The sequence below is a fragment of the Megascapheus bottae genome, chromosome 3, assembly GCF_031878675.1.
Source record: "Megascapheus bottae isolate mThoBot1 chromosome 3, mThoBot2.hap1, whole genome shotgun sequence".
Classification (NCBI taxonomy): domain Eukaryota; kingdom Metazoa; phylum Chordata; class Mammalia; order Rodentia; family Geomyidae; genus Megascapheus; species Megascapheus bottae.
Window position 1 is genome coordinate 42,613,282 of NC_143511.1, and position 72,089 is coordinate 42,685,370.

At 33.5% G+C, this 72,089-nt stretch overlaps 1 pseudogene; it reads right to left on the minus strand.

The window, feature by feature from the left end:
* Positions 1 to 29,765: 29,765 nt before the first annotated feature.
* Positions 29,766 to 44,612, minus strand: LOC150065401 (T-complex protein 1 subunit eta pseudogene; annotated as a pseudogene).
* Between the last annotated feature and the right edge of the window lie 27,477 nt (positions 44,613 to 72,089).

Consider the following 72,089-nt stretch of genomic DNA (forward strand, 5'->3'; position numbering starts at 1 on the left):
CACACACACACAAATAACTCAAATTCTCGCCAAAGTTAGATTTAGGCTACAAACTAAATAGCTCTATTGTCTTAAATACTCTCGCTAAAATACTCAGCTTAAAACAAAAATTATAAGGCAACCATAGCAAAAATAAAATATTATCTGAAAAGAAATAACATCAGAATTGACTCCAACATACAAAAAATAAAATCTTCATGATGATCATTTATAAATATACCACCAATATGTCCAAGGATCTAGTGAAAATAATATGCAAGAATAAGTTGTTTATTTACTGTTAAACATTGCAACTTATATTTTGATTTGTACATGATATGAGTGACCATGTCATTCATGACCAAAAGTCCGGTATTCTTTCTATTTATTATATATGCATTATGAAGACATTCCATAAACAAAGAACATCGGATTATGACTTTAAAAAATATACAAAAGTATGCAAAGAAAAGACTAATACTCATATGTTCATTTGGTTATTTGAAATTGGATAGGGAAGGGGGAAACAAGATGAGGGACGGGGGTGTGGAAAGGGAAAAGGTATCAATGTTTGTGAAGTAATGCTCCTTCTATCTGGTGAATATAATGTAACCATTCTATTAATTACAATAAAAATATATGAAAAAATGAAAACATTAATACTCAAAAATAAGAAAACCAATAGCCAATTACATAAGAGATTAAAAATATGAACATTTTACTGAAATAAATGATCCATATCCTATGCAAATAAAGACATCCTGTGCAAATAATCACATTGTTCACCCAATTAGTTACAAGGGTAAAGTATGTGTAATGTTTAGATTTACTCTTATTTAAAACATGAAAATGAAATAAATAAAACACTACATCTCTTTATACTAGGCATTAGTGAGGCTTTGTTATATATAAATTACTATAATTACAAGAAGAGATATTAATACATATAAGGTAGTAAATTCAATAATGATAAAAATAATCAAGCCATCAAGAACACTAATAACCATAACTATAAATACTTACCAAATCTCAATATCCTGAAAAAGCAACTTCATTTATCCAGATGATTTTAGTTAGATAAGACATTACAAATTATATTAAAAAGATCATGAAGCTAAACATAAGTAAATGTTATTTCAATATGCAATGATTATCTAATACTATTTATATATCAATATAATTAAATCACTCTTGTTGAGGCATAATTACGCTCAGTTCATCAATTCAGCATATATAAGGTGATGTTTTTAATAGATCTGTGAAGTATATATAATCATATCAAATTTAATGATGAATGTCATGCAGTATCACTTTTCTGAAACTGTTGTCAGAGTCAAGCAATAGTCCACAATTAAGTATGCAGATTGATAGCCACCAAATTAATAATTAATATTTCTTCAGTAATTCATTAGCGATATATTATAAATTATGCTGGATATTGGGGCCGGGAGTTTGGCCTAGTGATGGAGTGCTTGCCTAGCATGCACAAAGACCTGGTTTTGATTCCACGGTACCACATACATAGAGAAAAGCTGGAAGTGGTGCTGAGGCTCAAGTGGTAGAGCTCTATCCTTGAGAAAGCCCAAGGACAGTGCTCAGGCCCTGATCTCAAGGCCAGGACTGGCAAAAAAAAAAAATGTTGGATAAAGTAAAAGCTCACTATTACTCTTCTTGCTGATTTACCCGATATTGCCACTTGAAAAAGAGTGGAACATCTCAAATATCCTATAGTTCTTTTTACAATAAGTAGTATATCACACATGTTCTGAGGTTGCATTTTCACATATAAATAGGTACAGATATAAAAGACATGAAGAGAAAATAGTTATAAACAGTGGATATTCATATATACACATATGTATTTACAAGTGCATAGAAATGGATAGATGGACAGACAGACAGATCATTTTGCAAATAATGCTTAGGGCCCCCATAGAGGAAAAAACTCATTTTCCTCTATCATTTTTGTTTAAAGTCACACATTATAATAAATTTTATGCTTTTAATCTAAGGAAGTCCACAGAGGTTAAGAAATAATGTTACTTAATGATTTATTTCAGTCTCAACATATTGCAAATTACTCTAATTTTCTAAAATCTTTGTTTTTCAGGAAACATTGTATTAGTCATGATATTCATCAAACCCAGTATTTTCAGGATGCACAGTTGTTAAATAAACAGGTTTAACTAATATGTCATGGCCAATAATGCATATTGTTTTCCATATTAAAAAATATACACTATGATCAAACTGGATTCATTACAGGGAGGCAAAGCTGGTTCAACATACGCAAATCAATTAATATAATTCAACACATCAACAGGAGCAAGGACAAAAATCACATGATGGTCTCAATAGAAGTGGAAAAGTCATTTGACAAGATCCAACACCCCTTTATGTTAAAAGCTCTGGAGAAACTAGGAATCCATGGACCATTCCTCAATGTAATAAAGGCTGTGTATGAGAAACCCACTGCTAGTATTACACTTAATGGTGAAAATCTAAAGCCATTCCCTCTAAAGTCAGGAACGAGACAAGGATGCCCACTCTCTCCACTACTCTTTAACATAGTACTAGAATTCCTAGCCAGTAAGGCAAGAAGCAAGCATAAAGGGGATCCAAGTAGGGAAAGAGGAAGTAAAACTATCCCTCTTTGCAGATGACATGATTCTGTATTTAAAGAATCCTATAGACTCTACTCCCAAGCTCCTTGAGCTGATTCAAAACTTTGGAAGAGTAGCAGGCTATAAAATTAACCCTCAAAAATCAACAGCTTTCCTTTACGCCAACAGTGAGAGGAATGAGGCAACAATCAGGAAAGCAACTCCTTTCAAAAGCCTCAAAGAACATAAAGTACCTAGGAATTAGCTTAACTAAGAATGTAAAGGCCCTTTTTGATGAAAACTTTAAAACCCTAAAAAAGGAAATTAAAGCAGAACTAAGGAAATTGAAAAATCTCCCATGCTCCTGGATTGGAAGAATCAACATTGTGAAAATGACAATCTTGCCAAGGGCTATCTACAAATTCAACGCAATACCCATCAATATCCCAATGGCATTCTTTAAAGAAATAGAAGAGGCAATTCAGAATTTCATATGGAATAATAAAAGACCCTGTATATCAAAAACACTTCTTAGCAGAAATAACAGTGCAGGAGGAATTTCAATTCCAAACTTTAGAGTCTATTACATTGCTATAGTGACCAAAACAGCTTGGTACTGGCACAAGAACAGGCCTGAAGACCAATGGAATAGAACTGAGGACCCAGATATTAAACCACAGACCTATGGCCATCTAATCTTTGACAAGGGAGCCAAAAAAAATAGAATGGAAGAAAGACAGCCTCTTCAACAAGTTGTGCTGGCAGAACTGGTTAAGCACCTGCAGAAAACTAAAGTTGGACCCTTCTTTGTCACCTTGCACTAGAATTAACTCCAAATGGATCAAAGACCTGGAGGTAAAAGCTGACACACTGAAAACTTTACAAGAAGGAATAGGAGATACACTAGGTCTCCTTGGCACATGTCGAAACTTCCTTAATAAGGACCAAGAATCACAACAAATCAGAGAAAGGCTGGATAAGTGGGACTGCATTAAACTGCAGAGCTTTTGCATGGCAAAGGACATAGCTAGTAAATTAATTAGGAAGCCTACAGAGTGGGAGAAGATCTTCACCACCAAACAACAGACAAAGACCTCATATCTAAAATATATCAACAACTCAAAAAATTGAATCAATCCAAAACTAATCTCCAAAGTAACAACCATCCCATTAAAAAATGGGCCAAAGACTTAAAGAGATTCTTCTCTGAACAAGAAACAAAAATTGCCTATAGACACATGAAGAAATGCTCCACATCTCTGGTCATAAAAGAAATGCAAATCCAAAAACTCTAAGATTCCACTTCACTCCAGTTAGAATGGCCAGGATCAGGAAAACAAATAATAACAGATGCTGGAGGGGATGTGGCCAGGAGGGATCACTACTACACTGTTGGTGGGAGTGCAAACTCATTCAACCACTATGGAAAGCAGTATGGCAGTGCCTCAAAAGGCTAAAGAGAGAGCTCCCTTGTGACCCAGCAATTCCACTACTTGGCATTTACCCAACCACCCAGAATCTAGGGCATACTAAATCCACTAGTACAACGATGTTCATTGCAGCACTATTCACCATAGCAAAGATATGGAACCAACCTAGATGTCCCTGAGCTGATGAGTGGATCAACAAGTTGTGGTATTTGTACACAATGGAATTCTATGCTGCTGTCAGAAAGAATGACATCAACTCATTTGTTAGGAAATGGAAAGACTTAGAAAAAATCATATTAAGTGAAGTAAGCCAGACTCAAAGGAACTTAGGCTCAATGGTTGCCCTCATTTGTCATAATCAGTAGAAACTTTGGGCTCTACTAGCAGAGATCTGCAATAGAGCAAAACCTAGATACGTAAGGCCATATAGTATGAAGCTAATTGAAAGGACCTCCAGGATATTGAAACAAAAGCCATATAACGAATGATTGTTGTCCTTAATGTACTATGTTATCCCTCATCTCCTTTGCTGTCCCTTAGGGATCTCATATTGTTACAGTATCTCACTTTGTTATCTGATATATTGAATTTATTTGTATTTGGTTATCTGAAACTTGATAGGGAAGGGGGGAAAACCAATATGGGGAGTGGGTGGGGGGGATGGTAATGGGTAACAAGACATGTGAAAGGGTATCAATGTATGTAAATTAATGCACCTTCTATCTGACAAATATCATGTAACCCTTTTATTAATTACAATAAAAAAATAAAATTAAAAAAAAGAATAAAAAAAAGATTTGCCTTCACAGTGTAGATTTTTACTGAACATGTAATAGTTACCATTCTTTAAATTATGGGATATATTCATAATAAGTTGTTGTGTAACAATTACAAAAAATAAGTACGCCAAAATAATCAACATGAAATGTAGTATTGGGAGAAATGAACATGTTTCACAAAAATGCTAATTTAAGCAGAAAATATTAGCACATCAACCAATACGACAATGTGTTGTAGAAAAGTACATTGAATTGAATAAGAAATTAGTGAAGATCATTTATTACTGCAGGGATAAGTATTCACATAAATTTTATAAATAAGACAAAAATTATGAAGAAGGCATGACAAACCATGTATAGTGGAAATACCTTATTTTTAAGTGTAATTACAAAAAATATTTCGTGTTCATCACTAACTGCAACAGTCTTTAAATACTAGCTTGGGAAATAAATAGGATAAGTATCATTAACTATAGGAACATTTAAACGTTCAGTGAGAATGCACATGTTTATCATGTGGAGACTTGATATCCATGCTCAGCACGTAAAGATTATTTTCTGAACCAAATAAACATATTAGCACTTTATTTAACTATTCATAATGTGTGTAGGGGGGTGCGTATGTGTATGTGTGTGTGTGTGTGTGTGTATGTGTGTGTGCGTGTACATGCTGAATCTGGGATATGAACTCAGGGTCTGGGTAATGAACTTTAGTACTTAAGGAGAAGTCTCTCCTACTTGAGCCACAACTCCTTTACATATTTTTGCTGGTTATTTGGAGAAAAAGAGTCTCACAGACTCTCCTTTCTGAGCTGACTTCCAGCTAAAATCTTCAGATCTCAGGCTCCTCAAGAGTTATGATTAAAGATATAAGCCAATAATATTCAATGTTAACCTTTAAAGAAAACATTTTTATGTTTTCAGAGCAAGTGATTTCATCAAGATGAAATATTAAAAATTGATTATACATTGAACCCCACATTAAATCAATCCAGTATTTTCTGATACTGAACATTATAATTACTTTTAAGGAAGACTTTAAAATGTACCAAATTGAACTCTTTGTACAGAGGCTTAAGGGATATAATTTTTTAGTAGAATGAGTAGAATTATTATTCAAGTAGTTTCAAGTAGATAGGAAATAGAGCCCCTTTGTATGTAGTCAAACCTACAAATGATGTAGTGTTTATCAGGAAGTGGACAGAAATAAATAAAATCCACTAGAAATTACATTGAAAGGAAATACATAACTTGTGAGGGGGCAGGAATTGGAAGGGAAAACTGAAAAGCAAGGGGGGGTGACAAAAATGTACTCATTAACTATCTCATGTAACTATAAACCCTCTGCACATCATGTTTACAATAACAATAAAAATAAAAAAATAAAATAAAACTTCAAAACATCACATTTCCTCTCCAGCTGCAGAAATATAGACTAGATTTATAGAATATACCCACTAGTATTATTGAAGAAAGCAAAGCATGAACCAGGAGATAAATTTGATAGGAGCAAATTTGTTGAAAGCACAGGTTTTCTTTCACCTTACAGTTCTACAGTCAATTAACTCTGAATGTTGAACAAATTTTTAAGTTTTGAACATGAATATTAATATTAAACATCATCTTTAAAATGTATAGACAACAGTTAAAATGTTTTCAGGTTATATCTGATTTATTTAAGCTTGGCTCAGTATTTAAGGTAATGAACTTACTCAATTAAATGATGAAGTTTCTGTCCCTATCTTCCTGCATCATGCTGTTCAATGGCAATTATTCTTAATGTTTTAAACTTACATGTACAAGACTTAATTGAAATATGAACAAGATAAATTCTACTTTAATCACATCAATTTAACCATCTGCTTGTTTGTCTATAATTTAGTATTTCAGATACCTAGAAGTAAGGATGTTCTAATTGGTGAGAAAATATAATTATACCACAAATTTATCATGGCTTCTCTTGAAATTTATATCTAACTGCTTGTAATATGAGCAATAACTTAACAACAGGATCTAGAGAAAGTCATCATGGAACTATTCTGAAGATTTTAGAAAGCAGGAATCTTGATCTTTTGTCTAAAATTTTCATTTCCTTTAACTTACCAGCAAGGTATTCTTTGACTTGGCTCAGGTCTTTCTTGTAAGATCAGCAATGGAAACTTCCAAACTGTATACAATTTGCATCTGAAACAACAGCAGTCTCTTGGATTTATTATTTTTGGATAGCAATCATTGCATGTAAAAAGTCTGCTGGTATCTTTCAGAAATAATATTGATGTCAAGGAATGTACATACCTGTTTCTGATAAGGCCCTTATGGGGGTTGAGTCAATTTAGGCTGTTGTTAGGTTGAGTTTGAGAAATAGTTTGTCTAGTTACCTTTATTGTATGATAGGATTCAAATTCCTACAGGGATTGATAGCACCAACCTTGTGCATTGTTGTGAGGACTGGGGGTCCAGATCATTTATTTTAAAGTTCTTGCTTTTAAGATTTCTGCCTACCTTTATCCCAGGAGTAACATATCCTACAAGGTTTTTGTTTTTTTTTTCATTTAATTTTATTGCCACAGTGATGCAAAGAAAGGTTATAGTTACATTCATAAGGTAGTAAATATATTTCTTGCTGAACATTGTTACTCCCACATTTTTATCCCTCATTTCCTCCCCTTACCTCTCCTCCCCCAAGTTGTAAAGTTCATTTCCAAAATATTGTCTTGAGAGTACAACTGTTGCATTGACTCAATTCACCTTTTGTCCTTTGTCTCACCATTTTTGTTGTTCCACTTCCCTCCCTAATTCAGATAAACATATATGCAATACACAGAGTACCAAAATCAAATACAGTGACATCAGGGGATAAACCATAGGTGGGAAAATGAAAGAAAAAGGAAATAACTTCACATAAAAATAAAAATAATCAACCACAAAGAAAAATCTCTTGTTTCCATATCTTGGAGTTCATTTTACTTAGCATCATCTTATATGATCATAGGTACTTAGGTGTTGAGCTATTGTGACTCTCTGCTAGAACAATCCTAGATATATATTGTTGGTGGGAGTGTAAACTTGTTCAATCACTCTGGACAGCAGTATGGAGGCTCCTCAAAAGAGCTCCCTAAGCTCCCTAATGACTCAGCAATACAACTTTTGGGTATTTACCCAAATGACCACAAACAAGGCCATAGTAATGTTCTTTGCAGCATTATTAACCATAGCCAAGATATGAAACCAATACAGATGCCTCTCAATGAATGAATGGATCAAGAAAATGTACTTATACACAATGGAATTCTATGCTGCCATCAGAAATAATGACATCACCACATTTGTAAGGAAATGGAAGGACTTGGGAAAAAACAAGCAAGACACAAAGAAACAAAGACTCCATAGTTTCCCTTATTTGTTACACACTACATTCTAGTCTTTCCCTTAATGATTTCTTGACACCATCCTCAATTTTTTTTTCTTTTTTTTGCCAGTCCTGGGCTTGAACTCAGGGACTGAACACCGTCCTTGAGCTTTCTAGAGGCAAGAGCTCTACCACTTGAGCCACAGCACCACTTCTGGCTTTTTCTATGTATGTGGTACCGAGGAATCAAACCTGGGCCTTCGTGCGTGCTAGGCAAGCACTCTACCTCTAGGCCAAACTCCCGGCCCCGCAAATAAGGTTTCTAATGATTGTAAAATGTCAGGTTATGTCACCCCAGGATTAAAATTCAACTGTTTATTTCTTACTATCATGAAGGTGGGCATCTCTTTTCTCATGTTTTGACAGAGGTGAAAATTCTACTTCCAATTTTTTTTACAGAAGACTGCATCAACTTTAATTACTCATTATCTTGTAGTCTCACATACTGTTGGATACACTTCCAGCAAGGAAAACTATTGGTGTATTATAAGTCAATGTAAATCAAGAATGATGAGGTATAAAGCCTAGGGATGTAATACAGTCCTCCGTTTATATGCCTCAGAGTTTACAGCAACTGACTGGACAAGAGTAGAAATGACAGTTTATCTGGCTCACTCTTGTTATCACTTGGAAAAAGATTTACATCTGAAAAGACCAAATCTTTCTGAATATATATCTTCTCATACATATTACTTCTATAATTTTACATTTCATTGTAAGCATTTAATAGAATAAGGGTGCTTCATCACAAAAATTTGATAGATATGTACAAGTTGATTGTATATGAAGTTATATAAGCTGGCTCCTCTATTACATTTCCTTAATTTCCATCTCCCTTTTGCCAGACTTCAAAATTCCCTCTATATCTTTATCATCTATATCTATTGTTCTCTCTATTTCTCTTTCTCCTCTATTGCTCTCTCTTTCTCTCTCTGAATGTATATACATATGTAAAAACAGAGATTTCAAAATCAGTATACTGTGTAAGGTTTTTCTAATCAGTTTATTTTCCTTTCTTATATGTACTAATTCTTTTCCAGTAGTCTCTGAATCTCCTTTTTCTTTTTATCCCCATGTCAAGCAATGGATTCTCATGTCTTTCAGAATTAATTTTTGAGGATTGATTTTTGTCTTGGATATTGGGTTAAAAAAAACTAACCATTCAACAAATGAGAATGAAATCACTTTCCCCAAACGTATCTCAGATAATGATGGTAGATAAACAGTAAAACAAATTTAAATCATTTTATTTCTAAACGAGTTTCATAGTAGCAGAGAATCAGGAGTCATACTTCTATCTGAGGATAAAAGAGAGCCCTACATAGAACAGTGTCTGTTAGCTATCAGTTGAACCTAAGGGCAAAGGCATACTAGCAAAATCACCTTCTGGGAAACTTCGGTGAAATGTTTGAAAACTCATGAAATAACATTGATATATCTCAATATGTTTGATTTACCTGAAATTACCAATGAATCATTTTCTGTACAATGACAGCCTCAAATCCATGAGACAGAACATATAATATAGTATTCTCTCAGCAGTTTTTAACTCTGACATATCATTATGCTTTACTTCAAACTACTTGGCCCTATCATATTACATAATTCGCTACAGTGGTAAGAAGTGTTATTTTTCCCTTTATTGACAGATAAAACAATCTCTTTGAGCCAAATAGGCTGTCACTTCTCATTATTCTGGGTTAGTTTGACATATCATATATGTTCAACTATCATGTTATAAGAAGTGCATGATTATGAATGGGTTCACGGTAATGATCAATATATATCTGGCATTTGATTATAGAGCCAGTTATTGAAAAAGGCATGCTGAACCCAGATTTCCAAGTGAAAACTTGTAAAGTTGATAGATATCATATAGTCCTCTGATTTTGTGTCTAGCAATTTGAACCAACATGACTGGAAAAGAGAAAAATGCCAGAAATGTTTAAAATTAACTGAGGATGATGAAAATCTATTAATAATAACAACTCAGAAAAAATTCAAGCCTTTGGAATAGTGTAATGTATGACCATGGATCATAATTTCATACCCAATCATTTCTAAATAAGAATTTTGTGTGCATATTTACATATTTTATATTTATGTGTTGAGAATAGTGGTATCTCTAATATTTAAAATGTAATAACAATAAAGAATTTGATTCAAAATAATGTAGCTGTACTCTATTATAAATAAATAATCAACAATACAGAGGGAGAAATACTAAGCATTGATATCTAAAAAATAGACCAAAATTGGAGAATTACCATTTTAACATTTGAATTTTGTAGTGTTAGACTCAAGGTTCTGCAAAATAGTTCAGAATGTACTTGAGTACATTTTAGACAATTTTCCCTAAGGATAATTAATATAACTATAATGCAATTATCAAAAACAGAAAATTGACATTGGAATATGTATTTTAAAACTGTATAAAGTATATAAAACATTTTTATAAATGTACTTAGTAAAAATATTCAGATACAAGGGATTTGAAATTATATCTTAGCTATCCACTACAAAAGTCAGTAAGCAAGGATATTTTTTCACCACAGAAAAGCAACCTTTTTATCTCTTTGAGGCCTCATTCTTATGTCAACTCCAAACACCAAATTCCAATCAAACTTGTTGACTACCTTATACTCTTTTGGATACTAGCTTTTACACTAATATAATTTTATTGAAACCTGTCTATTTTCCTTTACACTTCTGAATAATAATCTATATCATCATTTCTTTTAGATTTTTCTTAACTTTGTTTATTAAACATTCTTATTTCTTTCTTCTATGTTGAAATTTTAGTTTCTGAAGAAAAATAAAGATGCAAATATTATCAAGTTTTATATAAAGTCCTTTCTCAGAAAAATATCAAAGTTGATTTTAATATGCTTTCTCTGATATGCAGAAATTAGATCTAAACTACACTGTGCTATGGCAAATTGTACAGAGTTCTAGATATTCACAGAACAAGAACAAAAGGGGAGAAACACAAAGGTACAATACCTAAATGCTTCTTCATATTTATATTAAAAACTATACATAATGAAACAAACTACATATATTTTCTCTAAGTCCATTCTAATAGGCTACTTTAATTCTGTTAGCAATGTTTCTTAGCAGAAAAAATTATTAAACAAAGTTATTCATACAGTTTTATTTTCTTCATAGATAACACTTTAGTGTTTAATCAAAGATGGATATATCTAATCCAAATCCATGTATATTTTCTAGTATACATTTTCAGTTTATTTCTGTAATTTAGTTTGATTTGCATCCTGTATATATGCTAGTAACAAATCAACATTACCATCATTGTGCAAAAGCAATGAAAGACAAAGATTTGGATATAATACATTTGATTTTTTTTCATGTGGGTCATGAGGCTTAAACTTGGTTTGGGCGCTGTCCTTGAGCTCTTCAGCTCAAGGCTACCACCCTACCTCTGGGCCTGGGTGTTATTCCTGAGCTCTTCAGCTCAAGGCTACTGGTGTATTCTTGAGCCAAGCACCACTTCCAATTTTCGAGAGCTTAATTGGAGATAAGAGTCACAAGTTGTCTCGTTCCACTCATTGTTAGCATATAGGAAAGCAGTTGATTTTTGAGGGTTAATTTTATACCCTGCTACATTGCCAAAGTTTTGAATCAGCTCAAGCAGCTTGGGAGTGGAGACTATAGGGTTCTTTGAATACAGAATCATGTCATCTGCAAAGAGGGAGAGTTTCACTTCCTCTTTCCCTATTTGGATCCCTTTTTTTACTGGCTTCTTGCCTTATTGCTCTGGCTAGAAATTCTAATTCTATGTTAAAGAGGAGTGGAGAGAATGAGCATCCTTGTCTCGTTCCTGATTTTAGAGGAAATGGCTTAATGCTAGCTGTGAGTTTGTCATAAACAACCTTTATTATACTGAGGAATATTCCATGGATTCCTAGTTTTCCAGAGCTTTTAGCACAAAGGGGTGATGGAGTTTATCTTCTGCATCTATTGAGACAATCATGTGATTTTTGTCCTTGTTCCTGTTGATGTGTTGAATTATATTAATTGACTTGTACATGTTCCAGCTTTATATCTCTGTAATGAATCCTGTTTGACCATACTGTATAATTTTTTGATGAGTTGCTGAAAATGGTTGGACAGTATTATGTTGAGAAGTTTTGCATTAATATTCATCAAAGAAATGGGTCTATAGTTCTCTTTCTTGATGATCTCTGTCTTGTTTGGGGAGGAAGGTTATAGTGGCTCCATAGAATGAGTTTGGCAAAGAGCCTCGAGAGAGTAACAAGGCAACAATCAGGAAAGCAACCTCTTTTGCAATAGCCTCAAAGAAAATAAAATACCTAGTGAGTATCTTAACTAAGAATTTAAAGAACATTTTTCATGAAAACTTTAAAACCCTGAAAAAGGAAATTAAAGCAGAACTGAGGAAATGAAAAAAACCTCCCAAGCTCCTGGATTGGAAGAATTAACATTGTGAAAATTGCAATCTTGCCAAGGGCTATCTACAAATTCAATGAAATACCCATCAATATCCAAATGTCATTCTTTAAAGAAATAGAAGAAGCAATCCAAAATTTCATATGGAATAATAAAAGACCCCGTATAGCAAAAACACTTCTTAGCAGAAAGAACAGGGCAGGAAGAATTTCAATACCAAACTTTAAACTCTATTACATTGCTATAGTGACCAAAACAGCTTGGTACTGGCACAAGAACAGGCCTGAAGACCAATGAAATAGCAATGAGAACACAGATATTAACCCACAGATCTATGGCCACCTAATCTTTGATAAGGGAGCCAAAAAAAAAAAATACAATGGAAGAAAGACAGCCTCTTCAACCAGTGGTGCTGGCAGAACTGGTTAAGCACCTGCAGAAAACTAAAGTTGGATCTTTCTTTGTCACCCTGCACTAGAATTAACTCCAAATGAATCAAAGACCTCACACTGAAAACTTTACAAGAAGGAATAGGAGATACACTAGGTCTCCTTGGCACAAGCCGTAACTTGCTTATTAAAGACCCAGAAACACAACAAATCAGAGAAAGTCTGAATAAGTGGGACTGCATTCAACTGCAGAGCTTCTGTATGGAAAAGGACATAGCTAGCAAATTAACTAGAAAGCCTACAGACTAGGAGAAGATCTTCACTAACCATTCAACAGACAAAGGCCTCATATCTAAAATATATCAACAGCTCAAAAAATTGAATCAATCCAAAACTAATCTCCAAATAAACAACCATCCCATTAAAAAATAGGCCAAAGACTTAAAGAGAGTCTTTTCTGAAGAAGAGATAAGCATGGCCTATGGACACATGAAGAAATGCTGGACATCTCTGGCCATAAAAGAAACGCAAATCAAAACAACTCTAAGATTCCACTTCACTCCAGTTAGAATGGCCATGTTCAAGAAATCTAATAACAACAAATGCTGGTGGGGATGTGGCCAGGAGATATCACTACTACACTGTTGGTGGGAGTGCAAAGTCGTTCAACCACTATGTAAAGTGGTATGGCAGTTCCTCAAAAGACTAAACATAGAACTCGCCTATGACCCTGCAATTCCACTACTTGGCATTCACCCAATCATCCAGAAACAAAGTTATACTAAATCCACTAGCACAACGATGTTCTTTACAGAATTATTTACCATAGCAAAGAAATGGAACAAACCCAGATGCCCCTCAGTTGTTGAGTGGATCAACAAGATGTGGTATTTGCACACAATGGAATTCTATGCTGCTGTCAAAAAGAATGACATTGCCCTATTTGCAAGGAAATGGAAAAACTTAGAAAAAGATCATATTAAGTGAAGTAAGCCAGACTCAAAGGAACTTAGGCTCAATGGTTTCCCTCATTTGTCATAATCAATAGAAACCTTGGTCTCTCCTAGCAGAGATTTACATTAGAGCAAAACCGAGATACACATGGCCATATAGTATGATACTAAATGAAAGGACTTCTAGGATATAGAAACAAAAGCCATATAATGAGTGACTGTTGTCCTTAATGTACTATGTCATCTTTCATCTCTTTTGCTGTCCCTTGGTTATCTCATATTTTTACAATACTTCAACTTGTTACCTGATATATTGGATATGTGCTTATTTGGTTATTTGAAATAGGATGGGGAAGGGGGAAAACAAGATGAGGTGTGGGGGGGGAGGGAAATGGGGACCGAGACATGAGAAAGGGTATCAATGTTTGTGAAGTAATGTACTTTTTATCTGGTGAAGAAAATGTAACCCTTCTATTAATTACAATGAAAAATATATGAAAAAAATACAAAAATAGAACCCTCAGCCTAGTTTTAATTATGTTCTAAAATCTTTCCTTTTTTTAAAAAGAAAAGTCGTGGGGCTTGAACTCTGGGCCTGAGCATTGTCCCTGAGCTATTCAGCTCAGGCTACCGCCCTACCCCTTGAGCCACAGCCCCACTTTATGTTCTAAAAATTAAGTGCCAGTGATTTTATATAGAGTTTCCTTTCTTGAATACTTTTTTGTTAAATACGTCATTTGAAATATGATGCAAAATCAATGTTAATAAATTCTTTAATAAAAAAAGAAAAAGAGTCACAAGTGTTTTTGTGCCCCAGCTGGTTTTGAACCTTGATCCTCAGATCGCAGCCTCCTGAGCAGCTAGGATTTACAGGTATGTACCACTGCGTCCGGCTTGAAATATATTTGAATTTGTTTCTAAAATATACATAGTAAAACCTCTGAACTCTTAATTATAGTTTGCTGATAACCTGCTTAGAGAATAACTTGAATATTTGTAATAGATATTCCAACTTTCAGGATACCTTTAGTCTTTTTTTTAATATTTTGTAAGATTAAGTGTATCCAAGAACATATTTCTGTTAAATAGTTCTTGAAGATAACGTTATTCCTGCAATATGAGCAGTAAAAGTGTCATGCTTGGAGCCATCCTAATAGCATTCATAAGGAAAGTCCATTATACAGGAATGGGTTTCTTTGAGGAACAAAGGCTAGTTATCAATTTTAAGTAAGTTTCAGGGGAATTCTCTGTCTTTTCACACAGCTCTTGTGTGACACTGCCAAAAACTACCCTATCTAGAACTGTTTTACTTAATTTAATCATATTTTCTCTGCAAATAGGGAGAAGGTTTGAGATCCCTGATGAATAATTTGTTAAGAGTATACGTCCTGTAATACAGTACAACGATTTTTTAAATATATTGCACACTAAGATACCATTTTATTTTTATATCCTGAGTTTACATGGAGAGACGAGACTAGCAGTAGAAGAATATCTTGGCTGTTTTATTCATGAGTTTGAAAGTATTTTGTAAAATAAATAGAACCAAAAATAATCTTAATTACAAGAATGTTACTATGTGTTTTTAAAAGAATGTCTTATCTTAATGGAATTTTTTTAATTTTTTTATTGTAATTAGTAAAAGGGTTACATGATATTTGCCAGATAGAAGGTGCATTAATTCACATACATTGATACCCTTTCACATGTCTTGGTACCCATTTCCCTCCCCCCCCCACACCCCCCACCCGTCTTGGTTTTCCCCCCTTCCCTATCAAATTTCAAATATCCAAATACAAATAAATTCAATATATCAGATAACAAAGTGAGATACTATAACAATATGAGATAACCAAGGGACAGCAAAGGAGATGAGAGACAACATAGTACATTAAGGACAACAATCATTCATTATATGGCTTTTGTTTCAATATCCTGGAGGTCCTTTCAATTAGCTTCACATTATATGGCCTTATGTATCCAGATTTTGCTCTATTGCAGATCTCTGCTAGTAGAGCCCAAGGTTTCTACTGATTATGACAAATGAGGGAAACCATTGAGCCTAAGTTCCTTTGAGTCTGGCTTACTTCACTTAATATGATTTTTTCTAAGTCTTTCCATTTCCAAACAAATGGGGCAATGTCATTCTTTCTGACAGCAACATAGAATTCTTAATGGAATTTTAAAGATAACTTTTCTTAATACATTCTGAAGGTAACCAGAAAGAAAATTAAGCCAGTCATAAAGCTCACTTAAAATAATATTGACAATAATAATGACATATGTTTTCTGCATGATGCCAACATGGTAAAGTATCTTAGTTAATACTCATAAAAATTATACCTATATGATACAGATATTATAGGATTACAATTGAGATAAAGATAGATTTCAAACCTGAATACAAAGTTCATCTTTTAAGGTATCAAAATGTATAGTATTTTATTTCATAAATTAATTTCTTTTATAAACTAAGGACATAGTGAATACACTTATTGCAATATTAATAAATATGCACTTATTGAATATATAATTATGTAGTCATATTTAATTTAATTTTTATTGAAAAAGTAATATACAAAGGGGTTACAATTACATTCTTTTCATACATTGTTTCCCATTTCCTAATTTTCTCCCATTTTCTTCCCCCTCCTCGTATCTTCCAACTTCCCTTCCACTTCAGTTGTGAAGTCGTTGGTTGCAGTTATTTGCAAATTCTTTAGATAAATTGGCCTGAGAATAAGAGGTCTGAATGAAGATAAAGGACTGTCTAAAATGTAATTTCTTAGAAAATATAAGGTGAAAGAGTAATAAATGAAAAGGTCACAGTTTTATATATGGCTATGCATAAGTAACATATGGGGTGCTTTTTGTCTGTATATGAAACTCAGCACAATAAGTTCATAGCTATTGTTGGAAAACTAGTGAAAACCTATTTTCACAAGTTTGAGATTGAGTTATGAGCATTACACATACAATACTGGCTGAAGAATCCTTGGTATCATATACAATAATGATAAGCTGCTGAATGAAAGGGCAATTGAAAAGATTTTTAGAGGAAGAGTGAATTTACAGTAGGAACATAGACTTCTTGCATGATAGTCAAAACATTTAAACTAAGGCTAAGAGACAATACACTTTTAAATATATTCAGGATATAATATTTAGTTTGCCAAATGGAAAATGTATTGAAACAAGCTTCCCCCATAGATAGAATAGAATGTAATGAGTTATGAAGGAGACCCAAATGAAAATTTTTTTCTGGAAGTCCTTCAAATGGGACAAATTAGTCTCATGAATCAAGTATTGTAGAGTGTGTGTCGGAATGAAGGTCACTTTGACTTTCTTGGAAGTTTTGCTTACAAAATCTAAGGAAGATTGTTTAGAGATGGAAAGGATGAATTTATTGTGTGTTTAATGTGGTGAGTAGGTATATCTATCTATCTATCTATATATATATATATATATATACCTTTCTTTAGAAAAACATGAAATAGTCTATAAATGCAAAATAAAAAATTGCATAAAAGTTCATGAGGCCAAGGAATATTAAAACTTTACTTACTGCATCAATTATGACTGTTCCTTTGCTTTTAAATAAAATTTGCAGTGGATTTCATGCACGGGAAAAACTGGCACTATCACATAGTTATACTTAAGTACTTAAAGTTGATTTTCTTAACCAAGAGGGAAAAATTATAAGGTTACTTTTCTATATTTTAAACATAACACTCATTAGGGAAAGAAAGTCCAAAAAAATCACTAAAACCTGTGCATAATATATATGTGTATATATATATATATCATATATACACATATATATTCAGCCAGCTGTCCAAGCCTCTACATTTCTGAACTCAGATGAGATGACCTACTTCTACCTTTGTTCAGTGTTTTTTTCTCCATATCAGTTAATTACACCTTTAGAGATGACATATTTTTTATACAGAGAAGAAAACATTTTTTCCTCAGTACATTTGATGACCTTGTATTTGTTATGATTCTTTTTTTCTTATTATCATAAAACATTTTTCTGGCTTTGAAGAAATGTTCTTTTAAGTTTTTTTTTTTTCATTTATACCTTACTTCATTTTCTGTGTTAGAAAGGAAAAGTCTTTCAAACTGAATAAGTGTCAGTCAAGTCTCCACTAAGTTTATCAATGCCATTTTGCTCCCAGGATAGAGGATTTTCTTTTATTTTCTAAATGTCAAATGTTTATGAGAGAGAGAGAGAAAGAGAGAGAGAAACAGAGAGAGAGAGAGAGAGAGAGAGAGAGAGAGAGAGAGAGAGAGAGAGAGAGAGAGAGAGAGAGAGAGAGGGAAATAGAAGCTGATCAAAAGTATGGAAAGGTCAGAAAAGAGGGGGAATTCACTTGTCTTCCATTATCTTTGTTGAGATAATCTTTTTATCTGTGTGCCACTTAAGATCTATCAAGTTGATAATTTGTATGTTTTACACTCACACTCTTACAGAAGCAATGACATATTTCTCCTAAAATCATTTGAAGTTTCCACAGTAATGTCTTAGTAAATAAGATGTAGGAAATATTCACAGCAACAGGGAAACACTTTATTAGTCTCCTAACCAAAAATGTAGAATTTTATATGGAAGCCAGTATGATACATCTGTACCAAGAACTAGTGTTATCCACAGAACAGAAAATAAAGGAGAAAAGGTGCTTATGAAATGATCATTGTTATATTTGCTAGTATCAGCATTTTCCTATGCTAATAAATGTGTTCATAAACTAGACTATTATTAAATAGCTAGAGTGAAGTAAATATATTGCAGTACATTAAACTATCCTTTGGATCTTCAAGTGTTCTTTCATGTAAAGTCAGATATAGGTTATACACCTTCCCTTCCTGTGAAAACTACTATTTTAAGAAAATATGTCTATAACTCTGAGAAGTGATTATATATATGTATATTTAATTTTCATTTCTCAAATACAATTCAGATGAGAACTAACACATCATACCTAACTTTCAATCTTAGAAATTTTAGATGGCCCACTGAGAAATAAAATTGTTCAACAGTACAGTTTAGCTCCATGTGTAGGAAAGGGAAATAATTCAACAAACTCACAGTACTGTTTATGTCACAATTCCTCTGAGAAGAATAGCTCTCAAATACAAATTCTTCAAAAGTAATTATTTGAGAAAAATAATAATAAGACAGAGGGAAATGTAAATTTTAATCATTTGAAGAACAATAATAATTTTATAATTAAGAAATATTTAACAAAATATGTCCATTAATATTTAACAAAAATGGGTTTGGCTCATATTACACATTTGTCATTTAAATTTCATCCAGTTTTAGGGATTTGCATTCTTGGATCATCCAGAGTTTATACTTATTTTAAATAACTTTTTCTTTTTTTATATTAACAAAATTAAAAGTAACAGCATCTAGCCATTAGGTTCACCTTAAGTTCTGTTAATGTTTTGTGTTGTTGTTTTTGTTTTGTTTTCTTTTATAATCTTTGAGGTATACTAGTGAAAGATCTGGAAAGATACGAGAACAATGCTAATCTGCAGCAGTGTCAGAAGAGTAGTGTGTTTTTCATGATCATGTGTTGCCGTGAAGCACCCTGAAGATTTCTTATTTAACATTAAGAATCTACTTCAAGGGCCGGGAGTTTGGCCTACTGGTAGAGTGCTTGCCTAGCACACACGAAGACCCGGATTCGATTCCTTGGTACCACATGCATAGAAAAAAGCTGGAAGTAGTGCTGAGGCTCAAGTGGTAGAGCTCTAACCTTGAGAAAGTCCAAGGACAATGCTCGGGCCCTGAGCTAAAGCCCAGGACTGGCAAAAAAAAAAAAAAAGAATCTACTTCAAAAAATGAAGTATGGCAAAAAGAATAATGACTATAACTTCCACCCCCAATAAAAATATTCCTTACCTAATCTCAGTGATTTAGGGATAAATTATCATACATGGAAAAACAAATTATGCAGATACATTTAAGATTAAGGTGATTAAGAAGATCGACCCTTAGAATGTAAGTGATAAATGCTCTAGTTCTTAAAAGTGTAGATCCATTCTTGACTGTGTACACAGAGAGATCTCATAATGGAATGAAAGCCATCTTGCTGATAACTGTATTGAAAACACAAGAAGATGGTTATGAACCAAAGTCTGGAGGCAACCTCTAGTGCAGAAAAACTAGAAAAAGATTTTTCTTCGGTGTCTCCAGAAAGACAGTCCTGCAGACATTTTAAACTCTTGTGACATAGGGTGGACTTCTGATCATAAAACACATAACTCAAGAAGTCATCATGTTAAGTTACTCATGTATGATTTGTTACTTGACATAGAGTGCTAATAAAGGATAGATTTCCATATTTTTAATTAAATTTTTCTTTGTCTTTATACCCCTTTTAAAATTGTAAAAATTGATATACAGAGGGGCTACAATTATATGTCAGGTAATGCATACATTTGTCACTCTTTTCTTCTATCTCTCCCAGGTTTTCTCCCTTTGCATTTACCACATTTTTTGACAGACACAGGCACAACGATTTTTGAAAATTAGAAAATCACATATTGTTTTAATTCCACAATTGCTGTACTCAAATTCAACCTTGTGTTCATATTTTAGTGGACATTCTGCCATTTAGCAGATTTAGCAATCTTTCTTCATTCATCACTGTGCATATATATATGCACTGTGTATATATACATAAAACATACACATATAACATATATGTGTGTATGTCATATACATATATAGCACATACAATGTATACATATATATATATATAAAATGAGGAAGATAAAAAGTGGGAAGAAGGAAGACTGCAAGGGAAAACTATAGCTGTTTTTGTATGCTTTGGTCTGGAGTTCCATTAGCAACTGTAGGCATGTTGTCCTCTTCTATCTTAATGAATAAATGTGGATCCCATTTTTCTGAGCAATCAAAGTTTGGTCAGTACCTAATATTCTCTACTGACCAGTTAATGTAATTGCTGGATATGAGGATGATTCTAAAATTTTAACAACAAAAGATTAAAATATATTTATCACACAAATAACTTGTTTAATAAAAAATTCAGTAAGTTACAGATGACCAATTAGCATTTATTCATAGCTGACTTGTTTTTGAACATCTCTTTTTTTCCAAATCATTTGAAAACATGCTTTTGTTGGTTAATGCCCAGTGTAATTAGTTTACATTGAAATACTGATTTTACATTGAGGAAGATAAATGCTAAAATATTGGCAAGTGAATGTAGGTTTTATAAGGCCTGACATTTTGCAGATAAAAAGATATTAACATGTCACTTTTGTGTTATTACTATATGTATATCACTTTCTAGATATAGAAAAGCCTAGTAGAGCTAGCCTGAACTAAAATGTCCTGCTTGAAGAGGTCAGGTCAAAATATTTATAATGATTAAATGAACATGTTCCTTTGCCTACTTATGTGTCAAGACATCACATTTCCCTTTCTCCTTTTATCCCTAAGAAAATCTATTCTCTGGAAATAGATAAAATGTTTCTATTTGATATAAATTGTCCTTAAGTTTCTTGAATTATCTCAGATAGCTACAAGTTTCTTTATTGGTTAAACTAATGACTACAATGAAGTTGACAAAAGCAAGAGATTATTGACCAATGAGTTTGACAATTTTCTCTGTGTGTGTGTGTGTGTGTGTGTGTGTGTGTGTGTGTGTGTGTGTGTTTTCTTTCATGGTAACAATTTTTTTTTACTTTGGTTATTGAAATTAGCCTATTTTTTTAGGATATTTAGTGACTGACACAAAAACAAATTCACAAAAGCAAGAACCTATAATCAGTCAATATATTGAAGAATTATATATTGCAGAATACAATAGGAATATAAAGTTACATTCTCAGAACGTAGAATGTCACCTAAAATGACATAATTATGTCATAAGCATTTTTGTGAATTTTATTTCTTTGAGAATTTAGACTTAGATGATTTCCTTAGGTTATATTGCCAGAAGTTTTTTTTTTTTTCATATTTCACTACTAACCTGTTAGACATCTTTTCCAGGTTAAGGAAGAAGGACTCTGTATTTACTTCAATTTATCATATAGTTATCCATTCCAAAACAATATTTGCTACTGCACTTCCCATCACATTGAATATCATCCTTAAAATATGGCAACAAGTATAATGCATTCTTATTTCACCTTTTCTGTCTCTGCAATGTTCCTTAGAAATATGGTGGCTGTGCCATGTAGAGACATGTAGACCAGTTTCAGGCAGGGTCAACGCTACCTATTCCTAGTGATGAAGACATGGTCTTCCTAAATATAAATCAGGTGATTTGCTAAGTAATATGTTTAATTTTATTAGGTTTCTGATTTTAACAATTTGAGAACTGATAAAAAATCTGAGAAATTTGTTCCATCATATGTCTGTCAGTATGGTGAAAGCTAAGGCAATATGGAAAAGTACAGAACTATCAATTCCTTTCTTCCCGTAATTAATGTGTTTTCCTTTTTCTTGATTTAATTCATTTGTTTGTTTATTTATTCAGTCCTTGGACTTAAGTCAGGTCCTGGGCACTATCCCTGAGATTTTTTTTCAAGTCAAGTGTTCAACCACTTGGTGTACAACTCCACTTCTGGCTTTTTCTCAGTAGTTTATTGCTGATAAGAGTCTCTCATACTTTCTTGCCTAGGCTGGCTTCGAACCACAGTCCTCAGATCTCAGGCTCTTGAATATCTTAGATTACAAGCATGAGCCCCCAGTGCTAGGCAAAACAGAGCTTCTTCATTTCTTCCCAACTTGCTTCCTCCCTAAGTACTATCAGTATAATATTTCTGTTAGACTTAATTACTATGGATATGTGTACAATGAGTGACATCTCTTATAAACATCTGATTTAACTCTACAACAGTTTCTCTCTTTCAGTAAGAGAGCATTTCTACATTCCCTGTATCTAGACTATCACTAAATATTGCAAGTAGGTGAAAGTGATATTTTCAAGTAATGGAAAACTGATTCTGATCTGATGTGCTTGAAACCAGCTGCCATATAAGGTTATTTCTTTTATGCATAAGAAGCGGTTTAGAGTACATTTACATGTCCCAAACCATGGTATTATCAAACTGTTAGGCTTGTGAAGGTGATAAAGTTCAGCCATAACCAATTTGACCTACTAAGAACATGGATAAATCCTCCTCATCTCACAAGATAGTCAAGTTGAAAATTATTTGAAATTACATGGACGTACAAACTCCTGTTATTACAAAAGTAGAGTTTAAAATATTTATGACATAAATGCAGAATTATTTTAATATGTTTCAAATTATCCCCATTTATGTCATCAAACAATATCAAACCACTAAATAGTTCATATATACATATATATAGTTTATAAAGTTGTTTTTCTTTTTTATTGTAATTAATAGAATGGTTAACCTTATATTCGCCAGATAGAAGGTGCATTACTTCACACATATTGACACCCCTTCTCATGTTTTTGTCCTCATTTACTTCCCCCTAGTTTATAAAGTTTTTTGATGAGAAAATGGAAAAGCCTCATTTTGAGAAGGAATCCATTAAAAAGCCAGCGACTTCACTGTTGACTCTTGTCTCAAAGACCAGCAGCCAGCAAATATACTTCATATTGCTAGGAAACTGAGCATTGAAGAAGAGAGAGGAAAGAAAGAACAAAGACAATACAAAAAAAAGACAATTCAGCTCCAATGGATAGCTGAAGTTTGATGTCATGGTGACCAGAGAAGAGCCAGGAGAGGCTTGGGGCATGGTGTCCTGGACGTGAATTGGTTGGGACTTAAATAGGATCAGGTCAGGGGCAGGATCACAGGAAAGTCCCAGTCCTAGGCACTGGACTGACAGGTTTAGCAACTTACCAGCATGCCTCCAGGAATTCAGACATGTCCAGCACCTGGGAGGCAGGGGCTTCACCTTCTCCACCCCCGTCGAAGATAAGGTGCCAGATCCTACCATCCACCATGTGGACACTGTGTGCAGTAAAGTTTAATATCATAGGAATTCCTTGGAACAAGATTATTGCAAACAAAATACATTAACATTAGTCTTTATTGCCTTTGCAAAAGCGAGGGACATTTTTTCTGGGGAAAGTTTCATCTGAAAAACTGATGAGATATATATATATATATATATATATATATATATACATATATATGTATATATTTGTTGTTGTTGTTTGGTTGGTCCTGTGTCTTGGTTTCTAGGCCTGGGCACTGTCACTTAACTCTTCAGCTGAAGGCTAGTGGTCTACCACTTGAGTCATAGCACCACTTCTGGTTTTATCTTTGTTAAGGGGTCTTAAGAGCTGCATAGACTTTTGTGTCCAGGCTGGCTTTGAACCATGATCCTCAGATCAAAGCCTTCTGAATAGCTGAGACTACAGGCATGAGCCACTGACTTTTGGCCTGAATAATATATTTAATACTACACTTAATATATTTAATATTTTAACAAAATAGTATGTAAATATATAATGCTAGAAAATAAGAATACATTAAACAAATTAACAGCACATTAGTACACATTAGGGAAAACATGATTTTAAGTCAAACAGGTGATTATTGGCTTTTATGAACAGGTAGACTGAGTTTAGGAGCCTGAAACTAGGAGTTCTACTGTCATAGGAGTTTGAGTTGTAAATCAGTTAATTAATGAAGATTTTTACACTACATAACCTTTTTCTATTTTTGTTGCCCTTTCCTAGTAATCAACTTGAATTTTTACCCTTTATTATTAACTACATACAGTCTTTGAAGTTCCATTCATTATCCTTCCCAAGTTTATCTTGTGGAATATTATGCACTCATATTTATAGAGTTATTTGTGATTTGTGACAACACAATGCAATGACTTCTATCTCCCTTCTCTCTGACACTGAATAAGATCTGAACTGTAGATAAGCATTTTCCACATAAGTAGATGGAATTATTGGTACCTAAAGTGCTGTTACTTAACTTTTTTCTCAAACAGGAATAAGTACAGAAACATAACTAAGTTGTGTTACAGTAACAAAGACATATATTCAATTAGGAGAATAATTTACATTCACAAAATAAATGCATGCATATCTTCCAGTATCCTTTTTGTTATGCATAGTTAGCTTCACAGTAAAAAGAATAAAATTTTGGATTATAACCCTGTTAAGCAAGTGTAGAACTACCGATGGGAATATACTTTACAGTTGTAGCAATGAAGTATATTACCAATGCTATTATGACCTTTATATCACAAAATTAAATATATTATCAACACACCAACCAGTACATACTTTCTATTTTTAGAAAAATTTATCATTTCCTGGTAAACTCATGACTTAGTAAACTCAATTCTTTCCAAGAATAAAAGATGTACTGGAGAAAAATTTAAAGCCACTCTTCAAATCATATCCTATGGTGGAATATTTGAAACATTACATTCAAAGTTGGAAAGCCTGAATATAAATCCTATTTCAGCTATTGCCAGTTTATGGCTTAACCTTGTTAAACTTTCCTTGTCTCATTTATAAATAGGAATATTATTGTGGGCAAAATATGCGTTTACCTCACAGGAATCTGTAGTCCAAATAATTTTGAAAATACATACTGTACTTTGTTATGAACACTGCAAATTATTTTTAATTCAACTAAATATACTTAAAAAGAAATTTTTGCAATGCTGCCTCTGGGGTTAGCTGGAACTGTAGTCAATTGCCAATTTTATCAATAAGGTCCTCTGTGTGAATCTTTGACTTTTATTTGTGAAATGTGCCTAAAATGGATAGACGAGATAAATAAGAGAGCTATTATACCACATATTAGCATATAACTATCTCTCCATAAACAGGAGTATTATTTCTGTAGTTATTGTTTGCAGTTATAGTTGCTGATAATTGTGTCTTCACTCATGCATGGGGTTTAACATTTGAAAGGCATATACCTACTACTTCACCATTGGTTTGGAAGGTTAGTTGAGTGATATGTTTTTGGGAAATTAAACAAAGGCTATTCAATGTGCTATGCATTGTACTAAACTCCTCACTGCATTAATGTAAAATGGAAAGCACACATTGCCTCAGTGTATTTAAGGGTATAATTTGGTATTATCAGTTTATGGACATTCCTTTCTCAGAGCTCCATTTCACTTATATTGACTAATGATGGAAATAACCTTTATTGAATTTATAGGATTTGGCTCTAGCTCATTATTTTCACTCCTTAAATATGCAGCTCTTGAAAGCCAATCTGAAATGTTCATTATTATCTCCACTAGTGTTGTTTTCTCTCTGATATTCTTTAATTGGAATCCTAGATAGAGATAATAATAGCTTTCTGCTTGAGGTTGAAATGATCCCTTACCAGTCTTTTATGTGAGCTTGCTTTAGCTTCTCAACACAAATGGCAATAATGTATTTATGAAATCCGAAGCAGTTTTTGAAAAGCTAAATTTAGCAAACAGCATTGCAGGTATGTTTGGGGGACTCTCTCATTGTCCTGGGTGGCACAGAAAGGTTTAGGATAATCAATGATTTCTCCCTCAGAGACAAAGAAGAGCCCTTAGGATCTCAACAGGAGTGATTTCACTTACAAAGAAGGAAATTACTTTTATTATAGATATCACTGGCTTTGCTATCATCCTTTAAAACACATAGAATGTGGACAGAGGGAGTTGGTTTTAAAATCTGGAAAACAACAGCATCTCCATTATACTTTAGGGACCGAAATAAAAATTATACTTTTTTAATATCAAATTCTGAGCGGTTTCTGTGTGGAACAGGCTAAATGTTCTGGAACACATTAGAGACAAGCTTTGCTGTCTGTTCTGCTCTAACAGTGCTGATGGGCACGACACAGCTGCCGGCTTTCACATACCACACTGCTAATAGAGTAGATTTATTCCTGACTTGCTTGCTATTGTGGTATAAAAATAATAAATGCTCTCTCCCTGGAATGTCAGTCCCCAATTCCTACATGCTTAGTGTCTCCTGAAAAGTAACTTCCCTGGGCCTGAAGATGTATTGTGACAATTTTTAATTTACTAGACAGATACCTGAAATGACTGTACTCTATGTAGGTGATAGATTATTTGGTCAGGTAACAAAAAGAAGGCAAAGAACGAACATTTAAGTAATGTGGATCTATAATAAAAGTACTCAGGTAATGTTGGACTAAACTAATGGACATGTTAGGTAGCCTGGTGGCATTTAAGCTGGAGTGATGCTATTAATAGATTTCAGAAATCCGTGACTTAACATCACCCTAATTCTACGGAAAGATGTTCCTTTAGAAATGCTATGCCATTTCTAAGGATTGTGGCATTTATGGTGCTCATAAAACTGTAGAACCATAAACTATCGAAGAAGTTTTACAAAATCAGCCTCAAGGAGCAATTTAAAATCAGCTGGTTAAATGAAACTGCCTGGGCATTTTTTTTTAAGACATGTGAGAACCAGAGACGAGGTTAAATGGAACTCCTAACTCCCCAAATGTCATCACTGCATAAGTCATTCCTCCCTATGGGTCCTCAGATTTTATGCTACTCGGGATCAGTCTTTGAAGGGGAAGTCATTTGTCTGAAAAATATATTTAAATGTGGCATTTTTTCTTCGCCTAGATCCTTTACAATCGCAGCCTAGCAGGTGCTCATGGTAACTGCATTCCATTGAACTAGAGCCTGAAATATACAGGAAGGTGTCAGGGGCCACAGAAAAGAGAGTGCCCCCCCCTAGTTGGAGGGAATTAAGAACATACACTACAGGACAGTTCTACTTTTACGCTGAACAGTATATCATACCCTCTTAATATACATTTACAAGGCAAGGAAATTTTTCTCTGCAAATATTTTCTCTGCAAATGTGAATTTCAATATGAATATAATACACTATCTGGTAGTACTATTTAAAAAAGGAAAAAGGTGAAACATTTTAGAATCAATTTAATTATTAGTAAATTGAGTACACTCATTTATTAAAACCTGTGGAAATCACACAACGCAAATTAAACATGTTTTGGTTACTCCACGTTGGCTGTTTTGAGGAAATACCATTAACAAGGTAGTTTTTACAAATGAAAGCCAGAAATATTCTTTTCCCAGATTTAGAGGTGGAGATGAACACAGACACACAGACACACACACACACACACCACACACACACACATGCGCGTGCATGCACGTGCATGCATGCCCGCATGTGCACAAATGTATCACAAGATTATGTGTTGTGCTGGGTAGGAGTATACTTTCTGGCATATACTATGGAAACATGCCCTTGTTTTTCATTTGGTAAGAGGCTAAGATCACTTTCCTGTGTGTCTCTGAAATGATACTATACTAGGTAACTACTCTCATAATTACTTCTCTAATTATCTCCTTATTGCCATCACACTAGTGACCAATGATCAATAAGTACATATTAAGAGACTAAAGCATTCAGACCATAATAATGGCTTATTTAGTTTTTTTTTTTTGTTTGGTTTTTTATTTTGTTTTGTTTTGTTTTTTTCTTTTTTGCCAGTCCTGGGTTTGAACTCAGGGTCTGAGCACTATCCTTGGACTTTCTCAAGGCTAGAGCTCTACCACTTGAGCCTCAGCACCACTTCTGGCTTTTTTTCTATATATGTGGTACCAAGGAATTGAACCCGGGTCTTCGTTCATGCTAGGCAAGCACTCTACCACTAGGCCAAACTCCCGGCCCCGGCTTATTTAGTTTGAAAGCCTTACTCATTTATTATTCACTTTATGATACTTTTCGTTGATTCTTTTGATTTTTTTTCCGTTGGATTCAATAGTTATTCAGTAGGATGTTTAGATATCATATATTTGTTGATTTTCCTATTTTTCTACCGATATTGATTTCTATTTTCATAACATTGTGATAAGAGAATGCTTTATATTTTCTTAAACTAAAGAATATTTAATCGTGTGCTATTTGTTTATTAGCATTTGATTTTTTACCTACTGTAAACCTGTTAGGAAATTCATCCTTATTGTGTAAGTTACCTTTTACATATCTTGTGGCAATTTTTTCTAATATATAATAACTTCTGCCAAAATATTTATTAATATTCACATGCAATTTAAAAATTGTTTTCTTCCTTTTTTATCAATCTACTTGTCCTTGTATTGGATACAAAACAGAAAACAAATAGCTGACTATGATTTTCTTATTGTATTATTTTGGTTGTTTGGTAGGATTATTTGTTTACCCTATGACATATCTGTAGATTAGAAATTTTAACCAATTCATTTTCTAAGTTATGATATCTAGTAAATGTTGACTATTATCCTTCTGTTAGTAGCTTCTAGATATTCTATAAATCATTTGCTCCTCTGCTTTTGTTCTCTTCCTTTGAGTATTATTTCCTGTGGAAGTATGCTTTGATGCCTTTCTGGTGTGTCTGATACATTTAATTTTTTTTTCATGAAATTAACATTCTATTCTGGTTTAGACTAACTTCAATTATATAATAAACTTTGCTCATTTTCTTCAAATATATATTTGAAGTCACAATTTATATCATGTAATATTATTGGTCTAGTAATGTATTGTTTTAGCTATAATATCTTAATTCCTCAGTATAATATGTCATATTTTCTTCTTTTAACCTTTGTAATAGAAGTATAAGTGACTTACACATCACCATTATCATGTTAGAATTTTCTTTATTGGTATGCTTTCTTTCTTTTTTTTCTTTTCCAAGTATTCAATTTCATTTAAATAACTGCCAGTGAGAAGAGTGGACCAATGATTATCACTTCCTTTCACACCATACATCAAGACATTGAGGATGAAAGGACCTACAGCAGCCAACTAGCTAGGCTGTGATGCCTCTGAATGGACCCAACCCCGGGCCCCTGCCCGCTGCTGGGGTAGTGTCCACAGTGGAGCGGGGATTCTTGATGGTCTCATCAACAGACAAAATAAGGTACACAGTTTCAGAGGCTGCTGTTGGGGCATTGGTCCGCATCATAGCTGGTTCCAACACAAAGGCCTGGAAGCTGTCATTGTTGACGTCCACCCCATACCATATAACCCTGGGCATGCCGAGCCCGCAGCTTGTTAAGAATATTTGTGGCATCAACCCCAGCATTGTCACACAACTGGCGTGGGATAATCGCCAAAGCCTTGCCATTAGCCCCAATCAACAGCTGCTGTTTTCCTGGAATAGTCCTCGAGTGATCTCTCAGGTTCTGGGAAACCTCCATGTTGATGGTCGACCACCAGCCACCACTGAATCCTTGCTGATGGCTCTTCTGACAATCATGATAGTATCACCAAGGGATTGCTCTGCTTCCTCCATAAACTCTTCAGCAGCACCAGGGAGGATGAAAGTGCAAGTTATAGCCTTGGGACAGCTGGCAAAGAAACCTCCCCTCTAATCTGTGTCTCTTCACGCACCTGGCAGTGACCCACCACTTCTGGAGTCAGAACATTCGCACTGGTTTGGATTGAGCCTCCACAAGCCATCATTGTCCTCTTCAAATCCTCCTCAGCACGCAGCCATCACAGAACATGTCCCTGTCAGCAAAATACTGTGTGGCCACATCTCCAATAGGGAGTTTAGACAAAATAATTTTGGCTCCGGATTGGTAAATTTTCTCCAATCTGTCATAGAGAATGCTCTATTTGGCATCCACAATTGCCTGATAACCTTCCACTGTGTGGACTCTGATTTCTTTCACCAGTAAATTTTCTATTTACATTTGGTTCCATGTCTAATCAAACCCTTTCTTCCAACATGAAGAACTATGGCATTTTTTTTTTTTTTGCAAGCAGGTCCTGTAGAATAGTACTTCAGCTGTTATTTGTTTGTGAACTCTTTAGTCTTAATTTCTGAAGATTTCTAGGCAAATTTTTTTTGGCATTTTTCATGCAATTTCCCATTGTTTCCTTGCTTTAAGAGTTTCTCATGAAAAATAGGTGACAGGATTATATGGACTTGATACTTTCTCTTTCTTACTGCTTCCAAATTATCTCCTTATTTCTAATGACACATAGATTAGAATGTTTTGGTAAAGTTACCTTTTATTCAAAATTGTAAAATGTTTGGCTTAAAGCACATAAATAGCAAACATTTGTGTAAACTGTGGAAAATTACAGACATTAATTAAGACTCTTTTTTCCCTTCCTTTCTTCTCTATTTCCTTGCTTCTCTCTCTCCCTCTCTTTCTCTCTCCCTCTCTTCTCTCTCTCCCTCTCTCTCTCTCTCTCTCTTTCTCCCACTCTCCTCTGTCTCACCTTCATTTCTTTTGTCTTCATTGTGTTCTTCCTTGACACTGGAATCTTTAGGTCAAGATATTTCACTCGGCTGATGCTTTACCACGCCAACCCTGATATATATATATATATATATATATATATATATATATATATACATATATTTGAAGGTAATCTAGAAAACTTTCTGTTTGAGCTGACCTTTAACTCTTAAGAATTTAAAGCTCCTGAGTAGCTCTATGGGATATCTCTGCTGGACTTCATGAAGCTACCCGTGATATGAATAATTATCTAAACAAAAGATTCTGTGGGAGAATAATGACAGGAGGCTGCTATTTGACATGCTTTGCTAATATTACTTGTTCAAAAGTTTGTAACATCAGCGTCACACTGACGCTGAGGGCCTCTGGTTCGTAAGAGTTCCACAAGCAGTCTTATTATGTGAACTTCTAATATTTCAAATTATCAGGTATCAAAGAAACCATTTACAAAATATTAATGTTATTGAAAGAAAACACACATGTTCTATAATCTGAGGTTCATTCAAGATATTATTAGTTCCCAGTAATTACTATTTCACTCAATTAAGAATTTAAAACACACGATTTTTAAAGTAATTTGCAATTAACTTTATTGTCTTCACATCATACATGTTCCAGTGATATTGTATGAATTTTTTAAATTAAATTTGATCATCTTACTAATGTTATTATGCATAAAATATTACACACTAAGCTCTAGCCCGGCATCTGTGGCTCACACCTGTAATCCTAGGGTTAGATCTGAGGATCATGATTCAAAGCCAGCCTGAACACAAGTCCCTGAGACTTTTATCTCCAATTAACTACCAGAAAACCAAAAGTGATGCTGTGCCTCAAATGGTAGATCACTATCTTTGAACTGAAGAACTCAAGGACAGCACCCAGGCCCAGAGTTCAAGCCCTACCAATGACCAAACAGAAAAAAAAAACTCATTGTAAAACTCAATATATTTTCAAATGCACAGAATATAGCTAGCTTTCAGAAAATGTTGATTTAAAATAATGATACTCTAAGTTATGTAATTTCAAATTCAATGTAAAAAGAATTCATGTTTTTAAAGAATGCCTTGTTTTGTTTTTTGGCAGAGGCTGTTTTTCCAGTATATTGAATTTTGAATTTATCAAGAAAATTTACTTTGAAAGGAAATTATAATACCTACAAGATGATTTACCCTACTCCACATGAAATATTTACGACTTGGAACCTACAGTTTTGTTACTCAGGTTTAGACAGTTTGAAAAATATTTTTTTCAGTTGAGTAGTAGTTCAGGAAAGTAAGGCAAAGCTTTGCCACAAGATTTTTCAAATGATCAAAATATTATCGGACTGGGATAAATGTAAATAAAATGCCATATCAAAGCTATCCACATGTAGACAAGATAAATTTACCACAATAGTTTGCAATTATTTCAAGCTATATCATTCTAATCAATATACATTTCCCAGTTTATTAATTCTTAACATGAGTAGATAAATACAAATCATTTATCACAACCCTATATTTTACCAACAAGGCAAATTATCAAAATGCTCTAATATACTACCATTACATAAATTTCACATATAAACACATTAAATAGAGTTTTAAAGATACAAAACCTTGTACTTCTTCTGGGGAAACTATTTTATTTTTAAACAATCCTTAGGTTCACCCTTTCCCCAATGAGAAACATCATGAAGATTTTCATATATGACCATTGCAAACCATATATAAAACTTACACATCATTCTTATACTTCCCCTCTTACAATACTAATCTTTAAAACTGAACTTGCTATATAAAAAGTATGGTATGGTTGATAGCTTATTTGGGGAAAATATATTCCAATTAATTTCACCAGTTAAAGGAAACACTACATAGGCATTGTCTTATTCCTTATACAGATACTGGAACAAAGACTAAAAATAATGTTTATTGACCAAGTGGATAAAATACAAGAAATTTAAAACTGAGTAGTCAATGAATTAAATACATTTATTTCTTGTTAGTTAAAAAGTGCTTTTACTTCATCAAAATTCCCCTTTTCCGATATTCTTGTGTGTGTGTGTGTGTGTGTGTGTGTGTGTGTGTGTGTGTGTGTGTGTAATGGGGCTTGAACTCGCCCTGGGTGCTGTCCCTGAACTCTTCAGCTCAAAATTATCACCCTACCTTTGAGCCAAGCCCCACTTCTTCTTTTCTAGAGGTTAAATGGAGATAATAGCCTTAGGTCCTCTTGTTCCTGAGCTGGCTTTGAACTTTGATCCTCAGATCTCAGCCTCCTGTGTAGCTAGGATTAAAGGTGTGAGCCACCATACCTGGCTATTTCCCTATATTCTTCTTGCTTATATCCAGGTAAAATTGTTACTGGAAGTTCAACTTCCTGATTTCCATCACAAGTCTATTAAAAGTAGAATCCTTGGCCGGGAGTTTGGCCTAGTGGTAGAATGCTTGCCTAACATGCATGAAGGTATGGGTTCGATTCCTTGGTACCACATATAGAAAAAAAGCCAGAAGTGGTGCTGAGGCTTAAGTGGTACAGCTCTAGCCTTGAGAAAGTCCAAGGCCAGGGCTCAGGCCCTGAGCTCAAGCCCAGAACTGGCAAAAAAAAAAAAGTAGACTCCTTGGCAAATGACTATAAGAGATGGTTCAGGGAACTATACACAGATATATTTTTTTAACAAATATGTATAATAAAATTGAATAATGTCTTATTAGAGAATGAGAAAATCCAAAGGTAATTGAGACTAACTGATCATCACAAAATTTGTCGTTCAGTGGAAATTCTTCTTCTTTAAGGAATATGTGTTAAATAGATTTCCTTGGTAAGCAGTACATAATTCATAGGCTAGCACATACAAATAGGCCTAAAAGTAAAGGAACAGTTAAAAATTACTGGTAGTTCAATAAATGCTAGTTTTCAATAATGAAGAATTCTTTTGTATCCATCAGATCTTCAAATGTTGAAAAAATATGGAAGTAAGAAAGGGATTTTTGTTTTTAATTTGTGGAAATAGATGTTTGCATCTTCTTGGAAAGTTATTTGTCAAATTTACTACAATGAAAGCCTATGTAGTTCTTCATCCAGAAAACCTGCCCATGATATTCTGTCATAGAATCAAAAACATCAGCTATTAAGACCATATATCCAAAGCTATATGAAAATACTTAGAATTAGTGACTTCTCATTAATTGATGCTAATAACCCAGTGAGACTGTATATAAACTTTGATTATATTTACTAATTGAACTAGAGACCATTCCATGTAGTATTATAAGTGAGTAAAAAAATGTGTAGAAAATTCAAACATAAAAAATCACAATTCATGATCTAGGATCCCTCATGATCTTATTTATGGTTGCTAGTTTGTTCCTATGTGTTATTTGATTATTGAATATAGCAAGAATGGAAAAGACCAGTTTATTTTATTAGGCTTTAGGGGTTGAAAAACTGATGCAAAAGCAGGATGGGTACAGGATGTGTGATGATGTAGATAAAGGAGAAAAGGCTAAAACAAAGAAGGAAAAGAGAAGAAAGTGTTGTTTGAAAATGTTCTGTTATACGAAATTTTCTCATTAAGCCTAAAATAAAACAAATATTTACGAGTATATGTGTGTGCATGTGTGTGACTTTGTGTACACATGTGTATAAATAGAATAAGAATAGAACAAAAAGGACTGTGACTCTATCTTTAAACTAGTATTTTATTCATTTATTTGTTGCTAGTCTTGGGGCTTGAACTCAGGGCCTGGGCATCATCCTTGGGCCTTCTCAAGGCTTGCCCTTTACCACTTGACCCACAGCCCTACTTCCTGCTTTTTCTGTGTATGCGGTACCAAGGACTGGTACCTAGGGCTTCAGAAATGCTAAGGAGGCTCTCTACTACCAAGCCACACTTCTGGCCCCTTCATTTTATTTCCATTTATTTATGTATTTTTGTTGGTCATGGGGCTTGAACTCAGGGTCTGGGCTCTGTCAAGGCTACCACTCCACTTTGAGTGACAGCTCCAATTCTGGTTTTCTGGTGGTTAGTGAGATAAGAGTCTCACATGGACTTTCTGTTTGGGCTGGCTTCAAATCATAATTGCAGCCTCCTGAGTAGCTAGGATTACAGGCTTAAGCTATGGGTTCCAGCAAAACTGTGATTTTTTAAAAACTATATAAAATATAATGTTAATGTACAGAATGATACCTATATGAGTTAGAAACAAAAGACCCTTCCACTTTTACATTTTGTTTACGAATCATTGTAAGTTGTGAAAGCATAAAGAAAAGGAGCAAGGACTCTAAATCTTGTGAGAAAGACTAGCTCATTCAATAGTAAAGTAGGTTGGAGGGTGTAGATGAATTCTCTGAATACATCTCTTTAATCCTTCTCATTTTGCAAAACTCATAGTAAAACTCATTTTGCATTACAAAAATGTCAATTGTTTTAAAATACAGAATTTATGAGCAAAGTTCTTTGTTAGTAAAAATGATTAGAAATTCTCATCAAATAAATGATAGCAATTATGAACAAAATATAGTTTATATGTCTGGAATTATTATTTTTTCAGTGTCATCTCTTAACTAGAACTCTAGTAATTTTTGAAAAAGTATATAAAAGCTATTTAAGCATGTTATTTGTGATAAGTTTTTCCATTGTTTCAAAACATACATATAATTCAAACTTCTATCATATTCACAGAGATACTTTGGACATGGCATTATATATTTACTGGTGCTCAAATACTTATTGATATTTCTTACAAAGTGTTTTTTGTTTGTTTATTTATTTTTACCACAACCTTGTAGACCACAATCAGAATATATTCTTCTCTTCCATTTGCCATACTCACTTTCAGTATAAGCCTCTCTTGGCAAATATTACCACTTTCTAATTTTTCTAAATTACAATAAAAATATTCTGCATACCAGAAAACTGTTAAACTGAGTATGAGTTATGGCTAAACCTCCCCAAAGCCTTTATTTCTCTCTAATAATAATTCTTGTTATTTTTAACTTAACCAGAAAAAGATACTTTTGTGATTCCTACATAAAGAATCTGTTCTTGGCCTGGGAGTGTAGCCTAGTGGTGGAATGCTTGCCTAGCATGCATAAAGACCGCAGTTCGATTCCTTCTTACCACAGACACAGACAAAGCCGGTAGTCGTGCTGTGGCTCTAGTGGCTATCCTTGACCAAAAGTGCATGAGGACAATGCCCAGGCCCACAGTTCAAACCATAGGACTGGCAAAAAAGTCTATTCTTGGTCAGGTGCTGCTGGCTGATGCCTGTAATCTTATTTACTCAGGAGCATGAGATTTGAGGATCATGGTTCAAAGCCAGACTGGCCAGGAAAGTTTGGAGACTTATTTCCAATTAATTACCACAGAACCGGAAGTAACACAATGGGTCAAAGTGGTAGATAGAATGAATACCAGCCTTGAGAGCTTAGGGACAGCACCCAGGCCCAGAGTTCAACCCTCGTGACTGATAAAAAAAAAGTAAAAAAATAAAAAAAGGAAAAGAATCTTCAGAACAACTGAAGAATTGAACTATTGGCCTCGGGGGTATCTTTGAACAGTGTTAGTGTTAAAAGTAAAATCCTGAAAGTCAACATTTATATACTTTTAGTAATAAGAAGGGTCTATGGAACAAAGGAGTGAGCAATAACATGTATTAGAAAATCTAAATTCTGCAGCAAACACAAGTAGAGGTTAAACACTGCTGAACTTCTTTTGTACATATTATAAATGAAGGTGAGGGAACTGAGAAAGAATGCAATGTAGAGCACCTAGAGAAATTTAATGATAAATTATATGAAAAGACTTCACCTCTTCAGCAGCATATTCCCTTCATTTTCTTTGCAAAGTCATTGCTGACTCTTCTGCATGGAGTTTAATAAAAGAGCTCCTCAATCATGTGTGTGGGTATAAAATCACAAGGAGATAAAGGGCTCATATCATTAGGTGGATATGTGAAAAAGGTCAATACCTACTTCCATACTTTCCTTCCTCTTCTTCCTTCAACCTTTGTCAGGCACACCAGGTATTGCATAGAAAATCTATGGAAATTTCCTCTCTTTAATGTTGCTTCTTTCTCAGAGTTTAAAGGTGAATTTCTCACTAGAGACTTTATCTGTTTTAATTGCTATATTACTGTTGTCTAAGATGATTTGTTTTAAGGACAGGGGCTTTCTGATTTATGATCAATCCCTATTCATTTTCTAAAATGTGAACTAAAGTTAAATTTCTTTCCTTCTCCAGTACATATCAGCAATTTTTGTAGTCAACCTCCCTTGGACAACAGGAGTACTGATGCCAAAAATAGTCATCACTTACAAATACATTTCCGGAAAAATAGTACAAATTTAAGGTGGCAAAAACTTGAATACATTTGTAATATAATGAAAAAAATTTCTAAAAGTCTGTATAGACATTCTCCTGAGTCTATTAATGAATACTAGACAAAATAAGAAGAAATGCCATGCTCTGGAGCACATACAACTACCAATAAACTATAAAGGAAAATATCTGCCATCCAAACCAAGAACAAAAGAAATTATGACACTTTTGTAAAATTCTGAACATGTCCAGAAACTTCATGTCTTAATATTAGGAAGAAATGAGCACTTAAGTCAATAAGAACTACCTGAGAACATCACAAGAAAAGCTTAGACTCTTTAAAAAATATATAATTGAGGGGGCAGGGAGTTTAGCCTATTGGTAGAGTGCTTGCCTAGCATGCACGAAGAGCCGGGTTCAATTCCTCGGTATCATATTCATAGAAAAAAGCTGGAAGTGGTGCTGAGGTTTAAGTGGTAGAGCTCTAGCCTTGAGAAAGTCCAAGGACAGTGCTCAGGCCCTGAGCTCAAGCCCAGGACTGGCAAATAAATAAATAGATAGATAGATAGATAGATAGATAGATAGATAGATAGATAGATAGATAGATAGATAATAAAATGGAGCCAGGCACTCGTGTCTCATGCCTGGAATCCTAACTACTCAGAGGCTGAGATCTGAAGACTGTGGAAATTCTAATGGTAGAAACAAGCTAAGGGAAGAAAGTCCATGAATATCTAATTTCCATTAAGCACCAAAACCAAAAGCGAAAATGCTAGAAGTGGAGATGTGTCTCATTTTGTAGAGTGCTAACCTTGAGCAAAAATGTTCAAGAATTATAGCCATCCAGGCCCGAGTTCAAAACACCAGGAATGGTAGAGAGAGAGGGGGGGGGGGGTGACACAAAGAACTCAATCAGCTTTCTCTAATAATTAAGATATGTCTAATATGTGGATTAACTCAACAAAAAGACTGAAAATCTGGCCATATTAAGGTTTTTTGTCTTCCTATAATACTTTTTTCTTCTTTGTCTCATTTGTGATCATTTTTCTCTGTCAAAACATAAAATTTTGAACTGTCTCTAGGTGCTAATGTAGGCCATCTCTTCTATTCTGAAATTCTTTCCAAGAGAGCCTCACACTTTTTCAGTAATAAAATGCAGCAAAAGGTTGAGTACTAATCTTAATTTTTCTCAATTAGAGGTTTTTCAGTTTCTTTCATCTCTTTCTTTTATTGATTAAATTATGAAAATTACATTATTTAACCTTTTATAAAATATATCATTTTGTCTGTTTCCTGATGACTAATTTATATATGAATCAGAATTGAACTTAAGGAGTAGACATTATTCTTCTAAGCATTTTGCTCAATGCTAGAGCTCTACCACTGGAGTAACAGCTCCACTTCCTGCTTAGTAGTAACTAATTAGAGATAAAAATCTCAGGGACATTCCTATTAATGCTGGTTACCACCCAGGGTTCTCAGATCTCAGTCTCTGGAGTAACTAAGATCACAGGCTTGAGATACCTTGCAACTCACCTACTTGCTGTGTGTACTCTTACCCTAACTTGAAGAATTCACTATTCACTTCTGGCATACATAGTCTTATATAGCTGCTTTCTATGCCATTCTGGGTTTTAACTGTTGTTCATCAGAAATGTCTGCTTTCTCTGCACTCATCTTCAAATCTGTTATAGTAATATTTCCACGTTGTAACTGGGATGCTAAGTCTCTAAGGCTCTTATACTCTGGCCCATAGTCTGTTCTGCCTGTGTGTCCCGGGAGTGACTCCATTATAAATGAATTGTGAGAAAAAAAAGAAAATCATATTTTTGGATAGTCAGAATTGCTTTCATAGAGCCACTGGGGAAGTACCATATACCATATGTAAAATAATGAATAATACTCTAAAGCAAGAGAAGTCGGCCATTCCTCTAAATTGTACTTTATTCCCAATAGAGTCAATTCTACTTCAGCTAATTCATTTGTAACCACTTCCTTACCACCTGGTTTGTTTAATTGTAGAGTTCTCTTTTTGCCATCCTGGGCTTGGGCTCAGGGCCTGAGAACTGTCCTTGGGTATTCTCAAGGCTAGAGTTCTACCACTTCAGCCATAGCACCACTTTCGGCTTTTTTTTTTTTTCTATATATATGGTACTGAGAAATCTACAAGCTAGCAAACACTTTACCACTAAGTCGAACTCCCTGCCCCTTAATTGTAGATTTATAGGCACGATCTAGCCACCACAAATGAAGGGAACCATGCAACTTGTTTTTCCCTAGATCTGGTTTGCTTTGCTTCCTACAATTTTTCCATTTCCTTACCAATGGTGTAAAATCATTCTTCCTGGTAGATAAGTAAAATTCCATTGTGCTTATAATCATTTTAAAAGTGTTATATGGCCAAAATTAGTTTATAAATATATAGGTAAATACACAAATGTATTCACTGAAATACTGTAAATTCAGGGGAGAACTTAAACAGTGTAATTCCATAAAAAGTTGCAATTGTAGAACAAAATAAACATCAGAAAACAGTACCTGAAAGTAGGAGGGGAAGGGGCAGTGAAGGTAGTAGACAAATGTGAAGAGGGAGAAACTGCAGTCAAAAAAACCTCAATGTTAGCCAGGAGCGATGGCTCAGGCCTGTAATCCTACCTAATCAGGAGGCTGAGATCTGAGGATCAAGGTTCAAAGGCAGCCCAGGAACAAAAGGACCTGAGACTCTTATCTCCAATTAATGTCTAGACAACGTGAAGTGGGGCATGGCTCAAGGGTAGGGCTGTAGCCTTGAGCTGAGAAGCTCAGGGACTGTACGAGGCCGTGTTCAAGCCGCGTGACCCACAAACAACAATCAATCAAACAAACAAAACAACCTCAGTGCACATCCTACAAAATTAAGAAAAGTAAGTGAAGGTGTAGGTTAGGAAGTATTGTATTCATATATTGTGTTGTTGAATAACAACTATTTTTTTTTGTCGGTCGTGGGGTTTGAATTCTGGGCCTAGGCGTTGTCCCTTAGCTCTTTAACAAAAGGGTATCACCCTACTCCTAGAGCCATAGCTCCACTTCCCTTTTTCTAGGGGTTAATTAAATGAGAAGAGTTTCAGGGACTTTAGTGCCCAGGCTGGCTTTGAACCGTGATCCTCAGATCTCAGCTTCCTGAGTTGCAGGATTACAGATGTGAGCCTGTACAACTCTTTTGTACAGCTATTTAAAGATAATTTTTAAAGAACACTAGAAAAAGAAAAGATAAAAAGAAAAATCAGTATTTCTCTGAGCACTGTTCCCTCTGTTTCTTATAAATACGCACACTATACTGCTTTCAAGATCACTTGTGATGTTTCTTTGTATCTATCACACGTCATTTTCTTTACCTTTTTAAAATTCTAACAACATATGCATTTCACTACTGTCATAATCATCCAACTTCTACATCAAGATTGACAATCATACATAAACTAGCACAAGATTAGTTGGATATCCATAGATTTTAAAAATAAAACGAAGTAGACATTTATTGATTTTAATAAAAACTTAAGATCTGGTATTAGTTGAATAAATATGTAAGAAGTTACATATATACAAAAACCTTATATTGAACCTAACAAAAATAATATTGTACTAAACCACATATACTTTCAAAGATATTCTGTTATTTTCCATGAGATTAATAATATTTATTACTTTGGGCACATTGTGATAATAGGATTAGCTAGATATGACAGACTTTTCTTTACATAGAATTTGAAAGATTTCCAAGGAATAAAATAATAAAAAATCTCATCTATGCTTATTAGAGAGTTTATTATTAATAGCAGTGGACAAGTGCGATCTTTTAAGCAAATATGATAAGAAAATTAGGTTGAAATTATAAACATTATTTTTTCATAATGCAATTTGTGTTAAGTGGTTTCTGCCCATGAGTAAGCAACGCAACACAAGATAGATGATTATGATTTTCATGTCAAGAAGAATCTCCATCTGAAATGTCAGGGAAAGAATAAACTAGAAGGGCAAGAATGTGCACCTAATTTGTAAGAGAGTATTTGGGCTTATTTTAGCTTTTATTTTTAAATGAATTGAACTTTGACTCCTTATGTCTACCAGCACAACTATTAAAGTTTGTGCTATTATACAGCTTTGAAAAACGAATATCAATAGTTGTCTTGCCTTCATAATTTGAGCTTATTGAGGGAAGGAAAAATTATCCATCACCATATTCTGAAAATGGTAGTAAGCATTGGGTCAGTACACCCTGTTAAATAAGCACATTGAATATTAAGTTCCACAAACCTATTTTTTTCAGCTTTTTCTTAATTTTTATTAGCATCTATTAATTCTTCAAAGTGATTTTATGGTGATTTCTTTGTGCATGCATATAATGCTTTGAAGGAATTCACCCCATCTGTTAATCTTTTTATTTCATTCTCATCTCGATCTTATCAATTTTTAATTGGTTTTACTATCCTATTTTCAGGCATTCATTTAAATATGCAAGCCCCAATCAAATTCTTCTTTCTTTAAAAATAGGCTAAAAGTGCAAGCCACAGTTTAATTATCTATTGTAAAAAATGTATTATTGACGATGGTGTTGAACATGCTACCTCGTTATCTTCTGGAGCTAGTTTTATGGGCAAAGAAACACAATCCACTCAAATGATTTTCCCTAACAATACCTTTGTTAATGTATCTTAAGAATTACAAATTTCCTTCATATCAATGTGTCATTCATTTCCTGTGGGAAAAAATGGAGTTAAATGTTATTATTTGCTGTTAGCTTAGAGAGTGACCAGAATAAGATGATACTTGGTTTAGTCATGATTTCTTGATGTGAACTGGGATTTGAACTCAGTGCATCCTCAGCTAATTTTCTACTGCTTGAGCTATACCTCAAGCATTGATTTTTACTTATTATTTTGGGAATAATGTCTAGTCAACCTTTCTGCATGAGCTGGCCTTGAACTATAGTCTTCCAGACATTAGCCTGTAGTAGATAGGATAATAAAGGTGAGCTACTTACACCCACAAAGCTGTTTGTTTTAATTCAAATGGCTGCTACTGTAATTATCTTGCTTGTCTTTATTTATCATTTTGCAATATATTTAAAGTACAATATTTTCTACTTTATCATATTTGCAAATATATTTCATATATATTTAGATGTTGAATATAAATATAAAATAATATAATAAATATACATGTACATATTTCCTTCACTAATTTTAAATTCTTTGTGACTAGGAACAGTTTATCTTTTTTTTCCAACTTGCTTGTGTCATCGACATTTCTCTGCACATAGTAAGCATGTAATAAAGCTTGCTAGATACTAAAAATATTCTTTGTATATGTCAGTTTTATGTATTGTAATGGTATTTCTCAGAACATTTTATCATATTAAAGAGGTCAAAACATTTAAATATATGTAGGAATTACTTATATTTAAAAATATGAGGTGGCTTAAGAGGGTATTGAATTAATTTGGGTTCAGCTGTAGGAGGGCAGACATTTCTGAGCTGTTTGAACTCTTTGGCTTATTTCCACTGCCTGGAATTTTATGGGAACTTTTAGTCTTGGGCCACTAATGATATTCATGGAAAAGCAGTCTGCAGTTTTTAAACCTAATGAGGTGTCAGTTTCCTTAGTGACTCGTTTTCTCTTTTGTCTTTCACTATTTTCCATTTTCTGCCTCTAAAACAATATAGAATAAACAAAGCATAAAGGATTATTATCAATCAAGCATTTGGGAATGCAAAGAATTAATAAAAATCAAGACAAAAACTCAACATTAATTTTCACAATTGCTTAATACTTTTCGCAATGTTTAATTTACACCAAAAATTTACATCATGGAAACTGCATATGTATAACAGCATTTGTCACGTCATTCGCACTTTCACTGTGTTAGTTCTCCTAATGTGAGAGTAAAATAAGTTTTAGAAACCAAGGCAGCAGATTCAGCCTCTGAACACTAACACTAATTTGAAGTTTTCCAACAGTCAACTTATAATAAATGTACCTTCTCTTTGGCCAGTGCTATCTGTAAGCTTAGTATTTTGTCCTCATTTATAGTAAGGACCTTATTAAAATGCAATTATATTTTGCCAAATGTAACACATTAACCCATTTTATTAGCATATATTTAGCAAAAACAATCTGTCCTGTAGAATGAAACTTGAGGATTGTTTTACCCACGTGATTTTTCTTTTAGCAAAGATGAGTACACAGCTTAGAAAGCAGAAATGAGAGATGACCATGGAATTAGGGGTCTCACAGCCATAATGGAAATCTCAGTCCTTACTCAGGTACAAGAATATTAGTGCCCTTTAGGTCCATTAATTCTTCTGTAGTTAAAAACTTACTTATCTTGAATCTGACTCTTTCTTATCAAAGTCATGCTATATAGAAAGCATTGGAGGTTTTCTTGGTTGCTTGTTTTTTGGAAGTAAAATTGAGAATAACAGATTTTGTGAGCAAGGGAAACACCTGCCTCGTATGGAGGTCACTTGTCAATTAAGGAAGTCCCTATATTGTCAACTCGTAACTTCTTTTCAATACCTTTGGCAAGGAAGGGTATGGATTTTTAAAGTATACCTAATTTTATTTGATTATGATTTAAAAATGTGGTCATAATAGTTGTTCTCATTTTAATGTTTTAAAGTCCCTATATCTTTTTATCCCTCATCACACACACACACACACACACACACACACACACACACACACACAAAACAAGAACAACAACATGCAATTGTGTGTGGCATGATGACATTCCAGTCAAAAATCATATTTCCATGGACTGATAAGCGTGTTATGAACCTGACAACTTTCTATCACCAAGTTACTTAATTGGGGTCACATTGCATTACTCACATGTGTATAATGATGTTGGTGAAAACGTTTCTACTGCATGGTCAATTGTCTAAATGTACAGTGATTCCATACTTAATAATGATCATAATTAGATACCAGTTTGTGTATTTATTTATCATTATTTTGGGACGTCCTTACTCGCAAAGGAAATATAGCACCGAACACTGAATAATGTTATGGTATCTTCTTCATGGACAGCAATGACACCACTCAGTATTTGTGAGGGCATTTGTGCTGACTGTCATTTCTCTCACACATGAATGCAGAAACTAAACAGGTATGCTGTCCTTTTGTGAAGTTTTTGAGCCAGTTTGGAGTTTGAGATACAGTTATGGAAATGTAGTTGTGTGGTGGTAGATACGCCCATATTTGATTGCTGTATAGAAACTGCCGGACACTTCTGAGGTGACTAATAGAGGTTTTCTGACCTTTGATCCTGCTGTTTTCACCTCATCTTCTGATGAAGGATGACTTGCAATATATGATGGCATTTCTTTCATATGTGTTGCTCCAGAGACATTGGACAGGTGTAAGTGAAACTGACAGAATTTTTCCCTTGGATATTCCCAACCAACAAGAACTATTTCTATGTAGAAACATTCTATATCTTACAAATTGTGGTTCCTGCGAGGGGTAGGGGCTAACTAGAAAACCAGTAAGAACATTGGCTCTCCTGCTGAGCTCAAGTAATGCAATAGATCTGAATGGCAGGAGTCAAGGCAGGATTTTGCTCAGAGGGCATGATGAATTGGACCTGGGAATAGTTCTGTGAGTACTAGGTCCTACTGGAGCCACCACAGCAAAGAATGAGGTCATAGGCCCTATTCATCTGAATCCACTTTCCTTTAAGAGTAGTGGTAAAAATCTTTTATTAATTAATCTGACCTAGGAATATCCTACATGGTTATCAGTACAGAAAAGGTACAGGAGATGACTGGGAAATTCTCAGCATACAGATGAGTTGTCTGAGAAGTAACATATAATACTAAAAGACTAAAAGAGCATAATGTTGCAAAAATATAAAACTAAACATTTGAGGAATAGAAACATAGCAACAGCACAATTTTCAGACTGGGTCATTCTGAGCCAGTGATTGGTTCAGTTGAAGGTAAGAATATTTCAGAGTAGGATCAAAACTTTCATTTTGTATGCAATAGTATTGAAAATAATATTGAATTACATGGTAAATATTAAAGAAAAATTGAGGTGACTAACAAAGAACATAAAATAATGTTTTCATTCAGAATGAAGCTTTAGCTCAGTAGTAATGCTTACCTGGCCTATGTAAGCCCTGAGTTTGATCACTAGTAATAAAAATAAATAAATACATAGATAACTAAACAGAAAATAAATATTTCAGTGTTCAAAAATATGAAAAGTGAATGGTGAAACTATTTTAATAGGTTTATCAGTTTTACTTCAAAAGCCTTTTGTAAATATATGTATATGCACTATATATCTATATATATACTATAGCTTTATTAATGTATCTGAAAATACACAAAGATCTGTGGATATAGCTCTGATAAGTCATCAAAGAGCTCCTGCAATACTTCTTTCACCAATGGCTATTTCACCACTCATATTATGCCACTACATTTAATAAGAAAAATTTATTTAAACATTTCCTAACAAAATCCATAAATGATGTGTTTATGTAAAATCACATCATCCACAAGTATTTGAGCACTCTTTTCCTTTACTCCTTTGGTAACCTATGCAAACATCAATAGCACCTGTAACTGAACTTCACTTATCTTCCTCCATTATTTGACTTTTTCTTGAATTACTTCACTTAATTTTGTACTTAAATCATAACAACATCTGGTATATGGTATATTGTCAATAAATATTGTTGACAATTGACCATCCATTTTATGCTTGCAGAAAAAGATCTGACCTAGAATCCTTAATAAAGGAAACAGTTGGGGTTGGGAGCATGACCTAGTGGTAAGAGTGCTTGCCTGGCATGTACGAAGCCCTGGGTTCGATTCCTCAGTACCATATACACAGAAAAAGCCAGAAGTGGTGCTATGGATCAAGTGGTAGAATGCTAGCCTTGAGTAAGCCCAAGGACAGTGCTCAGCCCTGAATCTAAGCCCCAGGACTGGCAAAAAAAAATAAATAAAGGAAACAGTTATATTTAATTTATAGTTCTGGAGGTCAAAAGTCATGGTGTTGACATGTATTGTTCCACAAGAACTGTACTATTTCCTTACTTAAGCAACTGAAAACTCTCTGTATTTCACCTTTACAATAAAATTATTTTAATTGTTTTTGTCAGTCCTGGGGCTTGAACTCAGTGCCTAAGCACTATCCTTGGACACTATTTGCTCAAGGTTAGCAATCTGCCACTTGAGCCACAGCATCACTTCTGGCTTTTTCTGAGTATGTGGTACCAAAGAATAGAATCCAAGGCTTAGTGCATGCTAGATGAGCATTCTACCACTAGGTTATGCTCCTGGCCTCAATAAAATTATTTGAAAAAGAAGCCACAAAAAATACTTTTGAGGTCCACTTGTTATACTAGAAGATATGAAGGGCAAGTCAAAGAGCATGAAAAACTAATCATGTAGCTAGAGGAAAAAGATCTAAAATTCCTTCATAATAAACAGCTCTTGACATCAATGATCCACTTCCTGAGGTCATTTATTAATTACTTCATCAATGTGGAATGCAATTACCTGACTAACTCTTCATGGCTCCACTAACTCTGAACATTGCAGACCAAGCTGCAATAAGAGTTTTAGTCAGATAACTCATTCAAGTTAATGCAACAATGGAGAAAAGCATACGAATCTAGTAGCCACATGGAAAAAGACAAACTAAAATCAATAAACCCCAAAATATGCACTTATGTATGTCTTGAAACAGGAAGGAGAAGGAATAAAGGAACAAATTTTACTAGTAGCAGCTTAGATTGGCTCTTACACATCTTTTCAAAAATTCCATGTGCATGATGTTAAAAGTATCATCATTGTTCAGTGACAAAAGCATATTATGACTAGTGTCACAGATGCTTAAGATACTCGGAAAGAATACATGCAGGACATTCTCTCACAGACTTAGGAAAAAATTCAGCCAATTGAATACCATAATGACAAATGTCTAGTAAGATTGAGCATACTACAGAAAATAAAACAATATCACAGCAAGAGATTTATGTTTTCTATTTCTGACTCTCAGCAGATCATGTTGAATTTTTGCTTCTATCCAATGAATAAATTGACTGAATAAGTTGACTCTATTTGAGTTTAGAGTACTCAAAGGAAGTAGTTTTATTCAAATGCTATTGAATCCAAACAGCATTAAAATATGTCTCTACTGGATCGGGCACCAAGGAAACCCGAAGTGGCAGAGCACACAGTGGCCATTGAATGATCAAAGGAGAAACACTTAACAGTGTGAAAAGTACAGCTCTAAATGTGTCAGCAAATTGAGGCTTAAGGAAAACTAACAAAATACACACATAGTACCATGAAGCACTTGCAGTGAGAGTTAGACGGGAGCTAACTGAAATACTATCTCTTGCTTTGATTTGATCATGATGAAGAGTGAAAAACACTAAAGAAAATACATATTAATATACTTAAGAATAAAATTTTCATAGCACAATATTGAGAGAGCATGATGTGCTGGTCTTGTCAATTAACAGGCACAGTATGAAAAGGGTCTGATATGTTTGTGTTGAAAATGATCATAAGTCCCTTTAAATTAGCATAGCTAGTTGATTTCAAAACCTCCCTAAATTTTATTTTATATATATTTGTAAAAATGCCTCAAATAGGAATTTCTTCATTAAATATGACTAAAGTTCAAAGTAGGGCTGAATTTTGAACTAGTATTTATCATAGGTTATTGCATCTTGATTAATTATTATTGTTTTCCTCGTGAAAAGATTCTTATGCTACAACATGCGTTTGTGATATATAGGTAACACTTCCCACATCAAAATATTGCAGATTAAATAATGCCCATTAAAAGACTGACATATGTGAATATTTAAGTAATGGTTTCAGCAAACCAAAAATTCGGTAAAAATGAGTAACATTAGTATCACTGTCCTAGAGAATTAAAACCTCTCTCTGAAGTGATAACTTCTTCACTTTCCAATTAGCAAACAAGAAATGTATGCTCAACACTTACCAGAAAACTGTAACAAACATGGAGCAGCATCCACACATCAATAAAGACATAAATAATGTCAAGGGATCACATATGTTCATTTACACACCAGCAAAGTGTGAACTAGAAATTCTAGACACACTATATAAGTTTTAAATTGTCTCCTCAATTATTGGCAAATGAAAACAAACAAGAATTTCTGATTTTATGTGCTAATCATTTAAATAAATATTTTAAAAGTAATAATATAAAGAAATTTTTCCTGCTACTGATTATAACAGTATTTAAATATTTACATACTAATATTATTGCATTTATGACTATATTCAAGAAATGCAATACAGTATTAACCATTTGTTAGAACTAGCTAAATATTGCTATAGAATCAAATAATTCAGTGACTTATAAAATAAAATTTCTACTCTGAGGTGAAATGACAACATGAGATAAACAGTGATATGGGATGGCTCAAACCTTATTGCTCTCATATAGTAATTTGATCCAAAAATTTAAGTTAAAGTTAACTGAAGTTGAGGATGTCATACTGAAAATTACATTATTAAGACAGGATATAACATCTATTGCTTCTACTTGCCCTAAGGAGTGCTATACACAAGCTCGTATAGAACAACACATACTTTCGGAGGTATGTTTCACTATGGGTCTCAGATATTATTTGTAACTATCCCCAGAAAATGAACAAACTCTTATATTTAGACAGGGATATATATTTCTTAAATATTTGAATAGAGCATTAACATACCATTCATAGCTAAACTCTAAACAAACTTCTTCCTTCCTTCCTTCCTTCCTTCCTTCCTTCCTTCCTTCCTTCCTTCCTTCCTTCCCTCCCTTTGCTCCCTCCCTCCCTTCCTCCCTTCCTCCCTTCCTTCCTTGCTCTCTTGTTTCCTCCCTTCTTTCTTTGTCTTCTACTAGGGTTTGAACTTAAGGCTTCTTATTTAATTTGTAAATGCTCTACCATGTGAACTATTGCACTAGTCCAAATAATTTAGCTTTGAATAATTGTTATCATAAATTATTTCCTCAAGAAATTGTAAAAACAGTAAGAATGTAAATTAGCACTTTCATTATCAAAGTCATTATATAAGTTTCTCAAAAATTAAAAAGTAAATATTATAATCTAGAGACATCATTCAAAATTTATCTAAAAAAATGAGTCAGGATATAGTTATGGATCCTGTGCCCCCATGTTTATTGAATCATGATTCACAAGATTTAGGCTATGTAGAGACTTCAGATTCCACAGAACAAAAAAAAATAGATCAAGGAAATATATATACACACATAATCTACCTATTATACACGTGTGTGTATGCACAGAAGCATTTTATTCATCCATCAATAAGAGTAAAGTTATGACATTTTCAGAGAACTAGATGATTCTGGAAAAAGTCACATTAAATGCAATAAGCCAGGCCTTAAAAAGCAAAGACCATTTGCACTTTTGATCTAAAATATAAGCATATTTACAGGCACATACGTGGTATATGTATACCATTTCATCAAACTGATGTATATAGACTTTAAATATAAGTAAATATGTAAATACCTAAACACATGTGATATGTCTAATTGTAATATTTATATAATAGAAAAGAAGTATATATAAGATTGATTAAGCTATAATCAGATTAATCTTTTGAACATCTAGTTGTATATCAAAATAAATATTATGAAGATGTAACATCATGGGGGAAAGAGATAAGGAATAGAGGTAGACAAATGGAAAGAAGAATGATTACTGAATGTAGTCATGATACCCAATAAATACATAAAAGGAACTAATGTAGTTGAGGAGATGAATGGGGTTGGAATAGTTGAGGAGATGAACAATTGAGGAGATACTGATGAGATGCATTGATTATACCCCCAGACAAGTTAAATTCAAATTTCTTTGACAGCTATGTTAGCAAGGGAACAAGTATTTGCTTATGGAGAAACCATTAAATCCAGTACAAATTGTATATATTTGAACCTTCAATATTTCATCAAACACTGCCTTAAATATTATATATCTTTTTTTCTCCAAAATTTTTGTCTTTACTTCAGACAAAAATGACTTTTTAATATCAATATTAAATTCCAATGTTAGTTTAGGACATGTTGATATTGTGTTTCGAAGTTGAGGACCCACTTCACGCACAAAATGTTTAATAAAATTTATTCTCTTCCTTGGCTATTTGTCTCTAAATCACTCAAAAGATTCAACTCTGCCAAATAAAGGTATGAAAGAGAAGACAAACTGAAGCCAAAACCAAACAGACCTTTTGACAACAAAAGAAAAATATCAATTACTTAACCCTATTGTTTATATGGCTGAAGTTATAATTTAGAAGTACTACTCTTGCAGAGTAGGCCTGAAGCCTACTACTTAAAAAAATACATTTTAATCAAGCAGTTTGGAAGTTTGAATATTATATATCTTAAAGCATAAAATTATCTCTATTATTTGTATTATATGAAATCTACGTGTTTCTTTGTTATTTTCTTTATCTCATGATTACCTTCCATCTCAGAGTGGAACATGACCAGGGAATGCTATTTCTTTCTCACTTTTTTTTAACCTGGAGACAATAAAGGGATGAAAATCTGATACATCGTGGAGATGAGGAGATGGAGATGAGGAGACAGAGCTCCGAATCTAGAGGTAGTAAAATATCTACAACTAACAGGAAGAATAATTATAGGAGAACTTGGAACTAAACAGGAAAGAGACCCTAAAAATTAATGTAATTCAGTAAATGGCTAATTATTTCAAATGTGTGAAATAGTGTCAGAAACTTACACAGGACCAGGAATAGAACTTGTCACCCACAAGCCTCACTAGAAAGTCACAGTGGCTAACAGCATTCCAGAAACTCTTGCCTTATTACTGGGAAAGGGCTATCCCCAGACAGAACATTGAAATTACCTAATAAATTCAAGACAAGTTAAAAAATTATCAGCCTTTTTTATTCAAATTTGTGTTTCAGAACAAACTAAAGAATTTTATTAAAAATAATAATAAATATCTAGCACCCAACAAACTACTACTTGCAATGTTGATCATCTCAGTGAAACTAATCTGGCTTATAAAATAACAAGGAAACTTTGGTTATAATGAGAAGAAAAATCAATTAAAACCAACACATATCTAGTACAGGTGTTCAAATTAACAAGAAAGACCATAAATAGCATTATTATAAGTTTTCCATATGCCCTTAATTTAAAAAGAGACATGAAAGATGCAAAAATAAATTCCAAGTGATTTTAAAGAGATTATATCATAAGATCTGCATTTCCTTATTTTATATATGGACTTAACAGGAGACCATGACATGGATAGACTAGACATCATGAATTTGAAGCTACTGGAACAAAAATTGTTAAAGAGGATGTATTGTGTAAATAAAATTTAAAACTGACAAAGACTACTGTTGAAATGTGAAAGATATCCATACATTATTAGGTTCTTTGAAACTAAATAAGATAGAAAGCAAACAGGTTTATAAAACTGTAGCCCAAAGTTTTATAAATTTCCAAACATTATAAACTTGTAATCCAAATCTCAATTGACCTTCATTTAAAAAAATAACAATATATTTAATAATATAAAATGTTACCTAAATCATTACAGAATTTATCCCTCTGTAGATCATCTTTAAAATAACAATAATGTATTTAATAATATAAAATGTTTCACAACACAAAAGAAGCAAAGAAAATTATACTGGTCAGAGATTATGCACAGGAGCTTTACCTCTAACTCCAAGATATCTAAGTAAAGGTAGAGTTTGTACAGCAATTGGTCCCAAAGATAAGCAACACTATTGTAGTTAACTTCTTTATTCCTAACAAAACTACCATATCGATTCAGATATAGATAACTATGCATATGTAAATCTCTATATCTATGTATCTATATCTGCATATATATTATATATATCCAAGTGTACTATAACTGAAAATTTCTCTTTTTACTGCCTGAACAACATTTTATTTTTATTTTTTAATATTTTTATTTCAATGTATAGAGGGGTTGCAGTAATATTTGCCATATAGAAGGTGCATTACTTTTCACACATTGATATCCCTTCTTATGTTTTTGTCCCTATTTCCCTTTCTCAACCCCCTCCCCTCATTTTCCCATCCTATTTCTGAGCACCAGAAACAAGGGAAAGACAGAATAACGATACACCAAAATCTAATTTTTCAAACTCATAACTAAAGAAAATAAAGCCTTGAAATCAATGAGAAAGAATTCATAATATAAGGAAAGTAATAAAAATGATTAAACCATGTTTCCACCCATCTCTCCTCAGGAAACATGAATGTATTTTTTTAAATAGAGATCTATATTTAAAGAATAGAAATAAAATTGTTCACCTAAAACACACAGAGCATGTTTTGAAAATAAACTTGAAATAAAGGTATTGTCATACATAGAAAAAAAATATATATGTGTGTGTGTATTCTGTTGTCTCTTTTAGATTGTAGAAATATGTGAAAGGTTGTATTTCTAGAGAAGTATAAGACAACAGATGGAACCTTGTACCTATTGATCTTTTTGAGGCCTTGGATTCAATTCCCATTATCAATAAAAACAAAACAGAAAACAAATATAATGGAAAGTATCTGTGACAGCAGTGTGATTTTTTCCCCTTATTTTTAGACTTATATGTAAGAACCACTTTGGATTTGGGCTAAGTGAGGTAGTTCATGCCTGCCTGAGGAGGCAGATATCAACATAACCAATGTTCTAGCCTTGGCAAGAATATATCCACAAGATTCTCATCTCAGTCAATAAAAAGCTGGGCATGGACATGCATGCTTGTCATTCCAGCCAGCCAGAGAATATAAATATGAAAATGGACACCCAGGCTTGCCCAGGCAAAGTGACAGATTCCATTTGAGAAATAATGAGAGTAAAATAGTCTGGAGCACAAATGAAGTAGAAGTATGTCTATCAACACAATGCTATTAGTCCAAGCCACACTACCATCCACCCATTCATCCATCCATCTATACATTCATACATCCATATATACATCCATATGTTCCCGCATAGGTAATACTGTTTATACAAAAAACACTAAATTATTTTGAGATCTGTAGCAAATATAAAAGAAATTAGAAAAACCTTATAGAACTAGAAGGATGAATATAGATGCATAATTGTGCATAGAGATTCCTACAATCTCTTCAATGATGATAAAAATAGAAGTGAAGAGTACTATAAAAAAATTCGGCATTATAAAGTCTATATAAGCCAGGAAGAGTAGAATAGACATTCAGAATGCACACATAGACTTTCCCACATAAAGGATTTTCTGAACCATAAAAGAAATTTCATCCAAAACAATTTAATTGATACAAACTTTTTCTCAAGCTCTAACATAACCATGTAATTAAGTTAGAACTCAATAAGAGAAAGACAGCTACATATATTCCAAAAACTAGAAAACAAAATAATACATTTCTGAAGAGATCATATGTCAAATAATAAATCAACAGAGATTTTAGAGAATATTTGGAATTGATTATAAATAAAAACACAACTGTCACAAAGCTCATCTGAGTGGGGAAAATAAAGAATTATGCTGTCAGGTGTTATTGTTGCTAATTAAAGCATAAAAACAAAGCAAAATCCACCATATTATTGAGTCTCTAATTCTGTCTTGTTTTGGTGACTCAAATCTAAAAATAGGTGAAGTACTGACTTCTTCTATTCTTTTTTTTTCCTCACTAAGGAACAGTGAAGGGTTAGTAAAACTGATCTAGACTTTATTTTGCTATTAAGGTCTCCAATAGATTTACAGACAGTATAGAAATATAAAAGAGCATATGGAAAGAAAAAGTACTGGATGCTGTGTCAGAGTCTGTTTTAATTGCTAGTTCCTATGCAGATAAGATCTCTGGAGGTACAGGAGAATAGACTTCAAAGTTTCAGAGAGAAACTTATAAGTGCCAGGGCTAGGAAAGGGCTTGAACATGTGAAAGCTAATGGATGAAGTGGGCCCAGAGACCTGAAATACAAATGTCTTCTGATAGTGAGGTAAACAGGTATGGGAATGTGAATTTTCATCTCATTAGAATTATTAGGCACATTTTCATCTCATGAGAACTAGCTGGATTCAATGTAAACTTGTCTAATTGCAATAATATCCCCAATACAATATTTAGTGTGGATGTATAGCATTAAACACCTCTACTGAAAAAAGAAAGGTCTTTAATTTGAGTCCTCAACATATACTTGAAGAAACTAGGATGGTGGTAGTAAGTCTAAAATCCTATGTAAGATGAAAAAACAGTATCAAGTATAGGAGAATGAAGAAAAGGGAAAAAATGTATTTAAAGAAAAAGATTTTCTAAGCCAGAGCTCAGACCACAAACTTTCTATAATCTCTTTCATAACTAGTATTGGAGATGTTTGCCATTATACCTGGCCTAAAGATATTTCAAGAAATAAGCATAATCAATAAATTTCTATTCATACAAGTCAGAAAGGACAGAGAGAAAACTGGAATGACTTTCAGCATGCAGGTAAGACAAGACGGCATATTACTGTAGATGCTAAAGATGTTGAAAGGATGTTAAAGATCCAGTGTCAATGGCTCATGCCTCTACTACTCTCTGTTTAGAAGGCTGAGAACTACTGTCATGGTTCAAAAGCCAGCGAGGCCGAAAAGTCCAAGAGATTCAATGTATAGGTAGCAAGATTTTCTCAAATTCTATATACTGTATCTTCCTTGTAATGACTTTTCATTGCTGTATCATTTTAATTTGATGTAATCCTTTTTGCTATTCCTTGCCATTATTTGTTGAGCTACTGGAGTTTACAGTTTATGCCAACATTCTCTAATATTTTCCCTATTCTTCCTTGTAGTAGTTTCAGTTCAGATCTTACATGAAGGACTTTGGATGGACAATTCAGGGAAAGAAATAGGGACTTGTTTCAGGCTTCTGCCTGAGTACATCGTTTTTAGACTTTAGCTGCATTAATTTATTACTCAGATCTCTATTCTGTTCCATTGGCTTGATCTTTTTTTGCCAGTGCCATACTTTTTTTTGTTGTTGCTTTGGTACTGTAATATAACTTGAAGTAAAGGATTTCTCTGTATCAATTAGGAAAATAATATTCAAGTGTCAACTGAAGAAATGGAGCAAGTTTCTACTTATAGCAAATTCTGTGTGCCCTCAGAAGAAGCAAAATTCGTATTTTCTGTGGAAACATAAAAGCTTTCCTTGATGTCACATGTCTAGCTTAGCAGTTCCTAAGATTAGGAACTTAGAAGTTCCTTGGGCCTTCTTATTGAGTAGTTGCATCAGCATTTCAGACTACTTTCTCCATTACTCCAACACAGAGAATCATCCTCAACATAAAACACTAGGCAAACCTACACAGTGTTGCTACACGCTAACATCTTCATAAGCCTCAAATATTGTAATTTTATCATTACGTTTAAGAATCTACCCATGAGGTTTATCTGTGTGATTGTTGTTCTTAATGTACTATGTTATTTCTCTTCTCTTTTTGCCCTTATGGTTAATCTTATGTAGTTACTGTGTCTGACTTTGTTACCTGGTGTATTGTATATACATTTGTTTATTTAAACTAGGGAAGGGAATGGGGAGGGAACAAGCTAAATGGGAGGGGGTTGGGAGTAAACAATGACAAAAACATGAGAACCCCTGCTTAATATGTGAGAAGTAATGCACCTGCTACCGGACGAATGCAACAGTAACCCTTCTATAAATTATTCCTATAATAAAATTTAAAAAAAAATCCACCCAAAGTTTCTCTACAATTTTGAATTCCCAAGACCATATTGATGAATTTCAATGTTTTTCTGGGGGTTATATAAGACATTATTCTAGCCTTCATAAGCATGAGGATCAAATAAAAGAAAATGGAGATAACAAGATATGCTGAAGTTGGCTTTACTGTAGAGTTGAATTAGTTTTCACTACATACTTTCTCATTTATTTAAAAACTTTTCAATGCTCCTTATTAAAACTTTCAAATGTTCCTAACACAACCAGCATGAGAAAGCAACAGTAATATTTTTATCAGAAATCAATTTCTATGTGTTTCATATTATATTCCCTTTAGCAGTATGAGCAGAAGTAAGAAAATTGCCAATTAGTACCTTTAAATTCTAGCAAGATGAAAGAAGGATACATACCTAGGGAGAGTCTTCAAATTGTGGTATCCTGCCAACTAACTTTTCCTTAAAATATCCCATGCACCATGGGCTTGCTTCTCCAACTTTTATTAACACATTGGTCTATTCTACTTGTAATCATGACTTGGGTTTAATTGTTCACACATTTTAACTTAGTACTTCCTTGGGACTGATGATGAATGTTCTTAATTTATTCCTTGGGATCACCCTGCTGTTTTCGGTCTGAAATGTTCTCATTGTTTTTTTCCGTGGATGAAACTTCAGCTACTCCTTGGCTCCTTGGCTGTGGCTTAGAGTAATTTCATCTGTTGCTGCATACAAAAGGAATAAAACAAATAGAAAGAATGTTTCATATTTATGTTAGCCCATTATAGCATCCAGTAAACAAACAAGAATAGAAACAATATACATGGATATGTTACAAAGTTTGAGAAAAACTGCAGAAGTTGTATGCACTTTCTCATTGTGGGGTCCTTTTGGAACGGGAAGTGACTATCTTGCTAGGTTTCTACTTGAACTCTTGTTTCTAAGATTGGGCCATTACATCTCCCCTTCTCCAACCTACTACCTGCAAAGGGGAAACACCTAGGCTTTGTTATCCAAAAGAGAGAGTTCATATTTTGGGAAATGTTACTGTGATATCTGGTAAATTAAGTACATGTTTTAAATGAATAATATAATATGAAATATGATATATTATGAATGTTAGTATAAATTAGAAAAAGTAGCATGTGATTGCATTTCCTGTGTATTTTCATATACACAAAATACATATAATTACATATGAATACATATAAGAGTAACTATATGTATGAGAAAGACAGGCAGACAGAAAGACAAACAGAAAGAGATTTTATTTTACAGGAGTTCCTGTAAGCCACATATGGATTTCTCAGATGATCATAGAAGGATAAAATATAGAGACCACACATTTGTATATAAACATCCTCTCATAAATTATGTATCTGCATATTTTCAAATAGTAGTTTATAAAATAAAATAAATTCAATGGTAATTTAAAATATCAAACTGTAAGCCATAATTAAAACATGTAGCTCCAGAAACCTGTGAAAATGTACACACATCAGGAAGCTCTTTTAATTATCTATGGTACTCACTAAACCATAACATGTGAAAGCATAGCTATGAACTCAAGGTCACAAGGACATCCATTTGAAGGTAAGTTTCAGTTTTGAAACATGCCCAACTAAGTGTTTCCTTGAAGTATATCTGTCTCTTCTGAGGATGAAAATCTTAAATGATCTCAGGTACATTAGAGAAGAAAGGTCATATCTTTTATTAAAAATCGATATTACTTACTTCACAAAATATATGTAGGCTGAATCCATTTAGGGAACTACTAGGATCCTTCAAAATCTTATTACAGAAGGCTAGACTTCCCTAGAGAGGGAGGCCTTGAGTGGGAGGCAAGGCACTGTGTGCTAAGCTCTCAATTGACTCACCATGTACCGACTGTGTGCCTGGCAGTGTGCCCAACATGGTGTATCAGGCAGTAAATACCATGAGCTTTTGACCTTGAATTAACTTAATCGCTCTGAAGAGTTAATGTGATTTACTCATGGTGTGATTTGAAAGGGAAGTTGGTCCAAAATGCATTAAGTATTGACTGAAAAAGCAATTCTACATTGTGGGACTAGTGCCAGATTATACAAGAGAATAAAATTCTGGCATCAATTGAATTCTTTAACTTGCAATTTCTAGTTTGTTTTTAAGTTTGAAAATATTTTGGAAAGTCCATAAAAAAGAATGACAAAAGGGTGACTTAAAAGTCAGATTCATAATATATATTTATATATATTTATATGTTACATAAATCTGACTTATATATAAATTTATATATTATATATAGTATCTGTGTATAAAGTATGAATCTGTCTATGAATGTAGCAGCTTTTCAGTAATTCAACATGAGGCAAAATCTTAAAGATTTTTTTCATCTTAATACAATAAATGATATTTTAGGGACTATTTGTACTTGGCAATCTTTTCTATAGAAACCTAGTGGAGATCGTAGCTTTGTGATAAAATGAAAAGCACTAAGAATTTCCTGTGTAAGATAAGTGCCTGAAGGGGATTGTCCATTAGTCTTTTAGTCTTAATGTTTAAGGTAAATTGATCATTCTTTTTATGAGCAAAATTAACTTGCCTTTATTAACTTGCTATAGCCTGATGTACCTAGGTTATCAACAACACTATAACAACTCCAAGAACAAAATAACTCTGAAGTGTCAATTTTTCCCCTCTTTTCAAGTATTGCTCATTGATTGTAAAAACTATTCCCTTTTTTGTAGTTCACTTATCCAATTAGAACTTAGAGTGAATGTATTTGTTTTCCTCAAGAAAATATGTTATTGTAATAGTTGATTCTTGTCAAAATATAACTATTTGAAATTTAATTTATTTCCAACAAAATTATTGATACATTACAACATTAATAAATGGGAAATTTCTTTTGTGGCCACTTCATATGCACTTCTGGCTAACATCTGAAGTTTATGTGTAGAAAGGGTAAATATTTTTTGTTTGTTTTACATATGATAAAAGAAAACAGAAATCCGGATCAAGTCATACTAAAAATAGGTTCTAACTCAAATGAGTTCCATATGTAATCACTTCTTTTCCCACATTTCCCAACATTTTATAACTGTAACAGATAGTAGTTGATTGAGAAGTTACATCTGAGACCTCAGAAGCATCTGCGGACCCCACTGTTTTTGGAAACCTATGTATTCAAACAATAACAAACAGTATGGTAAGTTACAAACATATTTGAAAATATGACTGATGATGGACAAATATATGCATTTATTTCAGAAAGGTAACTATTACAAGTATATTTTATTTTCTATTTATGGATCAGGAGAACTTTAAAGATTTTACTTCTAAAATGCTCACCACTCTATGTTATTGATTTGGGCAGGGAGATAAATAAAATCAATAACACTCTAATGCCCTTGAATATTTATAGTAACATTGTTTGCATTGCAGCAACAATTAAAACCTCACAGGAAGATCGCAATAATTCCTGTGTGTATTATTCAGAAAGTGTTAGTGGTCTCCATCTACAGTGGTTTCTACTTAAGAAAAGTTAGGGTTAAGTTTGCATGTTATGTTTCCGTTTTCAAATTTTTCATCAGAGTTGCAAAGGAGCAGTAGGGACCCCTACTAAATTCAGCTTGAACTGAATATATTTGTATTTATTCTGATTTTAAAAATTATACTAGGAACTTAAATACGTTAACTTGTTGGAGCCCTTTTACTACGGTTAGTACAGAAAAGGTAATTATTGTAAATCTTTCATTTAACTCTTTAGAAGTACTAACAAAAAATTGGGATACTTATAAAAAATGCTTGCCAATCATGCACGAAGACCTGGGTTTGATTCCTCAGTACCACATACATAGAAAAAAGCAGGAAGTGTTTTTTGTGGCTCAAGTGGTAGAGCTATAAGCCTTGATAAAGTCCAAGGGCAGTGCTCAGGCCCTGAGCTCAAGCCAGGACTGGCCAAAAATAATGAATATCCCCACAAGGGAATTGTATGCCTCCATCAGAAAGAATGACATCGCCCCATTTGTGTGAAGTAATTTGTGTGAAGTAATTTCTTTATTCTTTTAGTTTTGTTTTTCGCCTTATTGTTTATCCTTTGTTGTGGCTGTACCTGACTTTGGTACCTGGTAGGTTGTATATACATTTATTTACTTATTTGAATCAAAGAGGGGAAGGGGAAAAACATGATGATGCAACAGAAGACAAAGGATGATATTGTCTTGTGATATTCACAAGACAGTATTTTGGAAATGAAATTTATAACTTGGGATGGGATTGGGAGAGGAAAATTGGGAGAAAACATGTGAAGGGGTAACTACCTTATTATGAATGTAACAATCATTCCTCTATACATTACCCTGACAATAAAATTAAATTAAAAAATGAATATTCCAATTAAGTTAAAAATGATTATCAATATTTGTAATTCAACTAAATGTTCTTCAGAATAAATTTAATAATAAAAAATAAATTAATAAAATGACAGTTTATACTTTTTTTTAGTTTTTTATTGTAATTAATAAAAGGGTTACATGGTATTTGCCAGATAGAAGGTGCATTAATTCACATATATTGATACCCTTTCACATGTCTAGGTCCCCATTATCCTCCCCTCCACCACCCCCTTGGTTTTCCCCCCTTCCCTATCCAATTTCAAATAACCAAATACAAATAAATCCTATATATCACATAACAAAGTGAGATACTGTAACAATATGAGATAACCAAGGGACAGCAAAAAGAGATGAGAGATAACATAGTACATTAAGGACAACAATCATTTGTTATGTGGCTTTTGTTTCAATATCCTGGAGGTCTTTTCAATTAGCTTCATACTATATGGCCTTATGTATCAAGGTTTTGCTCTATTGCAGATCTCTGCTAGTAGAGCAAAGGTTTGTACTGATTATGACAAATGAGGGAAACCATTGAGCCTAAGTTCCTTTGAGTCTGGCTTACTTCACTTAATATGATTTTTTCTAAGTCTTTCCATTTCCTAACAAATGGGTCAATGTCATTCTTTCTGACAGCAGCATAGAATTCCATTGTGTACAAATACCACAACTTGTTGATCCACTCATCAGCTGAGGGACATCTAGGTTGGTTCCATATCTTTGCTATGGTGAATAATGCTGCAATGAACATTGTTGTGCTAGTAGATTTAGTATGCCCTAGATTCTGGATGGTTGGGTAAATGCCAAGTAGTGGAATTGCTGGGTCATAGGGAAGCTCTATGTTTAGCCTTTTGAGGCACTGCCTCAAAATAATAATAAAATAATTAAATAATAATAAAATAATTAAAATAATAAAATAATATAAATAGTAAGTAATATAAAATAATACAAAATAAATTAATAAAATGACAGAGTTTATACTTTTCTTCTTTCTTTCTTTCTTTTTTTTTTTTTTTGCCAGTTTTTGGGCTTGAACTCAGGGCCTGGGCACTGTCCTTGGATACTTTTTGCTCAAGGATAGCACTCTGTCACTTGAGCCACAGAGCCATTTCTGGCTTTTTTCTGTTTATGTGGTACTGAGGAATCAAACCCAGGGCTTCTTGCATGCTAGATGAACACTGTACCACTAGGCTATGCTACCAGCTGGAGTCTGTACTTTAAATGGAATAGAATGTGTTTCCGTTTAGAAGAAGCTGCTGAGTTGTGCTTCCAGCTTTGACTTTCATTTCATGAAAACTTGATGTGGCAAAAGTTATCTTTAGATATCTAATACTTATATAAAGTAATTATGCTAAGGGATTAAGTTTATCAGAGTGATGAAATCTCATTAAAAATCTAAATAACAATGATTAATGAAATGAAGTTAAGAAAAACATAAATAAATGGAAAGACATATAATCTTTATTCAACAGAAGACAATAACGTGAAATAATCTATAATTCAAAATAACTAACAGGTGACTTTTTTGCATAAATAAAAATAATTTCTAAAATTTGTATAATATTGCAACAGACACTGATTAACTATAATAATATTTAAAAGAAAGCCAATTAGAATGGTTCACACATCCTGAAATTAAAATTACTCCAGAGCTAGAGTAACAAAAATTCTGTTGCATAGGCATAACTACTTAAAAGTAATAAACAATTAAAATAAAATAAAACTCTGTTTCCCAGAAGAAGATACCGAAATTTATTAGTAATTTATTACAGCAAATAATAATAATAATAATAATAGATAAGAGCTAGGAATTTAAAGTTCCTCTGTGTCAGGTGTTGTGCTGAAAGCTTAAATAGTATTGGATTATTATTGTAGTATGTTTGCCAGTAAGGCTTGGGCTTTGCACACTCTTGCTTAGTTTTTTTTTTCTTTTTTTCATATAAGGTTGGCACTCTTGTCACTTGACCTATACACATGCCTCCATTTCCATATTGGCTCCCTTTCTATATTGGACTGATATTTACAAAAAAACAAACAAACAAACTTAAATTCGCCTTATTTTAACAACTTTCTCAAGCTTCTTTAAGTAAGAGAGAGAGCCCAGATTTAGAGGTGTACGTTTCACATATTGGACCCAATGTTTAAAAGCCATCATGGTAAATAGGTATAGATAAGAATTACTGTAGAATCTAACTAAATTTGATCCTGCTACTGTGTTAGGAAGCTCACTTTCAGTTCCAGTTTGGCCGTCAAGAGAGTCTGTCTCTCCAGCACACATTGGTCACTCTTCATTATAGGCCCGTCTTGCCCCACATCGTCACACTGGCTGATTGAAGGCAGTAAGAAGAAAGAGCATGCTCCAGTGGTTTTAGAAACAGATGAGTGAGAAGTTTGTGGTCGTTGGGAGATGTTGTTTGAGGTACTGAGAATACTATGTATGGTAAACTAAACAGCTGTGTAAAACTCAAATCTTTAGTAAAAGAAACTCAAGCGAAGGACTGCTGTGTGACCCAACAGTCTCTATACTTGGTATTTATCCTAAACAATTAAAATTAGGGTCATGAATAAATTTTTGCATTTCTCCTGCTATGGCAGAAATTATCTTAAATTACAATGAAAGCAAAGTAAGTGTCCTGTGGAGGAAGGGATGAACCGACTGTCATATGCCTACAGAATGAAATATTACTCAAGCACAGAAAGGAGTACAATCCCAACACACACTAAATAAAATATGGCTAAATCTTAAGGATATTGAGGAAATGAAGCTATACATACTTTTTGTGTACTTTTTAATTAAGCTACTCATATAACACAATCCTTCTCATCCCAAATACATGAGGTAGGTACTTTGCACACAATTACATTCATGTGGATACTGTCATTTACCAGGATCTGAGAGGAAAACAATCAATAATTATTATTTAATGGGTATAGTTCTAGTTTTGCAGGGTAAAATATTCTGGATAGGTTTGCTATTGACTATTGAACAACTTTAGATGACTGTTTTTAATGGCACTGATTAAATTGGCCTTGTGTATTTACAAATGCTTTGTATATTCTCAAAATGTTAAAATTTAAGCCATATATATTTTACAAATTTTCAATTTTTAAAAATTTAAACAATGACAAGATTCAGATAGACCAAAAATAAGCATTTATAATAACATACACTTCAAGCTAGTGTAATATAGATGAGTCAATGTTTTGATGCCTCTTGGGTCCTTAGGTAATTATAAAAGAATTAAGTTTCACAGAAGTGAATTCATTTCAGTCTTTTTATTGGCTTTTAGGAAACTAAGTAACTGCTGAAGAGCTGAGTCATCAGAAGGACTGCCCATATTTAAAACTTTCGAGATTGCTTAGAGGATTTTATATGAAACATTTATATGCCAGCACCAAAAATCATTTTGCTTTCTATAAAAATATTGTGCTCTTTGTATTTTGAAAATGTACCAATAATTTTAAGAAATTTGTTAACAAGTAATTAAAACATTTATGATTCAAATTGTTACCATGTTGTTTCCTAACTAAAAAATACTGTAAGAATTAACTACAAAACCATTATATTAGAAATTCTGGAGAGGTAAAAAAATCATGAAAATAAAGGTGGTAGTAAAGTAAAAAAGAATTATAGTATGCAAATGTAGATAGATTTACTTTCCTAAAAGTCCCATATTCCTTTGAGTACAGGACATGAATCTGTTTCAAGTGCATCATGCATATGTCACCACATACACAAAGAAATACCTTCATCTTATAAATATATACAATTTCAAAATATATAAAAATATTTATTGAGGTGGTTGGTACATAGAATATTCCTGGATATTACATCAAAGTATAAGGGAATTAATCTAGTTAATATTAAAAATAAAGAAATGACTAATGAGCTAAATGATTTGCCAATATTGAGAAGAATACGTCCTCACATTCCCCCAAAAAAGAAAAGGCAGTTAAGAAAAATGAAAATAACATATTATTTTGATGTCAGTGAGACCTTCCAGATTCTAAATGACAGAGCGTGTCCTATTGACATCTACTTCCTGTTTAGATAGACATGGTTCCTGCTCATGCTGTTAGAAGAAAATACAAAAATCCCTTGCTTATTCTTGTAAGTAATAATTTAGACGATAACATGCACGTGACTTATTTACACTGCTTTCTTGGTGACATAAATATAACAAATACGAAGGCTAGGAAGATGAAGAACTGCAGTCAGTTTTAATGAAGACATTTCAGAAATGCTAGAATGAAAAAATGCCAGAATCAGATTCTGGGCAGTGCAAAAGAATTACAAATGTAAGAACTTACAAACATATCTATAATGGAGCACTGGTGGCTCAAGCTTTGTAATCCAAGCTACTCAGGAGGCTGAAATTTGAATATGTTTCCAAGTCAGCCTGGACAGGCAAGTCTATGAGATTCTATTCTGCTTCTAACTACCAGAAAACTGGAAGTTGCACTGTGGCTCAAAGTGGTAGAGAGCTAGCCTTGAGCAAAAATAAATAAATAAAGTAGTAAGTAAGTAAGTTCAGGGATCATACTCAGGCCCTGCGCTCAAACCCCATGACCAATCAATCAATCAATCAATCAATAGACTAGTTCACATTTGGGCTATGTGATACTGAGCAAGTAATAGAGACAATCTTATAGTATTTTCCATTTACCCACTCTCCCTTTTGTGATGTGAACCATTTCCTAACTTCCTGTCAGTTTCACAGCCCAGGAGTATCTTTTTCAAGAAATTGTGGCCATTCATCTGGTGATTACAACTTTGGGTAAATTCTGAAAAATGTAGGCTTGTATTGCAAAGTAGCGCTAGGAAGATAGATCAGTGTCAATTAGAAAAGAAAATATGGTTTATAACTGACAGTGAACATTTCCCCCACACTCCTTCCCCCATGCACACCAGTGCTTTTATACTGCTTAATTTTAGCTCTTTAAAATTGCTTCACCTCTAGCCACATTGAAGATGGGTTCTATCTCTTGGCCCTTTTGCACTAGGCTTAACTTCATAGCTTAAATGGTCTTTGCATGCTTACAGCAGGAATAATATAGTAAATGGACAGAGATATATAGCTATGATAGGTATGATGAAGATATTCATACCTATATATGCCACATAGTATAACTATCTATAAACTGCTCAAGGACAATATTAAAAATAGATAAAATTATGACCCACTAAGATATAAAAATTTACATGGTTCAGTTAAATAGTTTTATATATATTATAGCATAGTGAAACACATTTATTTTATTTTACTTTTTGCTATTACTATAAAAGTGATATACAGAAGGACTACAGTCTCACAAGTCATTTTGTTTCAGTCAATGTCACTCTTTGCTCTCTCCCAGGTTTTCCGTTCAGTCCCCATCCACAAGTTGCAAAGTTCGTTTTCAACATAGTGTCAACAGACAAGGCAGAAGGAAAAGAAAACAAAAATAACAGCAAAGGAAATAAACTATTTGATTTCATTTTCTGAAGTTTATTTCAGTATTATCTTATAAGATCAGAGGCACATAGGAATTGCACTATTGTGTTTCTACCATAATAGTGTCCTTCTTTTATCTCACTCTGTGTGTGTGTGTGTGTGTGTGTGTGTGTGTGTGTGTCCTAGTATATTTTAGAGCTAGTGTCAGCATATGAGAAAAAAATGCACCAATGGTCTCTTTGAGCTTGGCTTACCTCACTTACCATGATTTGTTCTAGGTGTATCTACTTCCTTGTAAATGACATATTCTTTCTAACAGCAGTGTAAAATTCATTGTATACAGGAACCACATTTTTTGGATCCACTCATCTACTTCAGGTCGTCTGGACTTTGTCCACAATGTGGCTATTGTGAATAGTACAACAATGAACACATACGTGTGATTCTCTTTACAGTATCATGACCTACAATATTCTGGTGCATACCAGGAATGGTAAACCTGGGTCACAGGGAGAATCTATGTTTTGATTTATTTTTATTTTCAGTTTTAATTTTGCCAGTCCCAGAGCCTAAACTCAGGGCCTGGGCACTGTGCTTGAGCTTTCTCAAAGCTAGTGCTCTACCACTTGAGCCACAGCACCACTTCCAGTTTTTTTTCTGTATCAGTATTTCCTAACTTCTAGAGTGGTTGTACTAATTTACATTCCCACTAACAGTGAAATACGATTCCATTTCCCCTACATTCCTGTCAGAATTTGTTGTGGCACAAATTCACAATCTTGGCCAATCTAACTGGAGTGAGATGGAATCTGAGTTGTTTTTATTTGTATATATATTTTTTTATGGCTGGGAATTTTTTATGGCATTTCCTTATATGTTTCTTTGCTATTCCAACCTTTTCTTCTAAGGACTCTCTCCTTAGCTCTTTTGTCCATTTAGTGTTTTGTTTATTAGCTTTGGGAGTTCATTTATTGAGCTTCTTGTATATTTTCGGATACTAGGCTTTTGTTGGATATATTGCTGTCAAAGATTTCCCACTCTGCTGGCTTTCTGTTTTAATAACTATGTCTTTTCTGTGCAGTAACATTTTTGTTCAATGTAATCCCATTTGTCAAATACCTCTCCTATCTACTGCGCCCCTATTACTCTTTTCAAAAGGTTTCTTTCTAAGCCTTTCAGCTCTAGTGTTTATCCTACTCCCTCTTTCAGTAATTTCAAAGTTTCAGGTCTGACATTTAGGTCTTTCTTTGATGCACTGTCAAGTGATACTAGTGCATGTGACAAATATTCATCCACTTTTAGTGTTCTGTATATGGATGCCCAGTTTTCCTAACATCAGTTAATGAAGAGTCAATCATTTGTCTACTGCATATCTTTGGCTACTTTATCAAGTATCAGGTAAGTATAAGTATGTGGTTTTATTTCTGGGTCTTCTGGTCTGTTCTATCGATCTTCAAGTCTATTTTTGTGCTAGTAATAAGCTGTTCTTGTTATTAGTGTTCTGTAGTACAGCTTGAGGTCTGGGATTGTGATACTGCAAGCCTTGCTTGTCGAGAATTGTTTTGGCTATTTGTGTTCTTTTGTTGTTTCATATGAATTTTTTAATTGTTTTCTCTATGCTAATTATGAATGGAACTGGGATTTTGATGGGGATTGCATTAAATTTGTAAACCATTTTGGTAGTATGGCATTTCACAATATTAATTCTAGCTATACATGAACATGGAGGGTATTTCCGATTTCTGATGTCATCTGCAATTTCTTTCAAGTTTTTATAGTTTTTTTTCCACCTAATCCTGGGGCTTGAACTCAAGGACCTGGGCACTGTCCCTTGCTCTCTACCCCCTGAGCCACAGCATAACTTCTGGCTTTTTAAGGAGTAGTTTACTAGAGGTAAGAGTTTCACAGACTTTTCTGCCAGGCTTGCTTCAAGCTAAGATCCTCAGATGTCAGTGTGAGTCACTAGCACCCAGATAAATGTTTATAGGTTTTTTTAATGAAGAATTTTTCCTTTCTTGGTTTGGTTTATTTCCAAAAATTTGATCTTTTTGAGTCTATTGTAGATGGTGCTGGCTTTCTGATTTCTCTCTCTGCTTGTATATTGCTGGTATACAGAAAGGCTGCTGATTTTTGTGCATTAATTTTGTATCCTGTTACTTTGTCAAAGTTATTGAGTATTTCCAGGAGCTTGGGGATAGAGTCTTTTGAATCCTTTAGATATAACACCATGTCATCTGATGCAGATTTTTTGGGGTATAATACAACATCAACAAAGAACAACTTACAAAGAATAAAAGCATATAAACATGAGTGTACATGTTATAATAGTTTACATATTATCACCTAACAAAGCTTACAGCAAATATGGAACAGCTTAAATGTATTGAAAATTACAAATCCAATAACTGGAGATGGTACATTATAGACAATGAAGAGATTTCTATAGAAGTAAAAACTTGTATTTGTAAAAATTAAACAATACACACTGCATGAATATACACATGCATTTGTATTATAAATCTTATATGAATAATTTAATTATAAAGTGGTGTAAAGCCTATTCATAAAATAAAGCTCTTGTAGATGTTAGTTCATTGTAAGTAGAAATTTAAATTGTTTCAATAATTGGAAGGAAATTTGACAGTATTATGAAATTACATACCTATTGAGATGATAGGTCTAATCAATGAAATTGTCTTACAAAAATAAATCTACATGTGATCAAGTATATGAATGTGTCTATATACAAATTGCTTTTACTTGCATTTAACAAAATTAAAAATTGAAAGAATATGTGTTCAATAATGTGGATGAGGTTAAGTAAACTGTTAGAGCTGTAGAATAAAATACTTAGTAGATGATAAAAAATAACCATGGCATACATATGTGTGTATGTGTATGTGATAATGTGTATGATAATATGTATATGATCTATGTGTATATGTTAGTTTGTATGTATGTCTAGATGATCATGTGTAAAAATCTATACATTTTTCTATCCTGTGTTCTCCAAGTAAGTTTCTTGTTTTCTTTAACATTGATGTCATTATTTCCTTGCATCTTTGTCCTATATTGTGTTTGGTTGTCTCCATGGTCAAGCCTGGGTTTGCTGTATTTGGATTCATGCATATTTATTGCTTATTCACTTGTGCTTTTGGAATTTAATGAATAGTAGATTATTAATAAATGGAATAGGCTTTTTTCTTTTTTAATTTTGTTTTTGTTTTGTTTTGCCAGTCCTGGGTTTGAGCTCAGGGCTTGAGAACTGTCCTTGGACTTTCTCAAGGCTACAGCTCTACCACTTGAGCCACAGCACCACTTCTGGCTTTTTTCTATGTATGTGGTACCGAGAAATCAAACCCAGATCTTTGTGCATGCTAGGCAAGCACTCTATCACTAGGCCAAACTCCCGGCCCCTGGAATATTCTTTTTGGAAAATAAGCTCTTGAGTTGACACACAAAACAACATAATCATCTTTTGCTTTCATGTGTTTAGTCTTGCAGTAAAGGCTCTCTGAAAGGGCATTTCAAAGATCATACAGAAATGTAAAATATTAAGAGAAATGGCATTATCAGCAAGGGTTTAAAGACTATGTTGCTGTCTGGGCAAGGAAATGTTATAATCCTCAGTGCAAAGCTGTGGTATTCAAGGCCAACTTTGACCCAAGAGAATGAATGTAGTGAATTTGTAATTATGCTCTCATGCACGGGAGAGATGAATCATAATTTTAAATCCTGATATATAGCATTTTAGTATGGTGACCTTTTATAAAAGGTACATGGTTGATTAGAAAACATTTGAAACCCCCTTGCCATTGGAAGGCAGAGTTGTAAATGGTAAAACAGTGCAATGGGCTTCCACTCAATATAGACTCACCAAAGGTCAAGATGAAAGAGCCCATCTATTTAACAGCTCAAATGTATAAGGCACTCATTCCAGCGTAAGTCAGTTTCATGACGGATCATAAAAAAGCAATGGTGCAACATTAAACCAATTTACGGTCTGTATTAATAAGATAAAATTCCATATATCTGTACATGCATATGTGATACTTAAAAACTATTGTTCACATGTCTAGAAATTTTTGGTATCATATGATGATAGCATTTTCTTATTCTAACATGTTTGGTAGATGCTCTATCATATTAATTTAAGAAAACTGATAGCAAATTAAAAAGCGGTCAGTAAGAAAGTGTTCCTAATATCTCCTAAAAGAAACTTCTGATACTTGCTGATATTTACTTTCTGTTGAGAGCTATTGGGTTGTATCTGCTCTGTTGAATTTTTAAACTTCAGGATATTAGACTTTCTTTAAGTCACTGTCTGTAAGGTCACCTTCAGTACTCTTGCCTCAATACAAACATGCATGTTTAAAAACCAAACAAACCAAAACAAAAGCAACTTGTGACTTGAAAAATAAGATAAAGAACCAGGAATAATTTCATCATTGGTATTCAGAACTTTATAGTTTATATTCTTAAATCATACAATGAAACCCACTAAGAGAACTTGTTGAAATTCTAAAATATTCATTTTAATTCCTATACCAGAAAACCCTGTGGGTCTTTTGGTTTTTGTTTTTTGAAGAATTAGCTATCACAATAAAATAGAAATGAGAGTAAGTTCCTAAAGTCCTAAGAATTTTTCTTCAAACTTACATAAAGATATCTCTGGTTTAAAACATTTCTTTATAGTAATTCTATATAAAACAAATGGGTAGATACTTTTAATTTAAATACACTAATCATTATACTAGATATTAATTATTTTAAAAACATTGTCATTATTTTTAATGTTTTTATATTTAATGCACATTAAATAAATATTTTGTATAAATGTACATTATGCTTTCAAATAAGCCCTTTAGACCTATTTGGATGGAAATGCATGTTAATCAATGTGTGTGTGTGAATATGTGTGGGGGGGGAATTAGGGCTTGAACCATTCTAGCTCCACTTTCAGTTTTTGCTGGTTTATTGCTCTTTTCCCATATGCATATTATTTAAGATAAGGATTGTTCAACCTTGTCACTGTAATGACTCTGAAGTTACAATTATATAATACAGTGAGAAATTAGCAGAAGAAAGTTGAAGATTTGCATAAGAGAAATTTTAAACTATTAATCATTTTGCTGTAAACAAAATTAAAAAAAATTAACTGAAAGTAGAGCTGTGATTGTTCAAGTTTGAAGAAAAATTCTTAGGATTTTAGGAACTTACTCTCATCTCTATTTTATTGTGAAACCTAATTCTGCAAACAACAAAACCCAAATTCCAAAAAAAATACATTTCTTTCTTCCCTGAAAGACTCAACACATCTTGTAGACCAGAAATTATAGAATCCTTACCACTTACCTTCTTTAACATATCATGATATAATTTTATTCTCATTTTATGACAAATTACTATAACTTTGAGGCTTAAATCCACATTTATTGCTTCATACTTCAAAGATCAAAGTAGTGAATCATACAGAAATGAAATAAATATATTTGGAGCTGCACATATTTTTTTCTGAAATCTCTAGGGAAAAATCTTTTCCTTATTTCCAGATCATAGTGGCTGATTACATTCTTGATTCATAACCATATTGTCCCAGAATTTACTGCCAAAGTCGCTTTACTCCACTGACTTTTTGCGTACATTTTGGAGAGCCCCTGTATTACAAAGAATCTTCCAGAATAGATCAGGGTAATCTACTCACTGAAAAATCCTTAATGTAGTTACATATGCAATATTCCTTTTATAAGTAAAATAACATGCTCACAGAAGCTGAGAATTAGGAGATCTCTAGTCTACAAGATGTGTTGAAACTTTGGAATTTGGGATGTAGTTGAAGTATAGTTCTGTTTCTCACCAAGTAAAAACTGAGAACTGAAAACAATTTGTTTTGCAAAAGTAAAATATTGACTGATTACCAAAGAACACATTTCAAAGCAATGAATATTGTAAAATATGGCTGTATGATACTAATAACCAATTCAAAACAAATAAATAA